Source organism: Theropithecus gelada, chromosome 14 (assembly GCF_003255815.1).
Source record: "Theropithecus gelada isolate Dixy chromosome 14, Tgel_1.0, whole genome shotgun sequence".
Classification (NCBI taxonomy): Eukaryota; Metazoa; Chordata; class Mammalia; order Primates; family Cercopithecidae; genus Theropithecus; species Theropithecus gelada.
In genome coordinates this window covers 1,307,360-1,376,666 of record NC_037682.1, presented here as the reverse complement: position 1 = coordinate 1,376,666, position 69,307 = coordinate 1,307,360, and the positions used below count along the sequence as shown (strand labels likewise).

The 69,307-nt window shown below is 58.4% G+C and overlaps 1 protein-coding gene across 1 annotated transcript; it reads right to left on the bottom strand.

Moving 5' to 3' along the window:
• Positions 1-24,364: 24,364 nt before the first annotated feature.
• On the bottom strand, positions 24,365-52,152 carry MUC2 (mucin 2, oligomeric mucus/gel-forming). Its single transcript, XM_025356613.1, has 50 exons — positions 52,077-52,152; positions 51,129-51,399; positions 49,833-49,947; positions 49,360-49,450; positions 49,170-49,279; positions 48,880-49,090; positions 48,557-48,682; positions 47,966-48,083; positions 47,749-47,887; positions 47,383-47,493; positions 47,225-47,294; positions 46,809-46,946; positions 46,554-46,718; positions 45,986-46,080; positions 45,653-45,779; positions 45,049-45,304; positions 44,763-44,815; positions 44,287-44,387; positions 43,706-43,857; positions 43,229-43,367; positions 42,545-42,655; positions 42,284-42,463; positions 41,903-42,142; positions 40,808-40,964; positions 40,398-40,529; positions 39,558-39,705; positions 38,226-38,269; positions 37,611-37,823; positions 37,109-37,126; positions 35,865-36,531; positions 34,483-35,459; positions 33,554-33,751; positions 33,085-33,311; positions 32,589-32,763; positions 31,873-32,120; positions 31,094-31,277; positions 30,547-30,775; positions 29,644-29,822; positions 29,183-29,252; positions 28,948-29,048; positions 28,762-28,793; positions 27,588-27,765; positions 27,182-27,286; positions 26,860-26,900; positions 26,600-26,722; positions 26,241-26,339; positions 25,481-25,609; positions 25,204-25,243; positions 24,855-24,981; positions 24,365-24,746 (listed from the first exon to the last, which is right to left on the bottom strand). Exons 1-50 carry the CDS (start codon positions 52,150-52,152, stop codon positions 24,527-24,529), a joined length of 8,256 nt encoding a protein of 2,751 aa, XP_025212398.1. The 3' UTR covers positions 24,365-24,526.
• Between the last annotated feature and the right edge of the window lie 17,155 nt (positions 52,153-69,307).

The following is a 69,307-nucleotide window of genomic DNA, read 5'->3' as shown; positions in this document are numbered from 1 at the left end:
GGGGTGGGGTGAGGACCAACACCAGGACTTGTTTCCCACAGGGGCTTCCTGCGGGTGCCTCCAGCCAAGTCTGGGGCACAGGGCAGGGCTCTGATGAGTGGAGGTGAGGAGGGCGCCGTGGGGGCTAGCAGGGGCTCAGGCAGTGGAAGTGAGGTGGTGGGAGGCGGGCAGAGCACGGTGTGGCTTCCAGAAGGGGCCCCCTGACCTCCCAGGTGTCGGGCGGAAAGCCAGACCAGCTGTGGCAGGTGCAGGTGGGCGCTGGGGTGGGGCAGATGAGGAGGGCCCAGGCAGCTATAGGTCTGTGCCCACCTGGTCCGGCCCCCAGGCGCCTCCTCTGCTTGGCCCCCAGGTTCACCCAGCACCCTGGGCTTCTTCAAGTCCTCCTGGCCTCTCTCCCTGTCATCTCAGGTGGCTTCCCCCTAAAACTGGCAACTAGAGTGTCCCTGCCTGTGCCAGCACCCTCTCCCCACCCGGCTCTGCCTGCCCAGTTCCCTTACATCTGTGTTTCTTCCACCCGATTTCCTGGCGTATTTTATGTCACGGTCCTGAATGGCTGTCAGGTGCCCAGGCCTGCCTCGGGATCCGGGAGGCTCTGACAGTGAGGAGGCAGCAAATGTCCCAAGACTCAGTTTCTCCATTTCTGAGCAGGGCTTCCCCCGACCAAGACTCGGCCAGATGACACGTGGGGACACTCCTGGTGCCCTGGCCCAGTGGCAGACCCTCCCCCGGCCCCTTCATCTGTGTCCCACATGCTGGGGCACGGACTGATTTTGTCAAGGAACAAGGAACGAGGGAGGCAGCGCCCTTGAAACCCAGGGCAGAAGCACAAAGCCACGAAGACCTGGTTCCCCTGCACACCCTCACCCCGTGCCTGCCACGGGCAGCCAGATAGCAGGCAGCTGGAGTGAACTCCTGGTCCAGGCCCCTGACCCTGTGCTGGCCGAGGGGTGAGAGCTGGGCAGAGTGTATCTGACCTGGGAACACCCACCTCACCTGAGCCTGCCCAGCTCCACCTGAGACAACATCCGGGCCCTGATAAATCCAGTCATGCACCCTGGGGGCATGCACCACGCTAATCCGCTTATCTGCCGGGTTGGTCACAGCTATGCCCAAAAGAAGTCCACACTGGGCGGAGATGAGGGGACAGGCCCGGGGTGGAGGTTTGCTCTGCGTCCCAGCCCGCTGTGCAGCTGGGCCAGCGCCCAGGCCCCTCAGCCTTCCCTGCCTTCCTGTGTGTTGGGTCTCAGGTTTCAACGGCCTTTCCCTGCATCCCACCCTGCAGTGGTCATCTTGAAGCCATGTCCAGCTGCAGGACAGCTGCACCAGTAGACGGCCTCCCCTGCAGGACAGCGGCCTTGCCCCAGGCTCAGGGGTGATCTGTGGCAGGCACGGGGCCCTGCAGCAGCTGGAAGGGGTCGGCAGATCCCAGGAAGCCTGCTCCCCTGCCTGGCTTACGACCCAGGCTCAGTTTACCGGCCACTCTACCCCAGGCAGTGCTCTCGGCCAGACAGCAGGGCAGCATGTCCGAGGCCTGCTTTGTGGGTGGATGGGCTGGGTGCCTCTGGGCCTCAGATTCCCCACCCACACATTGAGCGTGTTGGGGCAGGTGCAGCCCTCAGGCCAGGCCTGGGGCCGGTGTGAGCACTGGGTACCTGCTGGAAGCCGAGGTGGAGACAGTGGGTAGGAGGAGAAGGCCACATCCGTGACCATCCACAGGCCTGCGTGGTGGGCACCCCACCAGGACCGAGGCCTTCGTCCCAAGTCACCTGAGTGTGTTGGCTGCCAAGGGCTTGGCCCTCCCTCCCTGGGAACTGCCCTCCCCAGAAAACCACCTCGCCCAAGGCCACGGTGAGCCTGCCCGCAACACCTGCCGCATCGTGGGACACGACCCAGCCAGGGACGTCCCCCAAGGCCTCCCGGCTCCAGAGCTCCAGGGAGGCTCCCTTGGCAGCTCAGCCTGTCCCACGGCCCCTCCATGCTCCCCTCACCCCCAGCTGTTGTCCTGAGAGCCCTGCTGACCATTGCCCCACACCTGGGGCAGTCGTCCTCTGGGCCCCCAGCCTGAGACAGCTTGTGTGGCTGGACATTGGGTGTGTGGGGGAGCTGCAGCGGAGGACACGGGAGGCACATGGAGGTCGAGACCCCCAGGCCTTGGCCCCCCTCTGGAGCCCTCAGGGCCTCAACAGGGACAGGCAGGCCAGAGGGGCACCCACTTCAGGAGCCTCCTCCGAAGGAGGTGGGAACAGATTGGGGGTCAAGAAGGGAGGCTGGGGCTGGGTGAGGGTGATGAGACCTGGGCCGAAGGGCAGGAGGCTGGGGGAGGGCAGCCTTAGAGGGGCCCAGCCTCCTCCTCCCCTCGGGGACTGTCCTGGCTGAGGTCACAGCATTAGCTGTGTCCATCCCCATCCACTGATTCCCATCCACTCATTTCCCATCCATCTACATTCCCATCCACTCATTTCCCATCCATCTATATTCCCATCCATCTACATTCCCATCCACTCATTCCCATCCATCTACATTCCCTTCCATCTACATTCCCATCCATCTACATTCCATCCACTCATTTCCATCCACTCGTTCCCATCCATCTACATTTCCACCCACTCATTTCCATCCATCTCCATTCCCATCCATCTGCATTCTCATCCACTCATTCCCATCCACTCATTCCCATCCATCTGCATTCTCATCCACTCATTCCCATCCACTCATTCCCATCCATCTACATTCCCATCCACTCATTCCCATCCACTCATTTCCATCCATCTCCATTCCCATCCATCTACATTCCCATCCACTCATTCCCATCCATCTACATTCCCATCCACTCATTCCCATCCACTCGTTCCCATCCACGCATTCCTATTCACTCATTCTTCTGCTCATTCCCATCTATCTACATTCACCTCCCCTCATCCTTATTCACTCATCCCCATCCATTCATTCCCATTCACTCATTCCCATCCACTCATTCCTGTTCACTCACTCATCCACTCATTCCCATCCATTCATTCCCATCCATCTACATTCATATATTTCTCTTCATTCATTCATTCACACATATTCAACTTTATTATTGATATTCATGCTCACTGATTCATTCACTCATATTTATTCATTCCACAACATGTATGGGGTCCTCATGGGGCTGGAACTGGTCTTGCCCTCAGGGTGCTCACTGAGAGCCAGGGAGATGTTCACAAACAACCCCACAGCAGTATTCAGGGGTGGAGTTGTGTTCAGCATCAGAGGCAGTGGAGGGCCCTGGTCCAGGTAAGCCCTGCCTGGGAGTAAATCCCCTGCCCCCACCAAGCCTCAGAAGGCTTGAGCCCATGTTCCAGGGTTGCTCCTGAGCAGAGGGCAGGACTCACACCCCTCTGTCCTCAGGCAGATGCATCCTCTGGCCCTGGGGCAGGTCAGTAATCTCTCCCTGGGGCAGGTGGGCTCCTCTATTCCTGGTGCAGAGGTTGGGAAGCTGAGTAAGTCTTGGGCAGAACCAGACATGAGCAGCCTGAATTCAGACCCCAGATGACCAATGGGCGGGCTGCACAGTCATGGGCTATCTCCTGAGCCACCCCTGTCCCCTTTCTGCACCCCAAGGAGCCACCTCTGTGCTGTTGAAGTCAGAACTCTTGGAGTACCTGTCCCATCCTGACATCCCTCCCTCTGGCCAGACAAGGGACCCCGGGTTGCAGGACGTGGCTGGGCTCTGAGGAGGAGGCTAAAGCTGACAGCACCTGCACTAGGTGGACGGAACAGGTCTGAGAAGGCCCGAAGAACAGAGAGGCGTATTATGGCATGAATATATTCCTCAAAGTTCATCCATTGGAAATATGATTGCCATTTTAGTAGTATGAAGAGGTGGAGCCTTAAAGAGGTGAACCGCATGTCATGCTGGGGTTCTGGCAACACCAGGCCAGAGGCCACATCTGTGGGTGAGGGCACAGGCAAGGCGGGACTTGGGTCTGCCCGGGCAGCCAATGCGGTTCAGCTCACGCACACAGAGCCGTGGCTGGCTCTGGCGTGGGCCCATGCTGCAGTGGACACAGCCGTCTGAAGCTCCCACCCCGTGAGGCAGCACACCTACTGGTATGAGACCTTCCGTGTTTCTTCTTTGACGTTCACCTGCTTTTTCCAAGCCAGGTCTTTGCACACCCATGTCCACAAGAGCCAAGAAGCAGAAGCAGCCCAGGGTCCATCTGTGGACAAATGTGGTCCACCCATCCATGGAATATGATCCAGCCTTAAAACGGAAGGGGCTCTGACACAGGCTACAGCGTGGGTGAACCTCGAGGACACTGTGCTCAGTGAAATATGCCAGTCATGAAAGGACTGTATGTGAGATCCTCTTACACAAGGTCCCTGGAGTCATCAGAACCATAGATGCAGCAGGTAGAAGGGAGGTGCCAGGAGCTGGGAGAGGAGGCTGGGGAGTGAGGGTTCAATGGGGACGGAGTTTCCGTTTTGCAAGATGAGGACGTTCTGGAGATGAGGGTGTTGATGGCTGCACAAGTGTGAATGTGCCTAACGCCACTGAACCACACACTCAGAAATTGTCCAAATGGGGGCCGGGCACGGTGGCTCACACCTGTAATCCCAGCACTTTGGGAGGCCGAGGCGGGCGGATCATGAGGTCAGGAGATCGAGACCATCCTGGTTAACACAGTGAAAGCCCGTCTCTACTAAAAAGGCAAAAAATTAGCCAGGCGTGGTGGTGGGCGCCTGTAGTCCCAGCTACTAAGGAGGCTGAGGCAGGAAAATGGCGTGAACCCGGGAGGCGGAGCTTGCAGTGAGCTGAGATTGTGCCACTGCACTCCAGCCTGGGGGACAGAGGGGACTCCCTCTCAAAAATAAAAAAGAAAGAAAGAAATTGTCCAAATGGGGCCGGGCGCGGTGGCTCAAGCCTGTAATCCCAGCACTTTGGGAGGCCGAGATGGGCGGATCACGAGGTCAGGAGATCGAGACCATCCTGGCTAACACGGTGAAACCCCGTCTCTACTAAAAAATACAAAAAAACTAGCCGGGCGAGGTGGCGAGCGCCTGTAGTCCCAGCTGCTCGGGAGGCTGAGGCAGGAGAATGGCGTGAACCCGGGAGGCGGAGCTTGCAGGGAGCTGAGATCCGGCCACTGCACTCCAGCCTGGGGCAACAGAGCAAGACTCCGTCTCAAAAAAAAAAAAAAAGAAATTGTCCAAATGGGAACATTTCTCTGCTGCTCTCTTTTTTAATCTCTTTTTTTTAACACATTTTTATGGTGGTAAAACTGACATCATATGGAATTTGCCATCTTAACCATTAAGCATGAAGTTCAGTGGCATCAAGTGTGTTCCCATCTCTGTGCCCATCACCACCATCCATCCACAGAGCTCTTTCCCTGCGTGTCCTAAAGGGGGGGCTGAGGCTGGATTTTACTGCAGGTGACGCTGGACACAGCAAGGGCAGGACCAAAGCCTCTGTGGCCTGAATGTTATGGAGGGATTGAGCAAAAGGACAGTCTAAAAAATTGTCCCATTTGCCTTCAGCCAGCATTGCATCCCATGTAATGTAGTAATGGAGGGAGGAAGGGATCTGTAAGAGAGAGACAGAGAGGAGGCAGAGAGACAGTGAGAGACAGAGAGAGGAGGCAGAGGGAGGGCAAGAGACAGAGAGAGGAGGCAGAGGGAGAGAGAGAGACAGAGAGAGGAGGCAGAGGGAGGGAGAGAGACAGAGAGAGGAGGCAGAGGGAGGGCGAGAGACAGAGAGAGAAGGTAGAGGGAGAGAGAAACAGAGAGAGGAGGAAGAGGGAGAGAGAGAGACAGAGAGGAGGCAGAGGGAGGGCGAGAGACAGAGAGAGGAGGCAGAGGGAAGGAGAGAGACAGAGAGAGGAGGCAGAGGGAGAGAGAGAGACAGAGAGAGGAGGCAGAGGGAGGGCGAGAGACATAGAGAGGAGGCAGAGGGAGGGCGAGAGACAGAGAGAGAAGGTAGAGGGAGAGAGAAACAGAGAGAGGAGGAAGAGGGAGAGAGAGAGACAGAGAGGAGGCAGAGGGAGGGCGAGAGACAGAGAGAGGAGGCAGAGGGAAGGAGAGAGACAGAGAGAGGAGGCAGAGGGAGAGAGAGAGACAGAGAGAGGAGGCAGAGGGAGGGCGAGAGACATAGAGAGGAGGCAGAGGGAGGGCGAGAGACAGAGAGAGAAGGTAGAGGGAGAGAGAAACAGAGAGAGGAGGAAGAGGGAGAGAGAGAGGAGGCAGAAGGAGGCACAGAAACAGAGAGAGGAGGCAGAGGAAAGAAGAGAGAAAAAGGAGGGAGGAAGGAAAAAGGAGGGAGGAAGGAAGGGCAGGAGGGAAGGAAGAAGGAGGGAGAGAGAGAGGGAAGAGGAAGGAAAAAGGGAAGAGGGAGGAAGGAGGGAAGCGGGAGGAAGGAGGGAAGAGGGAGGGTGGAAGGGAGAGAAAAAGCAAAAAGAGATAGAAGGGAAAAGAGAAAGAAAGCAATAGAAAGAAAGAGGGAGGGAGAGAAAGGATGAGGAGAGATAGAAAGAGAGAGAGGAAGGAAAGAGGGAGGACAGATCCACGGCTGACACAGGGCTCACAGCCCAGGCCGCCATCCGCCACAGAAGGGGTGGCCTCATGGCGGCCAGAGCGAGAGGGCTGGGCACATGTTGCTGGGCCACAACGGACACCCGTCCAGCTGCCTGTGGGTGTGGACCCTTCATTCCTTCTGTCATTCAGCAAATGTTCATTGAGTCTGACTCTGTGCCAGGCCCCCCACACTCTCCAAGAGTGCTCCCTGCATGGCATGGGCAGACTCTGCTGGCCTGCCTGCAGCCTGCTAACCAACCCAGGGGCTGTCCAGGGGTGGCCAGGCAGGCACTGCTTGACGGAGAGGCCCTGGTGGGTGAGAAGGCCCCAGCCATGCAGCTGTAGTTGGCATGCAGCCGTAGTTGGCATGCAGCCTGTGGATCTGTGGACAGCTGCTTCCCGTGCCTGACCCGGGCATTTTGTGCCTTCCCTTGGGGGCTAATCCAGGATCTCTCCCAGCCCCAGGTGCAGGCACTTCCAGGTTCCCTGGGGAGGCCAGGACCACAGCCTGGCAGGGTTCTCGGGCCTGGGAGCCGCTTGGCACAGGTGACAGCAATGAGCACATTTATTCACAGAAAATGAAAAGATATTTTCCCGTCTCCCTGGGAAAACAGACACGGCTCATCTGGACTGGAGCATGGGAACATGCCCCAGGGAGGAGAAACCTGGCCCTCAGGGGACAGAGGGAAACATTGACTCAACCAAGGCCACGTCTCAGGCCCCCCCTCGGGTTGACCAGACGTCTCTGCAGCCGAGGCTGCTGTCTGAGCCATGAGGGAGGTAGACGAGGCTGGGGCAGCTGGGGTGGCTCTGACCAACTCTTAAAGATGGCGCCCGGGCCGCCCCGTGGCCTCGGCTCTTGTTCTGCCTGCACGTCACCCCTGAGCAGCCGCCACCAGCCTGGGTGGGTGGGGGCTCCCAAGGCAGCAGGGGATGCTCCTGACCCACAATCTTCCATGCTGGGCTGCTGGGGTGCCACACTGAGTGGGACTCATAGGTCACTTCTGGGCCGACACAGGAGTGGGGCGCCACAACCACTCAGTGATGATGGCAAGGCCCAGGAGGACAGGGTGGGGATGGGGCTGTCCTCAAGCCGGGCCTAAGATCCTCTGGTCCTGACGGCCCCAGGGGAGGTTGCGACATGAACGTCTTCTCCTTGTCCCTCCAACCCCGGGGTGCACCAGGACCCAGCCTGGGAGTGGGGGACGCGGGTGCAAGGCACAGACGTAACCTGCTCTCCAGGACTCAAACAGGCAGTGACAACACAGGCAGGGGCGGGGACTCCGTGACAGGGACTGGGGACTGCCATCCTCTGTGCGCTGGCCCCTCCTGACAGCATGGCTCATCCTCCCGGGGCCTCACCCTCTTTGGCCTCAGCAGTTTGGAGATTCCACTGAGTCACTGACTCAGGATTTTTCAGGCAGCCCTGAGGCACCGCCCGTCTGTACAGTGAGGTGAGGCCAAGCAGGCCAGTAGTGCTGCCGATCGTTGGGGCAGGAGGGGGGCGTGCAGTGGGCAGCGAGCACTGGGTCCCATGCCAAGCCTGTGCCAGGGGCAGGAAAGTGGGCACTGGCTCATGGGCAGCCCCCAGGCCCCCAGGGCTCCCCGCCAGGTATCCGGGCACCATGAATGGGCACCCACAGTTTACTGCATACCGCAATCAGCACTCCTGGCAGGTGGCCAGCCACACACCACCCTCCCACTGCCCCAGGTCTGCCCATCCCTGCAGGCCACCCACCTCCAAGTCTCCTGGGCCCCTCCCATGTCCAGAGCCCACAGTGAGGGGACAGTGCAGCCCTCACTGGCCTCCACACCCTCAAGGACACGCTCTGTCCCCAGACGCCTGGGCAGGAGCAGGAGTGAGGGTGAGCAGCGAGAGGCCAGCAGGGCCCAGGGCTACATTGAGGTTAAGGGTTTGCAGGTGTGCCTAGTGGAAGGCTCTGGTCAGCCTGGTCTGTGAGGAATCCAGACACTGCCTGGGCCCCTCCAAGAATGCCGGGAGCCACAGAAGGGTCAAGAAAGGGTCAGGGTCAAATTGTAGTGTCAGTGCCCCCAGTAGGGTCCAGGTCTGAACAGCCCCTGCCTCCAGTCAGACCAGCGGAAGCCAGGAGAGGCCTCCCAGGAGAACGTGGCCCCTGCCGTCTGCACCCTCCCCACTTTTCCAAGGGCAGCAAGCACCACAGTGATGGGGGAGCTCTGAGGGGCCGGGGCAGGGATGGGAGTGGCAGAGCGTGGGACCCTGGACCTGGGGTCCTGCAGGGATGGGAGGGGCAGAGCGTGGGTCCCCTGGATCTGGGGTCCTGCAAGACGTGGGCTATGCAGGGTCAGGCAAGGGTCACACATTCTCAACACACGCAGGGCACAGGGTCTGTCTCGGGGCTGGGAGTGGCCGTGAGATTGCAGGAGCCTGTTGCCCTGGAAATGTGGTTTCTGCTGAGAAGAGCCTTATTGAAAAATGCAGCAAGGCCAGGTGCAAGTGGCTCGTGCCTGTAATCCCAGCGATTTGGGAGGCTGAGGCGGGAGGATCACTTGAGCCCAGCAGGCGGAGGCTTCAGGGGGCTGTGATCCAGCACTGTACCCCAGCCTGGGCAAGCCCTCTATCTCCCAGGGCTCCCTGATTCTCTGCCCCCAGCCATGCCCAGGCTTCAGCCCCAGGCTGCTGGAAACAGGCCCTGGGTTCCATCTGGACACGGAAGCGTCCCTGTGGCAAGGGTTTGCGGTCGGCGCCTCGGAGACCCCAGCCCCTCTTCACACACTGACAAAATCTGGCCTAGATGCTGTAGATCACAATTTCCTCGAGTTGGGGTCCTCAGCCTCTCCCTTCCTGTAACCCACACGGCTGCCACACAGCAAATTCAATCACAGCCGAGCCAGGCTCTGGGCGGGCACCTACCATTCCAACAGCCCCTGAAGAGCAGAACTCGTGGGGCCCCCTGCAAACTGGAAAGGAGGCCCCTCCAAAGATGACTGAATCCAAAACAGGGACTCGGAGCTTAAATCGGCCCTGAGCACAGCGCAGCCTCAGCCCCGGCTGCCCCACCGCACAGCCTCAGCCCGGGCTGCCCCACCACAGCCTCATGCTCTGTGATGGACCCAGGAGGTGCCCCGAGCTCACCTCCTCTTGAGGTCCTGAAGGACGTGGCCCTCTCCACGGCCCAAGTTCTGTCCCCGACAGCCCTGCCCTCTATGAGCCACTATCCAGGTTGGCACAGACCCCACTCTGGGCCCAAGAAGAGCTGCCACAGCCCCCAGAGTCCAGACCCAGGCAAGGCCAGGCCCCCACCCTGTGGGACGCCACCCCCTTCAACCTTGAAAGGACACTGGGAGCGCAGAAATGTCAGTGCCTGGTTTGGAGGGAAAGTGCTGGAATTCCGGAGGGGAGAGGAGAGCAAGGGACCAGGGACAAGGGCAAGGAGGGGAGGGGGGTCCTGGCCTCCCCCAAAAACGGGCGTGGCCACACCAATGCTGCGTGTTTGCACACAGGGCTGGCCCGGCCACCTTATTTATTTATGAGATTTATGGGGTTTTAATTCAGTCCTATCTAATGACGCACACAGTGGCTGGTCAGCACCCAGCGTGGGGTACGGGGAGGGGTCCCGCCCTTCAGCTCCTGAGGGCTGGCCAGGAGCCACAGTGACCCGGGGACAGGAGTGGCCTTGGGTGCTCCAGGGCCCGCACCTCTGGACGGGAATAAATGGCTACAGCTCAGCATGGGGGGGTCTTTCTCGAGTGTCCGAGGGGGACCCTACTCCCCAGCTCCCAGCCCCTCTGAAGCCCACCGGGTTCCACTGTATCCTCCACCTTCTGGGAGGGTCTCCGGACACTCTGTCCACTCGGGGGGGCCTTCCGGGGTCTCTGGCCCCCATGCCTCACCTCCCCCTGCCCTCCCAGTTTCCACCACCCTCCCCACTCCCTCCTTCTCTCAGCCTCCGGGAGATCCTTCTAGAAACACTTCTTCCTTCTCATCCCTCCCCAGCCCCACCCAGCCCCAGCAGGCCTGTCTTGCCCTCCCACAAGGCCCCCAACTCTTTTCCACCAGCCCCGGCCCCCAAAAATGTTTCCCAAAAGTGCTTGATGAGGTCCAACCCCGTGCTCAGCCTCTCCAGGCTGCCCTGGGAGCCCCTGACTCCCGCTGCCCAAACCCTGCTGTGTCAGCACCACCTGCCCCAGAGGCGGGACCAGAGACCATCACGGCCATCTCCACACGGCTCCTCTCATGCTCAGTCACCCCCGAGGCCCCTCCCCATGCAGGTGGGTGGTGGGTGGGCGAGCGCCCCAGCTCTGGCCGTGCCCTCAGCCCTGCGCTGGCAGTTTAGACTGGTCTTAGGGAGCCAACCCTGGGGTCTTGGTCTTCTGATCCCATCTTGCACAAAGCACCCCGAGAGAGATGGGGGTGTCCCAGGAAGCCTCGGCAGGGTCAGCAGGGATGGACCCAGCGATGGTGCTCCACCACCTCCAACAATCACCAAAGACACCGATCCTATTTCTATTTTTCTTTTCTTTTCTTTTTTTTTTTTTTTTGAGACAGAGTCTCACTGTGTCACCTAGGCTGGGGTGCAGTAGCACCATCTCCACTCACTGTGACCTCCACCTCCCGGGTTCAAGCAATTCTCCTGCCTTAGCCTCCCAGGTAGCTGGGAGTACAGGTGCCCGCCACCACATCCAGCTAATTTTTGTAATTTTAGTAGAGATGGGGTTTCACCATTTCGGCCAGGCTGGTCTCGGACATGAGGCCTCAGGTGAACCACCCACCTCAGCCTCCTAAAGTACTGGGATTACAGGCGTGAGTCACCACGCCCAGCCCTATTTCTTAAACATTTATCCAAGCGGTGCTGGGGGGAGTCAGGGCCGGTCCTGGGGTCTGAGAGCAGGGGACACCCACTCTGACAGGTGGCCTCCCCAGGGCTCCATTCACACATAGAGCTCCCCCTCCCAGAGATGCCTCCCCATCCCAAATGAGTGCAACCACCAGCCAGGGCTCTCGGGGATCGGGGTGCAGAGTGACCTCAGCCAGGGCTATCAGGGATCAGGGGTGCAGAGTGACCTCAGCCAGGGCTCTCGGGGATCGGGGTGCAGAGTGACCTCCCTGAACCCACCCCTGCACTGAAAAGAGGGTTACAAGCCTGTATTGATGAGAGCAGAGACAGGACGGCAGCTGGGACTCTGACCCCAGGCTCAGACATCCACTCCATGGACCCTGGGGTCTCGGGTGTGACCGACAAGGAGCTCTGCCCTGGTGTGGCCCACCCAGCCCACCACTGCTCGTCTTGATGGCCCAGCCCCTTTAGCCAGCCTCAGTGAGCCCATGAAGGGCCCCCTCGGGCTGGCCTCCAACACCACTGTCCCTGCAGCCAAAAGTGTGAGAACAGGGGGCTGGGCAGGCATGACCCCCACCGAGCAGCCCAGTGGCCCGGGCTGGACAGGGGTGCAACAGTTGGACAACCACAGTTTGTGCTTTTGCCCCGACCAAATAAGATAAATAAGAAACTGGGAGAGACACAGAAGAACTGCAGGCCTATGGCCTGTGGGTGTCCAAGCAGCCATGGGCAGTTAATGGAGCCATGCGTGGACACGGCTCAGCTCCCACTGTCCAAGCAGGACACACACATCACAACACATCCCGGAAATCTGATCACTCAGAGTTAAAGGGCTCAGGAGTGGGAGCCGGCCTGGCTGGGGGCCTGGGATCCAGCAGCTGCTGAGTGGGAGGTGGGTGGGCCTGGCCAAGCCTGGAGGCATCCCACATCAGGGAGGCAAAATTCCTCCCGGGACAAAACTCCCAAAAGGCTGAAGAGCTGGCATCTCCAGATTTAACTCACATCCACCACTGGCCCTGGAGACACAGAGGCCCCCAGACCCACCTAGACATGAGCCACTGGGCAGTGGGGTCTGCAACCCCAAGAAGATGGGTGCCTCAGGACCCCAGGCAGGGCTGGAGGCCAGCAGGCACCATGGCAGACAGGGAAGAGGAAGAGCCGCCCTAAGCTTGTGATCAACCGAGCCAGTGTCCAACCCAGGCCTTCAAACAGGGATGTGGGATCCACCAGGGCTGCACCAGAGAGGGGCATGCACCACCAAGGGACACAGTGGTCCCTTATTAAAGGGACAGAGGGAGAGAAAGAGTGGATTGACTTGGACTTCTCTGTCACTCTGGTTACAAAAAGACAAGGGCTACTATTTACAAAAAGACAAGGGATGCTATTTTTAAAATGCTGAAAAAAAATAACATTGAGCCTAGAATTTTATACCCAGCAAAACCGTCGCTCACACCCTCAGACGTGACTAAACTGTCCTTGGGTTCCCCAGGCCTCGGAGACCCATGTTGAGGATGTCTAGGGAGGGGCTCCTGTCTGGGGAGAGGTGCTGAGATGCTGCAGGACAGGTGGGGAATGTGAGAAGGACCCTCAGGAAAGCTCGAAGTTGCACTAAGGAAAGGTGGGAACAAGCATGGATCCGTGATAAGCCAGAATTAGAATTTCCAACCCAACCTCACTTCAGCAGAGAGGAAGAGCAAGGCGTGGGGCAGGCTCAGGCCACATCCCAAACAGAAGGAGGTGGTTGCTGGGGCCCTGGAGGCCCTCAGGCTGCTGTTCCAAGCACTGGCATCCAGCGTGAGGGACCAGGGGGGTCAGGCAGGAGGACAGGGTCTTCCAGGTGTCTGAGGATAACCATGGGCTCCCCCAAGCAGTAGCTGGTCTGGGTCCATCATGGCATCATGGCTGCCCTGGCATGGCCACTCAGGGGAAGAGGCAGGGGAGGGCAGCCCCTGCCAGTGGGCCAAGGAGGCAGAGCAACCCTGGAAGGGCCCATGGGCTCCAAGGCTGGGACCAGCACCCTTGGCTCTCCCAGTGAGCCTGCATCCAGCTTATCAATAAACTGCACACACTCAGCCACAGGAAGGGAGGTCAGAAAGTCCTCTCCGATGCTCTCCCATCGGGCGGGAAGGGCTCTGAGGTGCCTGCAGTTTGTCTGAGTTCATCCGTTTTGGGTCTAGGACTTGCTGGAAGACTGATTGTGAATGCTGGTATCCTGGTGTAAGACGTGACGGATGGATGGATGGATGGATGGATGGATGGATGGATGGATGGATGGATGGATGGATGGATGGATGGACAAATGGATGGATGGATGGATGGATGGATGGATGGATGGATGGATGGATGGACAAATGGATGGACAAATGGATGGATGGACAGATGGCTGGATGGACGGATGGATGGATGGATGGATGGATGGATGGATGGATGGATGGATGTTGGACGGTTGGATTGATGGATGGACAGGTGGATGGATGGAGAGGTGGGTGGATAGATGCACGGGTGGATGGTTGGATGGATGGATGAATGAATGGGTGGGTGGGTGGATGGGTGGAGGGATGAATGGATAGATGGATGGATGGATGGATGGATGGATGGATGGATGGATGGATCTATGGGTGTGTGGATGAATGGGATGGATGGACAAATGGATGGACAAATGGATGGATGGACAGATGGTTGGATGGTTGGAAGGATGGTTGGATGGATGGATGGATGGATGGATGGATGGATGGATGGATGGATGGATGGATGGTTGGCTGGGTGGGTGGATGGATGGATGGATGGATGGTTGGTTGGATGGTTGGTTGGGTGGGTGGGTGTGTAGGTGGGTAGATGGATGGGTGGGTGGGTGGATGGACGGATGGACGAATGGATGAATGAGTGGGTGCATGGATAGATGGACAAATGAAATCTCCCCTGGTACTGAGGTTCGCCTTCTGTGGCAGCTCCACAGGGCTTCACCTCACGAGGACTCATGATGTGCAGGTACAGGCCAAGTGCTCTATAGCCCCACCTCACTGGAGCCCTCAACCCTGGGAGGAAGGCACTCACCTCACTGCATCCTATAGACAAGGAGACCGAGACTCAGAGAGGGTGAAAGCACTCCTTCAGCTCACCCAGCCCAAGAATGGCAGAGCTGCAGTGTGGTCCCAGAGAATCTTCCCAGCCTCAAGCTTATACTGTCCTGGCTCCCTCTCGGGGAGGGGTCCTGGAGGCCCAGCCTGAGCAGGGGTGTTGCGGGGGCACACCGCAGGAAAGACCACACAAGTCCTCAGGCTCCAGCCCAGAGTCTGCTGGGACCCTCAGTCTTCAGGCGGGGCAGGGGTGACTGCCAGCTGGAGAGGCCAGCGTGGAGGGCAGAAGTGAGGGTGCAGTGCCAACTGGGCAGTGAAACAGGCTTCCCTGGGGAGGGGCCTGGCCGGCGGGGGTCCCAGGAGAGAAGAAAGCCCCTCTGTGACTCAGGGGCTGAGGGGTGGCCAGTGGGGCAGGGCCGTCGAAAGTGGGCAGTGTGACTGACATGAGGCCAGTGGGTGCTGGGCAGGAGCAGTCCATGGTTGGGCAGGTGTGCCAGGATAGAGACCCCTCTCCCAGCAGTCAGCTGGGCAAAGTTGGGCTCTTAGTCACTTCCCTCAGCACAGGCCACAGGAGTCCTCCTGCCCAGCCAGTCCAAACCACGCTGGAGTGGGGCACCCACCTCGTCCTCTGGGAAGACCCTGCTGGTCAGGTAGGGCCGTCCCGGGCAGCCCTGGCTAGAACATGCTGGCTATGCCCTGTCCTGGACCCTGCGGCTGAGGCCAAAGACACCAAGCATGAAGGGTCTCCAGTCACCATCCCTCTAACACAGATCAAACCACAGAGCCCAGAGCCAAGTGGCCAGGGATGAGCAAGGAGCCCCTGTCCCTTTCTGGAGGCCCCGGAAGCCGAGATCAAGGGTTGCAAGTTAAGAAACCCTGGGGCACACGGTGTCCTCGCCCCCTGCCCACCCTGCCGCGGGGCCACCAAGCCTCTCTCCGTGTCCCTGGCCAGCTGGCACCAACCTTGCCTGTGCAGGAAGTGGGGGAAGCGGCCGGGTGACTCACCCCCCTTGGAGCCCACTGAGTCAAGATAAGCCGCGGTTTTGCGGCCCGCAGCACAACCAGGGACAGCCCCCAGATGAGAGGGCACCGCTGGCCCAAGGTCACTGGGACGAGCCCCTCCGACACCAGGCAGCACCAGCGCCACAGTTTCTTCCAGGGCCCAGGATGAAAATGCCCAAGGGACCAACTGGCAGTGCAGAAGCAGGTGGTTTGGCTGCGTGGAGCCATCTTCCCACTTTTATCGGGTTTAAACAGACCAGCGGCCCCTCGGCCATGTGGCAGAAAAAGAAGAGTGAGGTGGGCACGGGTCTCAGCACCCCGAGCTGAGGGCTAGAGACCGTGGACTTGGGGCAGCTGGGGCTGGGGGGACCCTGAGCAGGTGACCCACGCCTCGTGGGGGGCAGCATGGTGAGGGACACTGCCAGCCCCAGCTGCGGGACCCCCAAGGCCACTGGCCCACTTCAGCCAGCTTTGCCACCTGTTAACTGAAGACGGCAGCCAGCCACCCTCCCCTGCAGCCTGGATGGTAGCGAGTGGTTAAACACCCCACAGGGGCCAGCACCTCCCTAATGATGCTGCCTCTTCTTCCTCCAGCTGTTCAGCGGGGTGGCTGGGAGCCCCACGGCTTCTCTGAGCTCTGCGTTCTGTCCGCCTGGGTTCTGTCCCGTGAAGTCCAGGTTGACCCATATATGAGCATGGACCAGATCGCTCAGGGAGAACACACTTCTCCCGGCCCTGGAGACTGGAGTCCAAGATCCAGGGGTCTGCAGGGCTGGCCCTCCACACCTCTCTCCTGGGCCTGCAGATGCCACCTTCTCCCTGCGTCCTCACAGGGCGGCCCCTGTTGACATCCTCATTTCCTCTCACCAGGGCCCTAGTCTGATGGGATCGGGGCCTCCCCTACTGGCTCATTTTGATTTAACTCCCTCTGTGAAGACCCCATCTCCAAATGCAAATCACTCCAACATATTAATGGGGGTGGGGCACAGCTCTGCCACAACAACCCACAAGGACAGCAGAGGCAGTGAGCCCAGACTCCCCAAAGAGAACCCCCAGCTCCTTCTGGGCTCGCTAGGGGCTGTGGTGCAGGGGTGGCCAGTGGAACCCTGCAGGGTCAGGATTTGATTCCACACCATGCATTCAGCATGGCTGGGGGCTTCTCTCCCAGGGTCTGCCAGAGGCCAGCTGCTCTGCAGCCTCGCTCAGCCCTGGCCTCTGGTCCCCGCCGTGGGGGCGGGCCCTGGCTGTCTCCGGATGGAGAGGGACTGTCCGCAGGAACACGGGGACCGGCATAGCAACCTGGCCTCGCAGAGGTGGGCAGGGAGCACCCTTGCCCCGTAGGGTGAGCAGAGCCTGCCTCACCTCCCTCGCCTGCCTCCCCACCCACTGTGGCAGAACCTGCCAGCTTCCCAGGGTCTCAGCTCTGGACTCCATGGAGCCCCTGCTGAACAGTTCAGCCCACACACACGGCGCCCACTCACTTTTTTTGTTTTGGTTTGGTTTGGTTTTGGTTTCTGTCTTTTTGAGATGCGGCTCACTCTGTCGCCCAGGCTGGAATGCTGTGGTGCAATCTTGGCTCACTGCAACCTCCGCCTGCCGGGTTCAAGCAATTCTCCTGTCTCAGCCTCCCGAGCAGCTGGGATGACAGGCGCCCACCACCACGCCCGGCTAATTTTTGTATTTTTAGTAGAGATGGGGTTTCACCATGTCGGCCAGGCTGGTCTCCAGCTCCTGATCTCATGTGATCCGCCCTCCTCTGCCTCCCAACGTGCTGGGATCACAGGCATGAGCCACCACACCGGCCACTTTTTTTCCTCAGATGAATGAATAGTGCTAAATCTTTGTTTCTTCTTCTTTTTTTTTTTTTTTTTTTTTTTTGCAACAAAGTCTCTCTGTCATGAAAGCTGGAGTGCAGTGGCACGATCTCAGCTCACTGCAACCTCTGCCTCCTGGGTTCAAGCCATCCTTCTGCCTCAGTCTCCCGAGCAGCTGGGATTACAGGTGAGCGCCACCACGCCTAGCTAAATAATTTTTTATTTTTAGTAGAGATGGGGTTTCACCATGTAGAGATGGGGTTTCACCATTTAGTAGAGATGGGGTTTGGCCATGCTGGTCTCGAACTCCTGGCCTCAGGTGATCTGCCCAACTCGGCCTCCCAAAGTGCTGGGATTACAGGCGTGAGCCTCCGTGCCCGGCCCCTCTGACTTTTTTGTTACGGTGATTTCAAACCCTGTGAAGAACGGAGTAATGGAATGGACATGACCACCACCTCCTCACCACCAGCTGCAACTAATATCGGACCTGCCACTCTAGCTCAGGTGCTTTCCATCAAGGAATAAACATCGCGGGCAGAAGCGGGTGCCCCTCCCTGCCCCCCACCCCTCTCCAGAGGCAACCATGACCCTGAATCCAGTGCCTCGCAAAATATTTTATAATTTTACTACTTTTGTAAGTATCCGGCAATAGGGTCCTGTTTCACATTCACAGAAACGGACAGCATCAGCGTGCAGGATGAGAGACCCGTGATTCACCCTTTCTGCTCTGTGCTGGGTTTCCGATGCCTCCTTGTCAAGACAGGCAGTTCCAGTTTAGTGCTGGGCCCCATCCAGGGGATGAATATGCCCAGAGGAGCAGCCCGTGCCTAGTGGACCAGCATTCAAGCCATTTCCAGTCTCCATCCTCCCAGGTGGGCAGCTCCCTGGGTGCCCAGAAGCAGGACTGTGTCCTCAGCTTGGCTGCCCTGACCAACCACTCTCCCCTGACCAACCGCTCTCCCCTGAACGCCACGAGTGTGTTCTCTCTGGAGGTGTGAGAACCTTCAGCTGGTCTCGAGGATTACCGCGCCCTTCCTGGGAGCCCAGTGGCCGAGCCTCCCTGCTGGCTATTCAGTGTTGTCAGTGTCTCCTCCTGTGTGACCCCCGCCTGTCCACGCTTTCTTCTGTGTGACCCCCGCCTGTCCCCGTCTCCCCTGTGTGACCCCCGCCTGTCCCCGTCTCCTCCTGTGTGACCCCCGCCTCAACCTTGGGCTGCTTGTCTGACGGTGACGTTTGCTAGATCTCCTGGACTCCGGCCTCAGCGCTGGATGCACAGAGACGACCTCCTTCCACTCCCTGGCTTATAGTTTTACTTTGTTATGTTGTTTTTTTTCAAACACAGTTTTTACAATGTAATGTGGTCAAACACCTCTCTCTTTACTTTGACGGTTTGTGACTTTAGCGACTTATTAGGAAACCCTTTCCTACCCTGAGGTCATAAATATTATGCCTGTTTGCCTTCTAAATGTTTTCAGGTTTAGCTTTTCACATCTGAGTTGTTTAATCTGCTGGTATTTATTTTTGTTTAGAGCGTGAAGCAGGCACCTAATTTCCCCATGTAGAGAAGCCCCGGCCCAGCACATTCAGGGGGACAGCCCGGCCCAGCACACTCAGGAGATAGCCCAGCAACTCAGGAGACAGCCCAGCCCAGCCCACTCAGGGGGACAGCCTGGCCCAGCACACTCAGGAGACAGCCCAGCACACTCAGGGGACAGCTCAGCCCCCTCAGGGGGACAGCCCAGCCCAGCCCAGCACACTCAGGGGACAGCCCTCCTTCCTTGTAGATGTGGAGCACCCATCTGCCTCAAAGCATCATCGTAAGCACACGGGCTGTTCCAGCCATCCGCTTGCCTATCCCTGCACCAACGCCACGCTGTCTGAGAGGCAGGCGTCCCACGTGATTCTTCTCTGAAACTCGTTTAGCTCTGCTTGGCTCTCTGGCCTTCCACGTGGACTTTTGGACCAGCCGGCCAACTCCCACGAAAAACTCAACTGGGATCGTGAACAGCTGTTTGCAGAGAAGCGACCTCAATCGACCTCGTTTTTCACTTTTTAAAATTAACCTCAGTTTTCAAAACTGACACTTTTCATTCATGAACATGACATACCTCTCCATCAGTCAAGTCTTCTTTTATGCCCTTTGCAATGTTGTAATGGCCTGGACACCTTCCATCTGACGTTTTCTACATAGGAATCTTTGTAGGTTTTGAGGCTGCTGTTAATGAGGTATTTTTCTATTATATTTCAACTTGGTTTCTACTGGTGTAAACATATGCTATTGTTCTTCCTTCATCAACCTCGTCTCCAACAATATTACAGAACCCTCTCATTAGTTCAAACACTAAAGTCAAACATTCTCTTGGCTTTTACATCTTCGTTTTTTTGTTGTTGTTGTTTGTTTGTTTGTTTTTGAGACAGAGTCTCGCTCTGACACCCAGGCTGGAGTGCAGTGGTGTGATCTCGGCTCACTGTAACCTCCGCCTCCCAGGTTCAAGCCATTCTCCTGCCTCAGTCTCCTGAGTACCTAGGATTACAAGTGTCCGCCACCATACTTGGGTAATTTTTATATTTTTAGTAGAGATGAGGTTTCACTGTGTTGGCCAGGCTGGTCTTGAACTCCCAACCTCAGGTGATCTGCCAGCCTCAGCCTCCCAAAGTGCGGGGAATACAGACATGAACCACTGCACCCCGCCAGCTGGCTTTTACATCTTGATAATCATATTATATGAAATAAGGGCCAGGTAAACACCTGTAAGGGCTCACACCTGTAATCCCAGCACTTTGGGAATCCCCGTAAGGGCTCACACCTGTAATCCCAGCACTTTGGGAATCCCCGTAAGGGCTCACACCTGTAATCCCAGCACTTTGGGAGGCTGAGGCAGGCGGATCACTTGAGCCCAGGCGTTCAAGGCCAGTCTGGGCAACATAGCAAAACCCTGTCTCTACAAAAAATAAATAAAAATGAAACTAATCAGGATGGTTTTGTCTCCCAATGCTGGTCTTCATTTCTTCTTGCTCTTGTCTCACAGCCTTGGGGAAGCCTCCAGCACCCCCATAGAAGGAAGGCACAGCCGTGGCCAACATCTCCCGTGTCCCCTGGCTTCTGTGGGAGTGATTCCCAAGTCCCAGCAAGGGGTCCGATGTGTGCTGCAGTTTCTGGGCAGACATTCCTAAACAGGTTGAGATGGCGTCCTTCTCGTCTGGGCTTGCTTTTTTTATAATAGCAGGTTGAGACACGCTGTCGACTCCCATCAGACACCTGTCTGCACCTGAGCTCCGTCCGTTGTTAAATCCTCCACACGTCTCTGGCACCCTCTCCTGCCTGGTGGTGGTACTGCAACCCCAGGGACCTAGCGTCTGAGCGGAGCCAGAGCCTCCCAGGGGACTCAGACATGGGCACGACCCTCAGTCTCCCGTCCCCACACTGTGACCACGGAGGCGATAGCTGCTCCCGCAGCCTAGGCCCTAGAGTGACCGGGTGTGGAGGAGGGCACCAGTCACACAGCCACAAACGGAGCATGAACCAGACAGAACCCTGCTGCCGTGAGCCACCAAGACTCGCGGCCAGGTGCAGTGGCTCACGCCTATAATCCCAGCATTTTGGGAGGCTGAGGCAGGCAGATCATCTGAGGTCAGGAGTTGAGACCAGCCTAGCCAACATGGTGAAATTTCATCTCTACTAAAAATACAAAATTAGCTGGGCATGGTGGCACATGCCTGTAATCCCAGCTACTCAGGAGGCTGAGGCAGGAGAACTGCTTGAACTGGGGAGGCGGAGGTTGCAGTGAGCTGAGATCACACCACTGCACTCCAGCCTGGGTGGCAGAGCAAGAATCTGTCTCCAAAGAAAGAAAAAGAAAAAGGGTCTCTGCAGATATGATTAAATTGTGGACCTCATGAGATCAGCCTGGATTATCGGGTGGGCCCTAAATCCAATGACCAGTGTCCTTAGAAGAGATGCAAAGGGAGAAATACCCGGGAGAAGCCCCCACGGATACGGAGGCAGGGTGTGGGCGACGCAGCCACAAGCCAAGGAATGCCCAGAGCCACCTGCAGCTGGAAGGGCGGAAAGCATCCTCCCCTAGCCTGAGTGGCCGTGTGGCACTGCCACGCCTTCGCCTCAGACTCCGGCCTCTGGAACTGTGGGATAGAGCTTTCCTGTGGCTTTCAGCCCCTGGTTTGTGGTTTGCTGGCACAGCCCGGAGCACCTGACAGCCAGGCGCATGGCTTGTTTCAGCCAAGGGAACAATAGCAAGTCTCACGTTGGGGGAAAGGAGGAGCGCGCACTGGGCCTTCCGTCTGCTCCCAGAAACAGGGAGGCCGCTGTGGGAACAGCCAGCTTCTTCCAGAGAATGAGAGAACGTGGTCCCAACCCTTCCAGCTACTCCAAGGGGGTAGCGGGCTGCCCACCTGGCTGACTGGCTCCCTATCTCCTCTGCTGTGGGCTTAGCCCACTGTGGGGAGCCCAGGGAAACAGGCCAGGCAGCCCCTGCCCCAGGTCACCCCTAGGGAGACCCAGGAGGACCCAGCTGGGGGCATGAGCTATGTGAGGAAGAGGAGGCCGCTGGGGATAAAGTCAGGGGCTGCACAGTGACTGGACATGGTGGTAAGGGAGCCCCTGCGTCTCCCTGCCCCTCCATTGGCACCAACCCTACCTCTACCTGAAGGAGCAGCTCCTTCCCAGCCCACAACACCTGCACTGGAGTTTTGAACACAAGAGAACCCAAAATGGAGATCCTGAGTGGGCAGGAGGGGCGGGGCCTCTCCTAGGAAAGGGGTGGGGTCTGCTCTGGGGAAGGGGCGGGGCCTCCTCTCAGAAAGGGGTGGGGCCTGCTCTGGGGAAGGGGAGGGGCCCGTCCTAGGAAAGGGGTGGGGCCTGCTCTGGGGAGGGGGCGGGCCTGTCTTAGGAAAGGGGTGGGGCCTGCTCTGGGAAGGGGCAGGGCTGTCTGGGGAAGGACTGGGGTCAGGGCTCATGCTCTCCTGAGCTTCCCGGGTAGCCTCTGCTTCAAAGGGCACAGCAGGGAAGAGCAGGCAGGGGCCCAGCCGCACCCGTGTCCACGCTGCATCACCAGGAGAAACCCCTCTTCACAGCTGCAAGCCGGGAGACAGATGAGGAAGTTGGAGGGAGCCTGGCCACCTCTTCCTTACCAGGTCTCTGACTGCAGTGCCCCCACCCCGCCCTGCCCATTTCCTGGCCTGTGCAGGGACTGCTGGGCCCAGTGGGCACAGCCAGGCAGATACATAGGTTTTGGGGGTGGGCCGGAAACAGATCACCCTCGAAGTGACCCAGGGATGGCTCTGGGGGTCATGCTAACCGCTTCATGGAAGGGCCAGTTCTGAAGCCCCCAGAATCCCCACGTGGCTATGCCAGAGGCTCTGGGGTGGCCTCAGGGGCTCCATGGCAGGCCCAGGCCAACTGACCGCCCAGGAGGTCCCTAGGCCTAGACAGTGTGGGCTCCTGGGGCCACCAGAGGGGATGAGCAGGTCCTTTTGGGGGCTCTGCTGAGCCAAGCGGGGAAGTGGAAAGGCCCCAGGCCTGAGCGGGCCCCAGGACCCTGGGTGGCGCTGATGAGCTGGGATGTCCCAACTGGCTTCGGACCCCATAGGGCTGCTGCTCAACTCCAGCCCTCAACCACTGCCCTCCCTGGGGTCAGATGGGAGGCAGCAGCTAGGAGAGGGCAGTGGCCTCAGCCCCCTGCCAGGAGCCAGGCTCAGTGGTTCATGCTTGTAATCCTGGTACTTTGGGAGGCTGAGGTGGGAGGATCGCTTGAACCCAGGAAGGAGTTTGAGACCAGCCTGAGCAACATAGTAAGACCCTGTCTCTACAAAACAAACAAAACTATTCAAAAATCACGTGCATGTTACTTTAGTAAAACATAGGATTATTTTGAAAGATAAGAACAAAAAGCAAGTTCTTAAAAATTAGCCAGTCATGGTGCCACATGCCTGTACAGCTACTTGGGAGGTAGGACAGCAGGGGGTGGGACCCATTGCACCCAGGGACCTGTCACGCCCTGGGGACCCGTCGCGCCCTGGGGACCTGTTGTGTCCTGGGGACCTGTCACGCCCTGGGGACTGGTTGCATCCTGGCTTTGGAAGTGCGGAGCCCAGCCCAGGTGTCTGCCCTCCTGAGGGTTTTTACACATGTAAAGGGTGTGGCACAGCCTTGCGGTCTGGGGACAAATGTCCTCCCCTTTGACCTCAGAGGATGCTTGAGGTTGGATCACTGTGCTCACGGGCCTCGGCCTCCCCGCACACACCTGCCTTTGACAGGAGACACCAGACTCCTCTCTGAACTACACAAGCACCTGCTCTGGCCCCGGCAGCCTCCGTGGGCTCCACCTAGAAGGCCGGGGGCTCAGCTCTCCAACACGAGTGGGCATTGTGCCCAGGGTCCACACCCAGTGCCCCCTGTCTGGCTGGGTCCACAGAGCCAACCAGAACTTCTGCAGGTTTGAAGGTGTTGGCAGCTCTGCCTGACAGCTCCCCAAAGCCCTGACGGGGCCACCAGGTCCTACTTGCCTTTTGTCACTTTGCAGCAGGAGCTGACAGTGACCTGAGGACTAAGACCTTCTCCATTTTCCCAGTGTAGAGACCCAGGGCGAGGTGCAATTCACATACATATGGCACACGCAGACACGTGTGCACACAAGCAAATGCTCGCACACACACACCCACACCCTCCCCTCAGGGCCACCTGACCCTCGTGGCTACACACACACACACACACACACACACACACCCCAGGGCCACCTGACCCTCGGGGCTACACAAAGTCCCCACCAACCGTGGCAAGCCTGGGAAATGGCTGTGACGGAACCCAGGGCTCTTCTCACAGATTCAGGGCTGGGGGGGGATTCCTACCAGGGAATCTGACCACGTTTCCACGGCCCCATGGGGGTTTTGCCCAGGGTGAGAACCGGGAGTGGAGGGCAGGCAGCCCCCACATGCCCCCTGCATTTGGTACGAGGGATGTGCCAACCACGTGGCGTGTGTGTGGTGTCCCCATGTCCTGTGTGCAAAGCCCAGTGGCCAGGCCTCCGCCATGCACAGTGGCCAAGCCACACCCCTGCAGCACCAACCTAAACCACACAGTGCGGCGTGTCTGCCTGAGTTTATTATTGGAAAGCAAAGACTGAACAAAGACTCAGACAATAAATATCTGAAGAGAGGAAGCCAAGCTTAGGAGGCCAGGAAGCTCAGAGGGTCTGGGGGAGGCAGAGCTGTGGAGGGCAGTGAAGGGTGGCTGTGTCCACCCAGTTCACCCACTCCCCAGATGCCTGGGGGAGCGCCGGGCCCGGCGGGAGGTGTCGGTGGGCAACTCGCAGATGGTGTCCTGGCACTGGCAGCTCTCGATGTGCGTGTAGGTGTGTGCCAGCGAGCCACCATTGGGGCAGTTCAGGACCACCTCACGCTGGCTGGTTTTCTCTTCTCTGCAGCAGGAGCACCCGTGGTCCAGGGACTGGGCCCTGGCCGAGTACCTGCGGGGAGGGCGGAGTGAGGGGCGACCTCCCAGGGCCAGCGCTGGCCTCTCGCCTCTATGGGGTCCCCACCATCCCCTCCAGGCACACTCCCAGCCTGGAACTCACATGGCAAATGTCCCGCAGGACCCGGAGCAATGATTCATGAGGACGGTCTTGGTGCAGCCGGCGTACGAAACCTCCGTGATGACAGGGACGGTGGAGCAGGGCACTCTGGTCTCATTGCGAGGGATGCCTGGGGAGAGGGGGCAGCGGCTCGGGGCAGGGCCTCCACATCTTTGAGGGGAGAGGGAGGCTCTCCCTCGCTACGTCCCTTCCCCAGGCTCGGCCTCAGCCCCCAGCCCTCACTGCCCACCTGGAGGCCATTGTCCATCCTCCAGCCACCCCAGGCAGGGCTGAGGGCACCAGCCCTTGTGCCCCAACCCTGCCCACCCCCCAGGCTATGCCCTGTACTCACAGGTCTTGCAGCATCCATTGGGCATGAGTGTGATGGAGCCCTGGAGGGAAAGGAGAATGAGCCCGGGACCCCCGGACATTCCTGGGGATGACAGCACCTTCCTCCCATGCCATGGGCGGGAGTAGCTGCTGCAGAAAGCCCCAGGCAAAGCCTCCTGTGGCAGCTCAGACCAGGCCCGAGGCCACTGTCACAGCACTAGGGCCCCAGACCCTCAGAACACCAGGCGACCCCACTCCCGGCCGAGCACCCACAGCCAGGCCCCAGGTGGCCCACTCACCGGGACACAAATGCTGGCGTCAAAGTTGGGGCAGGTGATGTTGGAGATGGACGAGATGAGCTGGTTGTGGATCTTCACGCAGCTGAAGAATGTGCAGTTGTTCTTGGGGTCGCTCTTGAAGTCCCCAGGCTGTGGGGCAGGGAGCTCTGGTGAGGGAGGGCAGCAGGCCCAGCCCCAGCCCAGCCAGGAAGACACCCTGGAGACACGTGGCTGGGGAGGCTTCCTGGCAAGGCCCAGGGCCACAGGACAAGCGACACGGGTGGGACCCCACATCAGTCACCAGTCTGGAGCCCACACAACCCTCAAAGATCTGTCTGTGTTGTAACTCTAAATCTATGAACGCGACCTGCCTTGGAAAAGGGATCTTTGAAGGTGTCATTAAATGAAACATCCTAAGATGAGATCATCCTGCTGGGGGGGGCCCTAAATCCTTACAAGGGAGAGGAGAGACAGACACAGGGAAGGAAACCTCATGGCCACAGCCAAGGGCACCTGGAGGAACCAGAGGCTGGGAAAGGTCCTTGCCTAGAGGCTCTGAGGAAGCACAGCCCTGAGGCCCTTTGCTCTGGGATTTCTGGGCCCCAGAACCAGGAGAATCCCTTTCTGCCCTGAAGACGCCTGCTCATTTGTCATGGCAGCCCTAGGACGCCCATCACAGCTGCGTCCAGGACTGGGAGGACTCAGCTGGGGGATCCTGGGTGGCCTGTGCCTTGCCCTGGGCTCAAGCAACCCCAGCCATGCCAGGGCCAGCAGCACACACCTTCAGGATGACGTGCTGGTTGTCAGGCTGCTTGAGGATACAGTGCGTCTGTTCACACTTCTTGCAGCATTCCCCGGGGGCCTCCACGAGTTCAAAGCCCTGCGCACACAGACACGCCACTGCAGCTGAACTCCCAGGCTGTACCCCACACCGCACAAAGCCTGCAGGACTGCCGACAACCCCCACCTGGAGGAGGCCCCAAGCTGGGCAGGTGTCAGGACGGAGAGGTGGGGACAGGGAGAGGTTGGCATTGAAAGGAGGAAAGAAAGTGTCACGACAGACATGGGTCCGGGTACTTGTCTGGGAGGAGGGAAAAGGGCAGGCTGAGGTGGGGAACCAGGGCTGGGGCGGCCGCTTACTGGGCTGCAGGAGGTGCTGCAGGGCACATGGGTGCAGGTGATGGTGTTAAGCAGGGTGCTGTTGTCCACTTTGTCCGTGCACACGCAGTCCTGGCACTTGGAGGAATAAACTGGAGAACCGGGCTTCGGGCATAGGGAGAGACGTGAGGCAGGGGCTTCTCCAGCACCCCAGCCAGCCCAAGAGCCTGCCAGGACCCCCACACTGCAGCCAACCTCCTCCCCTCCTCCCCTCCTCCCCCCTCACCCAGCCCAGGGCTCACCTGGTACTCAGCATTCTCGTGAACGCACACCCCCTTGGACTCTTGGGAGAAAGAACGGAGAATGCCGTACGTTGGAGACTGCCCCGGGATGGCCACCTGGCCAGACCCCCACTCCCAGTGCACACCCAGTGGGCGCTCAAGGCTGGGGTGGGTGCATCAACCAAGCATGCAGCCATCTGTGTCCCCAGAATCTGAGGCCCCCAGGAGAAAGCCCATCCCCCACAGCCACCCCACCCCGGGCGGCAGCCTCCCCCCTGCCCGCCCACCAGCCCCCCACCCCGGGCGGCAGCCTCCCCCTGCCCCGCCCACCAGCCCTGCTTACCACACCAGTAGAAGGGGCAGCACCTGCCAGGCACCATCTTGCTCTTCGCTTCAAATCCCAGCGGGCACTCGGGGGGCTTCTCTTTGCACAGGCTGGTGTTGCACTCTGAAGACAGGGTGGGCATGCGGCCATGAGGGTGGCTCCTCACAGGCAAAGCCCCCGGGGCCACTGCACAGGGTCAGGCCCCCAGCACCACCAAGGGTCCCCTCCCCACCCAGGTCAGGCCCTGCAGCAGGGATGCCTGGACTGTGCCCAGCGGCCCCCTCCCAAGCCCTCTCAAGGGGCACATCGGAGGCCCCCAAGCCAGCTGTTTCCCCACTTGCCACAGAGGGGACAGCAGGCAGCCCGGCCTACGGGGATGTGTGCACCTCCGAGAGGTGGTGCGGGCCCCAGGGGATGGCCTTACTGCAGACAGTAATGTTGCAGCAGGTGTCGGCAGGGTTGACCTCCGTGGCGAGGTAGGTGCCGTCTTCCACACAGTGGGTAACAGGCTTCTGGCTGCACCTCTTGGTCTGGCAGACGATGCCACTTCCACCCTCCAGGCAGACACAGTTCTTGCAGTCGAACTCAAAGTGCTCCCCAAACTGCAGGGAAAGAGGGGTGAGTAGAAAGGACAGGAGATGCCAGGCAGGCCCCGCCGCACCACAGCCCTGGAGCTGCAGCTGTGGTCAGTGGGGAGAAACAGCTGCCCTGAACAGAGTGCTGAGGGATCCTGGGGGAAAACCGCATCCCTCCTCACGTCAACCTGAGCACACCAGGCAGGTTCTGGGATAGGACAGTCGCTGCTCATTCACTGATACCACAAGACCATGACCTGCTCACCAGCATCTGCCAGCAGGGGCTTGGCACGTGGTAGATGCTCCACTCAGGCCTCTCAGGTTTGTGCAGAATTTAGCTAAGGAATCAGCCACATGGATGCTACCACAGGTAGGAGGCACAGGCAGCACAGAAGTGGCCAAGATGTTGTGTCAGAGCTTCTAGACAGAGTATCATATGACCAATGGGTGGTAAATGGAGGGAGGGAGAATGGATGGATAAATAGGTGGATGGTGGGTGGATAGATGGGTGGGCAGATGGTAGATGGATGGTGGATGGATGGATGGATGGATGGATGGATGGATGGATGGATGGATGGATGGTGGATGGATGGGTGGATGGATGGATGGATGGATGGCCAGGTGGGTGGAAGGATGAAAGGACAGATAGATGAATGGAGGGACAGAAGGATGGTTGGGTGGGTGGCTGACTGGCTGGGTGGGTAGATGGATGGATGGATGGATGGGTGGGTGGATGTGTAGGTAGATGAGTGGGTGGGTGGGTGCACAGATGAGTGGGTGATGACTAGGTAGGTGGAAGGATGGATGGAGGGGTAGGTGAGTGGGTAGATGGGTACATAGGCGGATGAGTGGGTGGTTGGAAGGATGGGTGGGTGAGTGGGTGATGTCCCTGCCAACTCAGCCATCCAGAACTTAGATCACCTCATTCCTCAATCTTTGAGGCTTTACGTTTTCATGTCCATCCCTCACTCCCCAGAATTTAGAATTTGTCGGAGAATCCCCCAGCACCAAGGTGGGGCCTACCTCTCTGGGCACATTGTCAGGTCCCACGCAGCCTAGGAAGAGGGAAGAAACAAGTTGTGTTAGCAGAGTCCTTGTGCAGCAGGGAGCAGGGGTGGGGGGTGGTCAGCCTCCTGGTCTCAGCCTCTGTGGACACCCAGGAGGCAGCGGGAGGGAGGCAGCAGGGGACAGTGTGAGTGGGTGGCCTACCGCAGGTCTTCACGCAGACATCAAAGCCAGGGGCGTAGTTCATGGTGCCCTCAGGACAGAAGCAACCTTCCACCAGGACTGTGTTGTTCTGCTGGGAGGAGCTGGGGGCGGGAGGGCATCGTCAGACAGGTGGGGTGGGGCTGGGGAGCTGGCAGGCGGGACTGCTATGCCCAGATGATGCCACCCTCCGCACTGCAGAGGGCAAGCCCACAAGGTGGACCCTCAAGCAACATACCTGGATTTGCACGTGGGCTCTTCTGCAGGGCCACAGGCCTGGTACTCCCTGTGAGACGGGCACTCCATCACTGCAGGACAGGAGCAGGGGTCAGAGGGCTGCCTCATGTCAGGCGGAGGAGCCTGGACCCCCTTGAGTGACAGCTGCCTAGTGCCCCCCACACAGAGGAGGGTGGCCAGCTGCCTGGGGCATCAGCCTCCGCCCTCACGGTTGTCCCGAGCCAGGTGGTGGGCACCCAGTTGCGTTTAGTGACACTGGCAGAACCCCCAGCACCTCAGTTCCTCCAGCTCAGCCTTCCCCACCCCATAGCCCAGCCCTGGTCTCACACCCACCATCTCTGCATCCCTGGCCACAGCCCACCTGGGTCTAGCTTCAGGCTGGGCACAGCACCCGGCAGAGCCTAGAGACCACGTCTGGCCTGCAGGTCCCCAGCTCCAGGGCAGGGGCAGATGGACACTTACAGCAGGCCCCATGTGTGTGGTTCCGCCAGTCGAGGCAGACGCCCTGCTGGGCGCAGAGGGCTGCGTAGGCCTGCAGACTGGCGCACTCCAGGCTCGAGCCCGGCACGAAGCAGCTGTCGAACACGCAGGCGTCGTAGTAGTGCTGTGGGGGCACCAGCGCGTGGCACTGGGCAAACAGGCTGCGCAGGGAGAGGCACAGGTCACACTCAGGTGGCAGCTGCCTCTCCCCCACTCCCTACCCCAGCATCTCTGCCCGGACTGTCCTCCTGGAGTCCGGCACCCACCAGAGAGGCGTCTGTGGCCGACAGAGGGTCAAGGGACAGGCCAGCCGGGGGACGGGTCAGGGACAGACCAAGGGATGGGCGAGCAAGGTGGCTCTGCAGCCTGGCTCCCAGATAGAAGCCACGTCTACGTGGTCATCAGCTTCAGGACCCCCTCCAACAACCCTGACAGACGGACACCCCAGCCTGTACTTGGCCCCTATACTTCCAGGGACGGGGTGCTGAACCCCATGGCTGCCAGCATTAGAAGCACCCGCCTCTGTCAAAGCCCAAATCTGCCTCCCCAATATCAGCCCTGAGCTCTGTCCTGGGTTGACTGGTCTAGTCTGAGTCTCACACTCGGCCAGCCCTGACCTTCCCAGGAGCCAGGAGAGATTATGGAGTTCAATAAAGGCACAGGCATGCCAGACATGGCAGCTTAGCCCTGTGGAACCCAACGACCCGGGTCCTGGACACCACGGCGACCTAGCTCCTGGCCCTGGTTCTGTGGCCTCCTGCCTTCCCAGCCCCAGTGCCAGGCCCCATGCACTGCTTCCTTCCTCTTTGCAAGAGCTGGGGGCTGGGGCACAGAGGCCCTCAGCTTGTTGGTGTCACGGCCGCAGGCAGGCCCAGGCAGGGTCACCTGTCCTTGATGAGCTGGCAGAGGGGAGATGGGGTGCAGCCCTTGTGTGGGGTCGTTTTGTTGCCCCCGGGCACAGTGACGGCCGGGCGCTTGGTCGTGGAGCTGCTGTGGGGGCAGTGTGGCTTGGAGGGGTCGTTCACCATCCACTGGTCGGCTGCAGCCTCACAGTTGGAGACGATCTCCCCACTAGGCAGAATGCAGTCGTCAGAGGTGGTGTTGGTGCAGGTGCCTGTATCAGTGAGAGAGGCCATGTTGCAGACATGGCAAGCCCTGCCCTTCTCCAGCCCAGATGCCCAGGACCGGCCAGCCGGGGTCAAGGGCAGAGACCAGGCCCCTTCCTGTTGGCTCCTCACAGGGACTGAACCCAGGTGATGGTCACAGCACCCCCAAGCAGAGAGGCAAGAGGCCCACAGCAGGCCCGTGGGTGTTTACACACAGCCTCAGCCTCAGCCTGGTCCAGCCGCCCGCCCTGGGGCAGGACAGGGGGGTAATGGGAGCCGTGGGGGCCTTGGGGGGCCTCGGGAGCCATGGGGGCCACGGAACTCACCGCACTGGCCCTTGGTGTTGTTGCCGAACCGGTGGTAGGGTAGCCTGACGGAGAAGGACAGGCCATTGTAGGAGACGAGGACGCCTAGCTCAGGGATGTCCACCACGTAGTTGATGCCAGACTTGGACACCTCCAGCCCGTACTTCTTGTAGGGCACTGCCACCGCCTGCCTGTTCACCTGCACCTGCGGCCGACACACCGCGGAGCTGCCTCAGTCCTCTCCTTGGGAGAGCTCTAGGGCTGCCCCACCCCGCCTGTTCTCCGACCTACACATGCAGGGAGAGGGCCCTGCCTACCCCCCTTTTCTGCCCCCTTTCTTGCTCCTACTCCGCTGCTCCTAACCAGACCCCGGTTCCATGGGTGAGCCAGTGAAGGAGCTCTCCTGGGAGCACCTGGGGACTGTGGAATCCCGCACAGGCTCCCAGGGCCTCCTGAGCCTCAGAACCAATAATTCCTTTGCAACTAGGGGCATCTCAGTCAAGGGTGTGCAGAGCCCTGTCCCTGACTCTGTCCTCAGGAGGCAGCTTCTGCTGTAGAGACTGTGCCCAGTGTGGCATGCGTGCCAGGGCTTGAGGGGCCCAGGATGCACCTGGAGGGCAGAGCTGATGGGTCCTGGAGCCAGGCGCCCACCCCATCCCACCTTCCAGCCTGGCTCTGGGAGAGGCTGTGCCTGGGCACCCCCGCAGCCCAGTCCTCTGGTCCCTGGGGAACCGGGGTTCATTGGGGCCCATGTCAGCGCCCACCTCCATGCCAGCCTCCTGCAGCCACGCTGTGCCTACCTGAACCTCCATAGGCATCATGTGCACGGTCTTGATCAGCACCTCCTGGGTCTCATGGCGCACGATGAGGGTGCGGGGGCAGGACACCTTGTCGTTGGGGTCACAGTGGTAGTTATCGATGTAAACTCCGAAGTTGTCCACGGACGGGCTGATCTCCTCCACCAGCACGTAGGTGCAGTTGCCCTGGTAGCTGTAGTACAGTCCGTCGAAGGTGACATAGTGCGGGTCCCCCCAGCCCGTGCAGTAGCCTACAAGGGAGCCAGAGTGAGCCGTGCCGCCTGTGCCCCTCAGCCGGGGTCGGGTGCAAGAGCTGGGCCGGGGCGCAGTCGGGAAGAGCCAGCAGGAAGCTGGGGCCTGAAAACCCCGCTCCTGTGCGTGGGCTCGGGGACGTCTGAGCTGCACTGGCCCTGGTGCACCCACAGCAGCCCATTCTGCAGGATGGACCAGGGTTCAAACCTCAACTCGGCCCCCTCTCGCCTCAGAAGCACCCTTGTCCCAGGGAGGGGCCCTAACTCCACCAGGCAAGCCCTCCACCTGCCCAGACCCTCCCCGCCAATGAGGCAAAAGCAGGGCTGAGGAGACCCTCAGAAGTCACGCAGCCTCAGTGAACACCGCAGTGGGGTCTGTGCCCAAGGAGCCTCAACCCTTCTGCCCTGCCGCCCCCACCCACGGAGAGGGCAGGAGATGCGGGGAGGGCCTGGGGACCCCGGACTCACAGTCGCACTCCCAATGCCAGCAGCAGCCGTCAGGGTCGCTGACGCGCACGGGGGTGAGGCCGTTGGAGCAGGTGGGCATGGGCGGCGGCTCACACTCCACCTTCACGATCTCCACCGTGTTGTTGTACTTGCACGTGGCCATGAAGCAGTCGCACAGCCACCAAGTCTCGTTCTCCTGGGGGCAGGAGGCAAGGGGTGGTCAGTGGGACCGGCACAGGACGGGGTGGTCTGTGCTCGGGAGGGGCGGGTGCCGAACCAGGAGGCTGGAGGCCGAGGTGGCTTCCAAGGACCTCACTGCAGCCAGCCACCTTGCCAGGCATGGCGGGGCACGGCGGGGCACCGTGAAAAGGTGGAGGGCTTGGCAGACCCCGCACCCAAGGGGCTGCAGGAGGCCTCAGCCCTCAGACCACCAGCAGGAAGTGGTGCCTGGGGCCTTGGGTGCCCGGACATGCTGCGCTCAGTGCCATGAGGACAAAGCCACCCTCAGCCCACTGACCTGTCTGGGAGGATCAAAGTCTGGGCATGCGGGGGGCTTGGTGGTGCTGGGCGTTGGCTTGGAGGGCGTGGGCGATGGCTTGGAAGACGTGGGCGTCGACTTGGAGGGCGTGGGCGTTGGGGAGGGTGTGGATGGGCAGGACCAGTTATAGAACTCCAAGGTACAGCTCAGTGAGCAGTTCACGAAATAGCAGGTGTCCCCGTGTGTGCCGTTGTACACCACCTCACCTGCGAAGGGAGACAGACCCATGATCACACCGCCCAGAGGCAGGGCTAGCCGCTGGACCGCACAGAGGTCTCCACAGAGGCCACCCGAGGGAAGCTATGCCCTGGACACAGCCACCCTCGACAGCTGCCGCCTCCTGAGACGCTCCCACAGTGATCTCAGCCCTGGCGCCTGAGCACCGGTACATGCTGGGGCCAAAACCAGCCTCGGCCGCCCGAGCCCAGAATGTGAACAGCCTGAGTACCTGGTGCGTAGAAGGTATTGTTCAGGACACAGCATTCAATCAGGGTGGAGACGCGCGGCGTCACGCCTGTGATCGTGATGGTGCTGAGTGTGGAGATTGGGGTTGGCGTGGGGGTCCAGGCGCTGGTGGTGGTCGTCTGCACAGTGCTGGGGGTGGTGGGTGCAGATGACCCAGTCATGGTACTGTGAGTGGGGGTGCCTGTGAGAGCAGGAGACACCAGTGAGGGCTGAGACATTGCGCATCTCAGACACTGCAGGGTCCCAACCGCCACTCCCCAGCTGCAAGGGAGCCAGACAGCCGACCGGGTCGCAGAACTGGAGGACCAGGGCCTCGCGCCCAACTCCCAGGTTCTGAGTCACCAGGCAGGGTGGAGCGACAGGGCCAGCATCACCACAGCCGAGTGTCACGAGAGCCCGTAGATGACCTGGTGCTCCGGCAGCAACACAGCTTGCTGGCCAAGCTGACTGCCAGCAAGAGTTGTCCAGAAGGCAATGGCTGTGGCACACCGTCTGCCGGAAAGGGGCCCCGAGGAGGGGGTACAGCCAGAAGCAGGAGGACCTGCGGGCACCTCACTGGCAGCCTCTCTCTGCCCCCCAGCCTTGGTGGGCTCCCACAGCACCACATCACACAGCAGTGGGTCCCTGAAGAAGACTGTCCTATGGGCGAGTGGGGTGGCCTTTGACTCCACTGCCCAGCACTGGCTGGTGTCAGTGACTCCTAAGAAGGCCGTCATATGGGCAAGCAGCGGGGTGGCCTTTGGCTTCACTGCCCATCACTGGACAGTGTCAGCAGCTCCTGCCCACACAGTAACCATGCTTGGTGGGCAGAGAGGTGCCCAGAACCTGCCTTGAGCCTTCCTGGGACAGTTCCGCCTGGCTGAAGGGGAGGAGGAAGCATCCCAGCTGGAGGAACTGAGCGGCTCTGCTTACCTGGAGGGGCCGAGGTGGTGCTGGGCGGTGGAGACGGCGTGTGGCCTCCCGTCGTGGTGGCTGTAGGTGACGTGGGTGTGGAGGGTGGGGCCGTGCTGGTCATCTCAATGGTAGGTGGTGCAGTACTCAAAAGGGTGGTTGACTCCGTGGGAGGGGAAGAGGTGGACCGAGATATCTGAGGGGTTGAGGACTCAGGTGGGGGTTTGGATGTGGTTGACTCAGAAATGGGTGCTGTGCTTGTGGGGCTGGGGATCTCCGTGCTTGTAGTCGTAGGTGTTGGGGTTGACGTCATCGTAGTGGTGATGGTGATGGGTGTCGGGGTTGGGGTCTGTGTGCTGGTGGGTGTTGGGGTTGGGGTCACTGTTGTGGTGGTGGTGATGGGTATCGGGGTTGGGGTCTGAGTGCTGGTAGATGTTGGGGTTGGGGTCACTGTAGTGGTGGTGGCGATGGGTGACGGGGTTGGGGTCTGTGTGCCAGTGGGTGTTGGGGTTGATGGCACCGAAGTGGTACTGGTGATGGGTGTCGGGGTGGGGGTCTGTGTGCTCGTGGGTGTTGTGGTTGGAGTCACTGTCGTGGTGGTGGTGGTGACGGGTGTCGGGGTTGGGGTCTGTGTGCTGGTGGGTGTTGGTGTTGGGGTCACCGTGGTAGTGGTGGTGATGGATGTCGGGGTTGGGGTCTGTGTGCCGGTGGGTGTTGGGGTTGGTGTCGCTGTCGTGGTGGTGGTGGTGATGGGTGTCGGGGTTGGGGTCTGTGTGCTGGTGGGTGTTGTGGTTGGGGTCACCGTGGTGGTGGTGGCAATCGGTGTCGGGGTTGGCGTCTCTGTGCTAGTGGGCGTTGGGGTTGATGTCACTGAAGTGGTGGTGGGGATGGTTGTCGGGGTTGGGGTCACTGTAGTGGTGGTGGTAATGGGTGTTGTGGTCAGAGTCTCTGTGGTGGTGGGTGTCAGAGTTGGAGTCTCTGTGGTGGTGATGGTTGTGGTGGGTGTTGAGGTTGGAGTCTCTGTGGTGGTGGTTGTCATGGTCGTGGGTTGGGTGACACACTTACAGCACTGAACGTTGATCTCATAGTTGAGGCAGAAGGCCATAGGAATGACCCCACCTGGCTTTTGGTCTTCATTTTTGCATACTAGCCCCTCATGGACGTCACACACCACTGTTTGTCCAAGCTGTCCAATGGGAACATCAGGATGCATGGTGGCTCTGCAAGAGATGTTAGCTGCCCATCCTGGTCCACAGATGCCTTCAATCGATTCTGTATCTCCACCTGGTTTGTTAAAGTCAGGTTTTCCAGAATCCAGCCAGCCAGTCCAATTGCAGACAGGCACGCATGGGGTAGTAGGGGTTGTCGTTGAGAATGGTGAAAATGCAGAAGGAGTTATTGATGGAGAGAGAGGAGTAGTTGTTGGAGGGATGGGAGTGGTGGTTGTTGGAGGGCTGGGAGTGGTAGTTGGTGAAGAGGTGGTTGTGGTTATTGGAGGGCTGGGAGTGGTGGTTGGTGGAGGGCTGGGAGTGGTAGTTGGTGAAGAGGTGGTTGTGGTTATTGGAGGGCTGGGAGTGGTGGTTGGTGGAGGGGTGGTTGTGGTGGTTGTTGGAGGGCTGGGAGTGGTGGTTGTGGTGGTTGTTGTGGGGCTGGGAGTGGTGGTTGGTGGAGGGCTGGGAGTGGTGGTTGTGGTGGTTGTTGTGGGGCTGGGAGTGGTGGTTGGTGGAGGGGTGGTTGTGGTGGTTGTTGAGGGGCTGTGAGTGGTGGTTGGTGGAGCGGTGGTGGTACAAGCCATGGGCAGGCAACAATTGACACGTATCATGTAGTCGTAACACAGTCCAAATGGTCCATTTCCAAACTGGTCTTCATTCTTGCAAATGAACCCAACAGAGACATCGCACTGCACCTTCTGGCCTAGCTCCTCCAAGCTGAGGTGAGGATCCTTGACCGACCTGCACTCGATGTCCTCAGGGGCCCTGCAGACCCCATCAAATGTCTCTTGGTCGCCGCCGTCGCTGCCACTGCTGGGATGGTCCTCGTTGATCCAGTCAGACCAGAAGCAGCACAGCTCTAGGGAAGCAAAACCCAGCTCTTGTCACTCGCACCTGGGGAGAGGCACCTCCACGAGGCCACCAGGATTCAGAGAACCCTGGGGCCTCCCTGACCGTGCCCCAGATGCAATCTCTTTTTTCCCTGTCATTGCCAGAAAACCAGAGTGCAGGGTCAGAGAGCTCAGGGCTGGACACCACTTCCATCCTCATTTTGCAAGTGAAAACCTAAGCCCAAAGAGACAGGGCCACCCAGCGTATGAAGGACCCTTTCCTCAGCTATTTTCAATACTTTTTTCAAAGAATCAATAATAAGAGAGCTGCCTATTCCAATAAAGAAGTGTGCCGGAAGGGGCTTTGTCTCCACTCTTAACCAGCAATATTGTCACCGACAGCCAATCAGGTCTCACTTTAGGCCCTGGCCTCAGCAAACCATGAATGAAGTCACCAAAATACACCTATCTTTGGTCCGTAAGCAGAGGAGTCTTGCCCTGCCAGCCTCACATCTGGGCCCTGAAGGAAGCATCCTGCAGGTGATGTTATGAGACTTCACTCCTCCCACCCTCCTTGTCATCGTGAATATCATCACCGTCACTTACCCGGAGTTGTTGATAAAACTGCAATAAAGCAGGAAGAAAAGAGGATATCATTATATAGTTCAAGATCTTTTAAAATCTTGTCTTATTTTTTTAAAGTTTATTTTTTCTGTGGCTATCATACCCCTGGTGGCTTGTTCGGTGGTAGCTAGGATTTCAACCAGAACAAACGCAGGCGAACGTAAGAAAATTTCTCTAACCCTTAGGGATACTTTCCTGCTGGTTTTCAGAAATCTCCCCAGATGATCCTCCACTCTGGTCTGGGCTTGGGCATGTGGTCAGTATGCTACCATCTGAATGCACCAGGGCAGGGGAGCCAGGCACGCCCCCTCACACCTCAGTGCAGAGGAATGTCACCGTCACCTCACTCTGCAGCTGGTGTGCAGAGGTCAGAGCCTGGCTGCAGCGGGCCAGGGCCTGCCCCTGAAAGAGCCCCGTGTGCTGGATGCTGGATGCAGGGGAAGGTGAGAGCCTGAGGAAGCACGGGGGGAACCGGGGGCCTTACCTGTGCTGGGGGTCGGGGTGGTGGTGGTGGTGGTGGTGGTGGTGGTGGTGAAGGTGGTGGGGCTGGTGGGGAGGGTGACGGTGGTGAAGGTGGTCAGAGTGGACGGGAGTGGTGTAGTGGAACAGATGTTGAAGTACTTTTCCACCGTCCCATTGGGGCCACAGAACTCCCAGTAGCAGAAGACGCCATCCTGGGTCCGGTTGACAATCTCTCCTGGAGGTGAGGGTGAGGCCAAGAATCACCTCATTGGGAGCAAGGTAGGGGGAAGGCCAGGTGTGCCTGAGCCCCCACAAGCAGCCAACAAATGCTCCAGTGAGACTGCACCTGTCCCGGAGCCCCTCTCTTTGAATAAAGGGAATCTCGCCAGAACGCAGAAGCTGGATCGGGGGAGAGGGTGATGGAAATTCCCCACAGGAGACCGGCACCCCAGGAGAAGAAACAAGATGCGTCACGGCAGCCCCCCAGGGCTGATACACATCGGAGGTGGGTCTGAGCTCGGGGGGACCAAAGGGTAGAGCCTAGGAGGGAAGCAGCACCCCCCACCCATCCAAGGCCCCACAGGCTTCCCCAGAATGGGCCCAGCCACCGCAGGGCTGGCAGCAGAGGGCAACTCACCTTCCTTTGGCCTGCAGATGACTTGGGAGGAGTTGCTGCACACGCTGCAAAGCAAGCACATGGCTACAAGTCCCACTCCACTGATGCTGCGCTCACCCTGCTCAGACCCCCAGCTTCCCATGTGGCTAGTACCGAGCCCAAAGCCCCCGGGCACTGCCCCAAAGCCAGCTCTGGAAAAGCCCCCCATTAGGTTCTAACTGTGGGAACAGAGCAGGGATGAGAGGAAGGAAAAAGCCAGACCCAGAGGACGGTATGAGAACAGAAGATCCCCCACCCCAGTGAGGGTCTGGTGCCTCTGTGGCCTGGCTCCTGTGTGCATGCATGACTGTGTGCCTGTGTGTGCCTGTGTGTCTGTGTCCATGCATGTGTGCATGTGTGACTGTGTAACTGAGTGTGTGCCTGGGTGTCTGTATCTTTGCATATGTGCATGTGTGACTGTGTGCATGTGGTGCTTTGTATGACCGTGTGACCATGTGTGCCTGCGTGTCTGCGTCCATGCATGCGTGCATGTGTGACTGTGTAACCGTGAGTGTCTGCCTGGGTATCTGTGTCTAGGCATGTGTGCATGTGTGACTGTGTGTGCCTGTGTGTCACTGTCCATGCATGTGAGCATGTGTGCATGTGTGACTGTGAGTGCATGTGTGTCACTGTCCATGTATGTGAGCATGTGTGCATGTGTGACTGTGAGTGCATATGTGCACTGTGTGCAAGTGTGACTGTGTGTGCCTGCGTGTCTGTGCATGTATGCATGTGTGTACATGTGACTGTGTGCCTGCATGTCTGTGTCCAAGCATGTGTGCATCTGTGACTGTGTGTACATGTGTGCATGGTGTGACTGAGTGTACGTATGTGTGCATGTGTTCATGTATGACTGTGCGTGCTCATGTCTGACTGTGTACCTGGGTATCTGTTTCCAGGCATGTGTACATGTGTGCACTGTGTGCAAGTGTGACTGTGCCTGCGTGTGTCTGTGCATGTGTGCATGTGTGTACATGTGACTGTGTGCCTGCAAGTCTGTGTCCATGCATGTGTGCATGTGTGACTATGTGACTGTGTGCCTGGGTATCTGTATCTAGACATGTACACATGTGTGCACTGTGTGCATGTGTGACTGTGTGTGCCTGTGTGTCAGCGTCCATTCACGTGTGCATGTGTGCATTGTGCATGCGACTGTGTGTGCATGTGGTATGCTGTGTGAATTTGTGTGTATGTGCACCCATGTGGAATGGCTGTGTGTCCTTGTATTGTGTGCACTGTGTGCTCACACGTGTGTGTACTCATGTGCCCATACGTGCAGCTCCCCCAGGTCCCCTGCCACGTGGGCTTAGATACCAAGACTTGCAGATCTCCTCGGGGCGAAGCGACGTTCCAGGTGGGTAGTGGGTGTCCTCGATGTAGCAGCCACACTTGTCTGCAGTGACACACTTCTTCCCATCCTCGTCATAGATGGGCCTGTCCTTGGGGCACCGGGGATAGCAGCCTGGTGGACACAGGGCATGGGGTTGGGACCACCGCAATCCACCACACCCCACCCACCATCCGTACCCCAGCAGGCCCTTCTCCAGAGGATGCCCCTCTGGGAACGCCAGGGATTGGAAAGGCAGGGCCTGGATCTCCCCACCCCACTGGGCTCTGAACAATGCCCGCTGAGGAGCCCTGCCCGGTCTCATCGGGCCCCTGAGCAGCCCTGAGTCCCAAGACCCATGTTCCTCTCCCATGGCGGGATACTCCCTCCCAAACTTCCTACCAGTCCCTCCTTCACGTCACTGGTTCTCAGCTCAGACGCCAGCACCCAGAGGGGCCTCCCCTGACCTGTGCCTGAAATGCTCCCCAACCCGCCTTGCTCTGTACAAACCTCAGCACCTCCCACCCCTGCCACTCCCAGTTTCCATGCCGGCCTGCTTCCCTCCTGACCCTGCAGCAAGGGGAGCCTGGCCACCCTGAGGTGTGGGTGCCCTGAGGGTCAGGCCTCCCTCCGGGTGTCCCCATGAGTCTCCAGACAACATCAGCCTTCAGCCCCACACAGCCAGGTCCATCGGCCGTCGCCTCCCCCGAGGGCCACCTGGCTCACCCTCGAGGCCAGTGGGCTGTTGCCTCTCCCGAGGGCCGCCCGGTTCACCCTCCAGGCCCCTCAGCCGTCACCCCTGCTGAGGCCCGCCCCACCCTGCTCACCCTCCAGGTAGGACACGGAGATGTTGGAGTGGATGCCGTTGATGGTCCTGCAGGTCTCAAAGCTCCGGTTCCCACACGGCTCATAGTGCCACTCACACTCATGTGGAGGGTTGTAGTAGTCGCAGAATACGGCTTGGGGGAGACAGGGCCAGGGTCAGACGCAGGAGGGCTCGCTCAGGCGTGGGCTGGGGTGAGGGTGAATCTGGGGTGGGGGGCTGGGGCGCAGATGTATCAAGCTTGCTCTGCCAACCCAGTTCCCATAGGGCCCCAAAGAAGGACACTGGAGAAGTCGGGGAAAGGTGGGTGATGCACGCCCGTCACCTGGATGGGCAAGGAGTGCCGCCCCGGCCCGCAATACAGCACCTCCAATCCCCCTCCTGGCCCTGGGTCCAGTTCGGGCGGGCTCTTACGGCACAGGTCTGGCGTCCTCCAGAACACGCAGGCCCCCTCTTTGGTACACTCCTGGGCATAGGAGGCCACGGCAGAGCAGAAGCACTCGCAGTCCCCACCCGTGTCACAGGAGCACGAGTCGTGCACGCAGGCCTCGTAGAAGGGCTTGGGGTCCACCTGGGGAGAACACCCTGGTCTGTCCTGGGCCCGTGCTGCCTTCATGGGGCCAGGACTTCCCCGGTGCCCTGGACTCAGGACCCAGAGGCCAGCCCTGCTCCTGGGATAGGGCACGTCACCCAGCACCAGCCAGCCAGGGCCCCAGCAGGGCCAACCTTGGGGAGAGGGTCCAGAGACGCCTGTCCCGCCGTGGCTGTGAAGACCCATCACCCAGCCCCTCTGCATCCTCAGCTGTAACATGGCCATCCTAGAACCCGTCCTCCCCAGCTGCCTGTAGCTGGGGATGTGCGGGCATGGGGGGCACATGTCCTTTCTCCCTCCAGGTGAATATCTGAGCCTGGGGAGGCAGAGGGAGGCTGGGGGTCCAGCCCAGGGTCTCAGAGGGGAGGCTGATTATATGGTCACGTGACCAAAGGATGCAACGGCCAGAGCCAAAGCTGGAGGACAAGTGCTGTGTGATGACGCAGCAGGGCGACTCCTGAAGGTGTGGAGGAGCGTGTGGAGAAGCCCCCAGCCCCAAGAGCACCCAAGACCTCACCCTGCTGTGGCCACGCCCTGATCATTAGCATGCTCTGCGGCACCCTAACCACGTCCACAGTCAGCCCATAGCCCCGCAATGCCTAGTCGGCCCCACCCACAGCTGCAACCCACCTACAGCCCTGCTCTGCCTAGTTAGCCCCGCCCAAGGCCCCGCCCATAGTCACCGCCCACCTACAGCCCTGCTCTGCCTAGTTGCCCCGCCCATGGCCCCGCCCACATCCACCGCCCACCTACAGCCCTGCTCTGCCTAGTTAGCCCCGCCCAAGGCCCCGCCCACAGCCACCGCCCACCTGCAGCCCTGCTCTGCCTAGTTGCCCCGCCCATGGCCCCGCCCACATCCACCGCCCACCTGCAGCCCTGCTCTGCCTAGTTGCCCCGCCGTGGCCTGGCCAGCCCACCTTGCCATGGCAGATGCTGAACACATCGCTTTTGAGGATGCTGCACTGCTTCTCGGCCCAGGAGCGGCGGTGCGGGTTCAGGCTGCAGGGCTCGGGGTTGGTGCTCACGTCCGGGCAGGTGGGGGCCTCCTTCCAGCTGTTCCCGAAGTCCAGCCCGCTGCTCACCACCATGTGGTCCCGTCTGGTGAAGTCGTTGTTGGAGTGGTCATCAAAGTTCCCACACAGGCCACACACGGTGCCCTGCAAGAGACAAGCACCCCGGGGGCTCCGAAAAGGGGCTGGAGGGAGGGCAGGGGCTTGTCCCGCAAACACCAGGGCAGGGGGTAGGGGGCTGGCCAGGAGAGGACAGGAGAGGGCAGGGCAGGCAGGGAGGTAGCCCACCTTGTAGGAGGGAGCCAGCTTGATGAACACGGTGGTCCTCTTGTCCCAGATGACGATGATGCCCGTGCTGGACTCCACCACCAGGTACTGGCCCACCTCCCGCGTGGTGTAGGTCACATGGTGACCCTCGTCGCGCTGAATCACCACACGGTGCTTGTCTTCCAACTTCAGCTCCGTGCTCTGCCCGGAGGAGAGGCCCAGTCACCGGCTGGTCTGAGGGTCCCGCAGGGCTCACACATTCCCGGGGCCAGCAGCACTCACCCCAATGAAGATCTTGATGGCCTTGGAGCAGGTGACGCCCGTCGTGCCACAGGGGACGTTCTCGGTGATGATGCTGAATGAGCCCAGTGAGGAGTTCTGACCACAGTAGTCCTGGGGGCCAGGAGGGCAAGGTCAGCCAGGACAGCTGGGCCCCAGGTGTCCCAGGGCACACCCGCCCCAGTTGGCGGGGCCACAGCCACTGAGCAGACAAACCAGGCCCTGGCCCTGCCCATCCGAGGACCTGATCCAGCTGCAGGCCCGTATCCTGTCCCTGGGGATCACAGTGCCTCAAAGGGCTATGGGATTTGGATCTGGAGAGCCTCGTGGGCAGCGGCCTAGCCCTGGCCCTTACTCAGCTCCCCATACAGGTGCCCTCAGTCCCCATGGCTGGGTGGTCAACCCCACCCGCCCTGTGCACCCAGAGGAGGACCCGGAGGAGGACCCACAGGAGGGAGGACCCAGAGGAGAACCACAGAACTGGGCAGTGCAGAGGGGTTTTACCACCCCCACCCAGCCCTGGCTAGAAGACTGAATCCTCCTGTGGGTGCGGGTGTGGGTCTGGGGCTGAGGAAAGGCTGGCCTTCCCAAGTCTCAGGGTTTCCCAGGGAGCTGAGCACTGGGCTTGGGGCAGGCAGAGGGTCCCTGACCACAAGCAGCCCAGCCAGGCAGTGCCCGTGACCACACCTGAACAGCCACATAGGAGCAGTGTCCGTCAAAGTCGTAGTACTTCCCGTCAAAGGTGATGTAGTGGCCACTCCCATAAATGGAGCAGGTGCCATAGCACAAAGCCTGGGTGCATACCCAGCGTCCTCTCTGGCAGGTGCTGAGGAGGACAGGAGAGGAGCCTGAAGGGACCCAGGACCCGCTCATGGGTGCCTGGAGGAGACCCTGGACACCGTGCAGACAGCTCCCTGTGTCTCCCACACAGAACACCTGCAGGCCCCAAAAGTGGCTCCGAATGTCCCTTCTCCCATGACTTCAAGACCAGCGGCTGACATGAGAGACCACCCTGCCCGTGGGACAGGGGCTGTCACAGGATCTCGCAAGACCCAGGCGGACCCCCCCAGGAGAGGCACCTGCCCCTTGGCCCGCTCTCCAGTGGCCACCCCTGCAGAGCACGTGGGGCCTGGAAGGCAGCCAGGACAGGCCGGGCCAGCTTACCAGGTATTGCAGTCCACCTTGATCTTGGCTCCGGGGGAATATAGGTCCTTGTTATGGACGCAAGGGCATTCCTTCTCCACCACACAGCCGCCCCGGCCGTCGTCCATCAGCCCATCGGGGCACACACAGCCGCTGACACACTCTGTGTGGTACTGGAGATAGCCAGAGAGTGGAGTTCAGGGGTGGACAGGTGAGGCTGCAGCCCTCCCTGAGCTGCCCTCCCTGCAGCCCACCTGTAGCCCATCAGGATTGGATACACAGCCAGGAAAGGCCTGACCATGCCGTCTCTGTCACATCCCAGACCTCCCACCACTCCCCCTAGCCTGGGCTCAGGCCTCCCTCCCCTCAGGCCCGCCACAGGGCAGGGAGACGGTAAGGGCTGCTGGCTGAGGGCCCTACACTGGCCCCTTTACCCCAGTGGTTCACAGGCTGCCACTTCCCTCCCAGGGGCAGGGACAGCATCGACAGGTCCTGCGTCCTCAGGACTCAGCACCCAGACCCTGGCTGGGGGCACAGTACAGGAGCCGGGCTCAGTCAGCCAGGAATCCCTGCCCGCCCACAGCAGCACCCCCAGCACGCACATAGCCGGCGGCCAGCGTCTGGCAGCTGAGGGCTCGGGGCTTCGAGATGGCCAGTGCGGTCAGGTTGCTGCAGTCCACATGGATCTTTGGGGCCGTGCAGCCTGTGGGACGGAGGGGCCGCAGCTCCAGCTGAAACTGGGGGTCTCAGGCAGGCTGGGGAGGGCTGGTCAGGGAGGGTGGCCAGGGCAGGTGGGGAGGGGTGGCCAGGGAGAGGTGGCCGGGGAGAGGTGGCTGGGGCAGGCGGGGAGAGGTGCCTGGGGTAGGCAGGGAGGGGTGGCCGGGGACAGTGGCCAGGGCAGGCGGGGAGAGGTGGCCAGGGAGAGGGGCCGGGGTAGGCGGGGAGGGATGGCTGGGGAGAGTGGCCAGGGCAGGCGGGGAGGGGTGACCGGGGAGAGTGGCCAGGGTAGGCAGGGAGAGGTGGCCGGGGACAGTGGCCAGGGCAGGCGGGGAGGGGTGGCCGGGGCAGTGCCACTTACTCTGGCCAATCAGATGGATCTGCCTACAGTGCAGCCTCCCGTCCCGGCACACACTGTGGAAAAGGCCGGGGATGAGTGGGGCCCATGCAAGACGGCCACAGACAGCCCGCAGCTTCCCCGAGACAGATGTGAGCCTGGTGACTGTCAGCGCCCCCCACCCCAGGCACCCCTCAGTCTTGGGTGTCTCAGCTTCCCCAGGTAGAGTCTCCCAGGTCTCCGTTTGGGGCAGGTTCAGAAGGAGCTCCCCCGCCCCCACGCCACACCTGACACCCGAGCAGGTACCCACCATCGTTCTTCCTGCCTGACGACCACATCCCCTGCCTGCAGGTAGAGGCCGCGGTAGTAGCAAGAGCACTTGGCCAGGGGCACGCAGCGGCCCTTCTCGTCCAGGAAGGTGTGGTCAGGGCAGCCGCAGCCGTCCACAGGCGCAAAGCCCTCAAGACAGTGGCTGTTGGCCTCAGAGAGGGAGCGGCAGGTCTGCTGGCAGGTGGTCAGGTTGTACAGGAAGACCTGCGAGTTGGGGCAGGAGCCCACATCCTTGTCTGCAGAGGACCATGGGGTGGCGTGAGGGGCAGGAGGAGCCAGATGCCCAGCTCCCATCCCCAGGGCGGCCAGGGGACCAGGGAGTGCACACTCTGGGACCCACTTCCACACTCGGCCGCCACAGCTCCAGGCCGGCCCCAGGTTCCAACCCTGCTATGTGACCGCCCCTTGCTGTAGGAGGAGCTGGTTTCCCGCTACCACTGGCCGATGAAGCTGGAGCCTGGTCCGTGGCTGCAGGGGCCGACTCCTCTCCCTGGACCACCCATGCTCAGGGCCCCCAGCCCCGTCCCAGGAGCTCAAAGCCTGGACCCCATCCCCAGGAGGCAGCCCACAGGGACGGCACTCACTGCAGACATGGTCCCGCCAGCCCCACAGCATGACTCCCTTGGCAGCACAGGCGCGCGCGTAGGAGGACAGGGCGGCGCACAGGCAGTCCTCGTTGTTCTGACAGTTGCACGTGTCATATTTGCACCTCTGGGCGACAGAACAAGGTGGGCGGGCAGTGAGGCAGGGAGGCAGAGCATGGCCCGGCGCTCACAGACGCAAGCTCACACACACACACAGCAACCAGTGGGCCCGGCCAGGTGCCCTGAGTCCACCTCACAGGTGGCATGGAGGCCTGGGAGTGCCCTGAGTCCACCTCGATGGCATGGGGGCCTGGGGGTGTGGGTCCCACCCACCTTGTAATACTCAGCGGGGTCCACGACCGAGTGGCACCTGCCAAAGGGGGTCTCTGTCTTCTTCAGGAGGGAGCACCAGTGCTCGGCGTAGTTGGCTGGGGAGTGGGGGATCAGAACTTCAGCGGGGCCTGGGACCCCCATGAGATCCCCTGGGCCCTGCTGCCCGGCTGCCTTGTCCCCAGATATGGTTCCTTCTGTGCACCCATGTCCAGGTCCCTTCCTCCCCCTGAGTCAAATTTCCAGGCAGCTCCAGGCTGGATAGAGACCCGGGCAGGGCACCCACCACCTCCCGTCTCTCACCCCCAAGGACCCAGCATCCCGGATGTGATGGGGCAGGTAGGGACCAGCCCAGGCCCTCTTCCAGGTCACCTGGCAGGCTGCCACCATGGCCGCCATAAACTAGCCACAGCAGGAAGCAGCTGGTGCTGGGCTGCCCCTGGAGGAGAGCCACCTAACTTCTGCCCCTCACCACCCACGTGTCCTGCTGGGAGCCCCATCTGCCCTTCCAGGCCATGGACCGGGTCCCCCAGGCAGGCTGGGTGGGGGCGCCCAAGTTGCTGAGCCTCACCACTCTCGATGTTCAGGGAGCAGGGATCGTCCAGCCAGTCCAGCTTGTCATGGCAGCTTGACTGTGCCTTCCAGGTGTTGGCAAAGCCGGCCCCCGTGGCCTCCACCAGCCCACTGGCCGTCTTGAAGTCATCACCTTCCAGGCCGTTGAAGTTCCCACAGAGGCCTGAGGGGCCAGGACAGGGTTGGGAAGGGTCTGGGGCTAGCAGGCCCCGCTGTGGGCCTTTGTTGGGGCAATCCCAGTGGGGCCACTTACCCTGCACCTGCCCCTGGGAGGCCTGGTCCAGCGTCAGGAAGAGTTGCATGACTGGGGCCAGCTGCACCTGCAGCTGAAGGCCGCTGGCCATGCTCACGAGGATGTGGTAGGAAGACGGGCGGAAGACGGAGAAGCTCGCTGCAGGCAGGGGCACGGTGAGGGACACGGTAAGGGGCACAGCGAGGGGCAGGGCTCCCAGGGCCTGCCTGGCCCAGGTGAGCAGCAGGAGGATGTCACCCTCCCACCGCCCCCTCCAGCAGAGGGCCCAGGAGAGAGCCTGCCGGGTGCTGCAGGGACCCTCCTCCCATGGAACCTTTCCACCCAGCCTCCTGGGTCTGAGACGGCTGGACTGTCCGAATCACTGCAGGCCCAGCGGAGCTTGAAGGGCCTGGGCCCCTCCCTGGGGCACAACTCACCGGTCACGTGGGGCAGGTTCACCTGCAGCTCGTTGAGCAGCACGCTGCCATCAGACTTGAAGACGACCACCTGCGGGAAAGGCCGAGGTTGCTCAGGGCTGAGAAGGGCCCCCGTTGGGGGACCTGGGGCTCCAGAAGGAGGGGGCAGCACTACTCACATTCTTCTTCTTGTCGGCCAGCAGCACCACTGTCTTCAGGCAGGTCTGCTTGTCCGTGGAGCCACAGGGGGCCAGCTCGCCCAGGAGAGCGTAGGAATCGTTGTGGTCACCCTGTGATGGGGCAAGAGGCAGAGCAGCAGCTGAGGGCCGGGACGGGCAGCACCCTGCACCCTAGGACCCGGCAGTGGCTTAGAAAGGAAGGCCCGCTTCTTATCCTCCAGCCAGAGAGCAGCACAGTCACCTACCCCAGGACAGCCCACGGGCACCCTCTGCTTCAGGGACAGCCAGCCCACCCACCCCTGGATGGCCAAGGGCCTGGATGCCAGCCCCAGCTCTGCCCCATACCCCTGACCCTGGGCAGCCTACCTTGGCCAGGACGTAGTAGCAGTCCCCATGGAAGGTGTACGTTTTCCCATCGAAGGTGGTGATGTGGGAGCCGCCTTCCAGGGCGCAGGTGCCAGGGCAGGGCAGGTCTTTGCACACCCAGCGGCCAGCGTTACAGACACTGTTGGGCAGCGGGGCACAGGGTCAGGGCTCAGCTGCCCCAGCCTCTGCTGCACTCAGCCCTGGCCCCAGGACTCACCACTGCTCGCAGCCATTGGTGATCTCCTGGCCCGGTGTGTACAGGTGTCCCTGCAGGCTGCAGTGGCACTGGCTCACGGGAATGCAGCCGCTGCCCCCGATGTCGTCATACACGGTGCCTGGGACAACCAGGGAGGCGACGTCACCCTGCCAGCCAGGCCTCCCACCCGCAGCCACCACTGGTCCCCTGCGCCGACGCCTGTGGTCCCCACCTGGTCCTTGGGTTGGGGTCTGGCCATGGGGGCCCAGCCTCCAGGCCACCTTCCTGCCCCTGACAATCGAGCTCCTCCCGAAGGCCTCCAGGCTCCGGGTCAGGGCCAGGCAGGGGGAGGTCTATCCCCAGGGTGATGACCAGGAAGGTAGCCCCCTTCTCAGCTTCCCTGAAGCCACCCTTTGGGAAGGGCCTCACACCGAGGCCCCTTCTCCCTGGACCTGCCCCTGGTATCGGGTGGAGGGAGAAGCACTTCTGTGCTGCCACTGCCCCCGCCACCTAGCGGAGCCGTCCCCTCGGCGCAGGCGAGAACCCGAGGCCAGAGCTGCAGGCCTCTCGTCCAGCGGGCAGTGCCAGGGCAGGGCCCTCCTCCACACGTACCTTCCGGGCAGAAACAGCCGTCCATGCGGTGCTCCTCGCACAGGCTGCTCACCTCCAGATGTGAGCAGGTGTCCATGCAGGGTGAGCCACTCTCCAGGTACACCAGGTTCCCGGGGCAGGTCTTGGCTGGAACCACAGAGGCCACACGGTGAGGGTGAGGCTGGGGCACAGCAGCCGCTCCACGCCGAAGTGCCCCGAGAAGGGCTCTCAGCCCGCAGTGAGCACCCCCCTGGCTCCCGGTGCCCGGCGCGGACACAACTCCCAACCGGGCTTGGGGAAAGCACCAGCGTGGGGTCCCCTGCCTGCAGGGTGCTGGGGCTTACGGCAGAACGTGGCAGTCCTCCAGTTCCCGGGCCGGCCGCCGGCGTGGGAGCACTGGCGGGAGAACTCGGCCACAGTGCTGCAGATGCAGGTGTCACGGCCCGGGCACCGGCAGCGGTCCTGCTGGCAGGCGCGCAGATACGGCTCCAGCGGCACCAGGTCCTGGCAGTCCGCGAAGGCCTCGGCGGACAGCAGCCTCTCACACTCGGCGCGCTGGGGACAGACGCAGGGTGGGCATGCTGCTCAGAGGCCAGCTCCGCCAGGACCAACACCCCAGAATGAGGGGACTCACGTGCTCGGAGCAGGATGCGAGGGCCACTGTCTCCTGGGGGTCCTCGCACACCACATCGGGCTCATTGATCTTCTGCATGTTCCCGAACTCCAGGGGACTGAAGAACACACCTGGGGACGCACGGTCCTTCAGCTGGGGCACCTGGGGGCCCGTAGCCCACCGTGCCCCCACCAAGACCTCCGGGCCTCACCGTCAGAGAGGAATTCTGAATAGCTCTGTAGGCCGTTGTAGTCCCCGCAGAGGCCACAGGTGTGGTTCCGGAACTTACTGTCCAGCTCCAGCTGTTGGGGGAGGGAGCAGGTGAGCTGACCTCTCGCCCCGCCCACAGCCTCCAGGGCAGCCACCAGGAACCCGCAAGACTCGAGGCTTGTTTGAGCCACAGAAAGGTGGGGCAGGAAGGCTGGGGTCAGCAGCCAGGGAGCGGCCTGGCAGGGCAGGTCCCTGAGAAGCTGGGTGTGTTTGGGGGGAGGGTGAGGCCTGGGGGTTCAGGGCCAGGCCGGCTTCTGCTGCTGCCCCCCAAGTCCAGCACCGACACCCCGCGCTGCCAAGGCCCTGCCCCACCCCTGCCCTCTCGGTGAGGGGTCCGAGCACTGCCCTCCCTGCCCTCCCTTGGGGTCCACCCAGAGGCCTGACCAGCCCCAGGAGCCCGGGAACCCTGAGCACCATGAGGGCGTCCTCCCGGTTCCACAAGAGGGTGAGGCCGGCGCGGGAGTAGACTTTGGTGTAGGCGTCGCTCTTCTCGATGAGCAGCCCGGGGCTGTAGTGTGGGGTGCTGACCCTGGCGGGGGCACGTCAGGGTCACTCTTGGGTCCACCACCCAGGCACCCGCGCCCCAGCTTGTCCTCCCGGGACCCCACCACCCGAAGGGGACTGAAGCTGGGCACCTGGGGTGGTGGAGGTGGCTCTGCCAGGCCCAGCTCCTGCCCTGGGGCCACCAACTTGGCCAGCCTCTGGGGTGGAGGGACATGGGCAGTGGCCAAAAAGCACCTGTCTGTCTCCGCTGGCCAGGCTTCCCCAGCAGAGCCACCTCCTGCCTGCACGCCCTCCTCTCCATTCCCTCCTTGGGGCACAGTCCTGGGCAGGGTCCCCTCTCAGAGGCCCTGAGGGCACCAGGTTGGGAGAGGAGGGAGGGCCAGGCTGCCCAGCCTCCTTCCAGGCCCCCTGCTTGGTGGAACATCACCCCATGGGGTCCCAAACCCCCACCAGACTGCCCCTGAGGCTATCAGGGGCCCTACACCACCTCCTGCCAATGCCCCTTGCTGGGCCAGGTAGAGGCACTCACCCCAGCCTCTGTGCCTCGGTCCTCAAGGGCCTCTACCCACCCACCCGTGCCCACCCCTGAGGGCCTCTACCCACCCGCCCACCCACACCTGAGGGCCTCTACCCATCCACCCGTGCCCACCCCTGAGGGCCTCTACCCACCCGCCTGCCCGTGCCTGTGCTGGAGCCCCTTGCAGGAAACGGAATCCCCAGGCAAAAGAGGGGCAGGTCCTGCAGGTGGGGAACCCGCTAGACAGGAATGCACTTACAGGGCCTCATTGTTCTGGAGACAATAGGGGAACAATAGCTGGGAGTGGAGAAGGGGCTCCCACAGCCCCCCTGCACCAACTTCTGTAACTCTAGCCTGGGGTGGGCGCACACGGCCAATCCAGGCACAGGACCAGAAACAGGCAGCCTCCAGGGGTGCCAAGGCTGTCCCGAGCCTGGTGGGCTCCGAGGGGAGGGGCCGTCAGGGACACAGGCAAAGGGGTAACTGAAACCCCTTGGCTATGGGGGGAATGGTGGGGGCTCATCAGTGTTTGTTGAATGAATTAGTGACCTGAACCCAAACCTCAAGGCTGTTCTCCTGAGCTGTGTGCCAGGGCAGGAGGGGTCTCCTAGGGCTACAAGGAAGACCCCTTTGGGAACCGTCAGCCCCCTTTGCTAGGATGTGGAAGGGGTGCCACCGACCACACTCACATGGCCCCGTTCAGCACAGCCAGGTGGCGGGTGAGGTAGATGGTGTCATCCTTGATGGTCAACAGGATGGACTCGACCCTGGCGGGGGCCTCAGCCTGGCCCGGGCCCCGCTTTAGGTGCACGGCAAATTCCTTGTAGGAGCCTCGGCAATCGGAGGCGAAGTTGTAGTCGCAGAGGCCGGGGAAGCGGAAGATGTCCCCGTCGAAGGTCTTGTAGTGGAAGTCGCCCCAGGTGCTGCAGACGTTGTGGCCATGGTTTCGGGCTCTGCCCTCTGAGGGAACAGCAGTGAATGAGGGGTGAGTGGCCCCGGTGGGGGAAGGCTGCCCAGGCTACCGTCAAGAGGGGGGCCCTGCGGAAGCACCTGGAAGCAGCTTCCAGCCCAGCGCAGGGCCCCTGGCCGGGAAAGCTTCCTATCCGCGGACCCTCTGCTGGTCTTTGGTCACCCCACCACAGTGGTCTCAGGGCTTCTACTCCTGGCCTGGTGAGGAGTGTGGCTGGGTGCCCAGCGGGGTGTAGGAGAGGAGGTTCTGGGCACCCCACTCCCCAGCAAGGGCTGTGCTGCCCCAACTCTTCAATGGTCTCTGCCACCTGAGAATGGGGCTTTCTGGTGGGGTCCTGGCCGCCCCTTCCTCCCCTATGGACAATGACGCAGTTCAGTGGGGCCTGGGCTGCTGTTTCCACCTGGTGCTGGCCCCAAGACCCACACTGTCATCGGGCAGTCAACCCCAGAGGAATGGCAGGGGAACCCCATCCTTCCAGCCCCTTGAAAGTCAGCAGGGCCGGGGACTGCAGGGGACCAACCCAGGCCAGGAGCCTCAGCGGAGCCACCCATGCTGCTAGGATGCACACGGGGACCACCTCCTCCTCCCAGATGCCACTCGCCTGCCCGCCTGGCCCTGCCCCCAGGACACTCTGCCAGGCCCCAGACCCCTGTGTCTGCTCTCTCACCTGTCTGGAGCTCCAAGCCCCCTGCCACAGACAGGGCCAGGCAGACAGCCGCCAGAGGGGCTAGCGGCAGCCCCATGGTGGCTGGCAGGGCAGTGTGGGTTGCGCCCGGGGGCAAGGGTCTGGTCCTTATATGTCCTGGCACAGGGGCAGGAAGGCAGGGGAGGGTCAAGGAGTGGGTGTGGCATTTGCTAGATGATCAAGAAGACAGCTGCAGGGGCCCGAGCCCCAGTGGGGAAATATTGATTCAGGTTATCAGAGGTCATCTCTTTATGGCTCCCTGGGTAAACACAGCCTTCTTCAGGATGAGGCAGCCCTGTGGCCTGAGTGCCAGCACACACCCAGGGAACACGTCCAGCTACTAGCGGGACAGGGTGGCCGGGGGAGGGGCGTCCTGGCAGAAGCATGTCCAGTCAGGCTCCGTAGCCCCCCACGGGTCCCCAGGCCCCCGCTGAGCAGGTCCCCAGGCCTGATCAGGCTCATGTTACCCTGGGAGGACCAACCCGTTTCCGGGGCCCAAGCTCTGGGGCAGTTTCCAGGCCTGACTCCAGAAAGGGGCCTCCCCGAAGGCAGGGAGGATGTGGGATCCTTCGGGCTGCAGGGAGGCCACTGACTTGCATGGGACTCTTGGCCAGGCTCACGGAGCAGTGTCAGAGGCCCCAGCCCCCAACCACCCTCTAAGCCCATCCTTTTCCCAGGCTGGGAAATTCCTTCTCTGGAATTACATGTGATTAGAACTCAGGGAGCACCTGCCCAGCCAGGGGACGTGTTACAGAATGAGGCATACAGGGAGCTGGCTGGTGGCCGGAGGTGGCCGTCTGCCCCTTCTCCCGGGGACCACATGAGGACCTCGGGCCTGAGAGCTGAGGAGGTGATAGCCTGCTCAGGCTCCCCCAAGCCACCTCTCACTCAGGGTGAGGGTCCTGCCCCTGAGGCTGGGCCTCTGATGAGCCTCGGTCTCGCCCACCAAGCCCAGCAGTTGTCTGGAAAAGCCTGGAGAACCAGAACTCATACCGACCCCAAGCCACGAGACCACTGGGCCCACCACTGCTTGCCCCAGCCCGGGAGGGCACAGGCGGGCTCCCTTGTGTCGCCAGTGGGTAAACTGAGGTCTGGGGGCCCTCCCCTCTCTCTACAATTTTCTCCTCCTGAAAATAGAGATGGGCCCTGAGTTGAGTTCCCAGCTTTGGCCCAAGGGGATGGGGACATGCCAGCAGCATGATGGCAGTGGGGAGGGGACTCACCCTGACAGTTTGGAGACTCGGGGCCCAAGGCACCAAGCCTCTTTCCCTGGTTGACCTGCTGCCCGGACCTGGGGCCTGGGATGAAACCCCTCCTGCCCTTCTGTGGTGCCTGCCAGCACCAGGCCCCAGGGTCTGCACTCCCTGCTAGGACCTGGGCACGTGGAGGAAGCTGAGTGTGTGGCCCGGGCCAGGAGGACCAGGGATTAAGAAACCGGACCCAGCTGGGCCAGGCCAGAGGGGACCATTGTTCACTTCCCGGTGTAGGCCTCCACCCACTGGCACGGAGCCCTGGGGAAACCCAAGGACAGCCCCAACTGCAGACCCCCGACCCTGACATGCTCCAGGGGGGCTTCGGGGCAGAGATTTTCCAGGCCAGGCTCCCCCTGCCCTGGGGGGATTGCAGGAATCCTAGCCGAGCACAAGCTGCCCAGCACAGCCCCTCCAGCCCTGAAGCCTGAGGTGGGTCCCCTGGATCTGACCCTGTGTCCCCTCTGGGCAGGCAGTGATGGTGCCCAGGCTCGGGGGTCTGACCCTAACACCCGTCTTGGCCCGTGACAAGGTCCCAGGGAGGAGCCCTGTCTGAGCTCACAGGCAGCCCTGCAAGGGGCAGGGTGCAGAGAGCTGAACCCCATTCCTAATGGTGAGAGGGAGCTGTTCTGGGGAAGACGGTGAGGGCTCCATCAGGCCGGGGTGACTGTGGAGTCACCGGCACCCCTAAAGCGAGAGTGTCCCCGACCTCTTTGCCTCCAAGCCTCAGCCGGTCCCCACTACCAGATTCGCAGCATCTACCCGGGTTGTGGAGGTGATGGGGACCGGGCAGGTCAGCAGCTCTGCAGCCACTCTCTTCCCATGTCCTGTATGGGTCCAAATGTGGCCCCCATTGCTGGTTACTGAAATGTCGGCCTCCAGCAAGTGCAGAGTGGGAGAATGGGCAGCCGTACTGCCCTGGGACCCCATCGCCACCCTGTGGCTTCCCATGGGGTTCGAGGGGCTGCAGTGGAGGGAGAGAGTAGGGGCTTTGACCACTCCAAGGAAAATGCTTGTCGATTCTGCTTTCTGTGACAAGGACGTGACGGCAGTGGTGGGAATGACCACCCACCAAACGGAGGGCCAGACACGGTCCAGCCAGGAGCCGACAGCCCCAGCCCCGTGTCAGCTCCCAGCCTCAGGCCCCGGCTGGGACTCAGAGCCAGAGGCCGCATGGAGTACAGCCTCCCACACAGACAGCATCCTGGTCCCTAAAGCCTCTCCCCAGTCTGCCCACGCCCGCTGTGTTTACCCTGACAAGACACTGTTGCCAAGGGCTGCACGGAATTTGCAGTAGTGACTGTAGGGAGGAGGCAGCACAGACGTCACACGGCACCTGAAGTGACAGCCCTCCTGCTATGTATCCACAAACCTGAGTCACCAGGAAGCCCAGTGAGGGGTAGCCATGCAGGGGTCAGAGCCACTGGAGGAAGAGGGAGAAGGGGCCACCGGAGGAAGAGGGAGAAGGGAAAGGAGGAGGAGGAAGGGGAAGAGGAAGAGGAGGCTGGGGAGGGAGGCGAGAAGAGAGAACCCTATGCTGCTGGGGGAGCCGAAGACAGCAGGTGCGTCCCCTGCACCTGTCCCAGTCGCTCAAACGGTGGCTGTGTGAGTCGGCCTGTCTGGCTGTGGCTCCAGTCTTTGGCATGGCACTGGGCTGGATGCTGCTGTGAAGGGATATCTCAAATGTGACCCTGGCGAGGCAGGGGGACCTGACACAATCAGTGCAGGGCCTTGAAAGACAGGGCAGACTCAGACCCCCAAGCACGGCCACTTTCTGGGCCTCCAAAGGTTCTGAGACACCTGGAGGTGTGCACGTCACCTCCCAAGGACTGCAGGGGTGAAAGGCGGGATATAGGTGCCACTTCTGTGTGAGGGGTGGAGGGTGAGCAAGTGAGCATACAGAGGCGTTTGTTCTCAGGTGAGAGATCAAGAGAGGCCTCAACCAGGCCAGGCCTCCGATGGGCAGGCAGGCACTGGGCAGGCTCCATTGAGGAAAGGGCAGCCCAGGGCCAGGGCAATCAGGTGGATAGCTGTGCTTCAGGAGTTCAGACACCTTGGGGCACTTGCCCCTCAAGACTTGGTCCAGGTGTCACATCCTCATACTGAACACTGTCCTCACCACCCTGGCCGCACTGTGTGACCCTTTCTGGCTGTCCTCCTCCGATTGCCTCAAGGGCAGCAGCCCATGTGGGTTCCCCATGGTCACCCTCACAGCAGATGTACTCAATAACTTTTTGGGCGGGTGGGTGGGTGGGTGGATGGATGGATGGGTGGATGGTTGGGAGGCAGGAAGGGGGAATGAATTGGTCAGTAGGTAGATGGATGGGATGGATGGATGGATCAATAAATGAGTGGGTAAATGAGTGGATGGATGGATGAATGGGTGGTTGGCTGGGTGAATGAGTGGATGAATGGAGGGGGGAGGGAGGGAGAGAAGGAGGGATGGTTAGATGGATAGATGAATGGGTGGGTGGGTGGATGAATGGATGAATGGGTCAGTGGGTGAGTGGGTGGATGGATGGATGGATGGATGGATAGATGAATGGATGGATGGGTGAATGGAGGGGTGGATGGATGGGAGGGAGGGATGGATGGATGAATGGGTAAGGGAGGGATGGATGGATGGGTGGGTGAATGGAAGGATGGATGGATGGGAAGGAGGGAGGGATGGATGAATGGGTCAGTGGGTAGGTGGATGGTAGGTGGATGGATGGGATGGATGGATGGATGGATAAATGAGTGGGTAAATGAGTGGATGGATGGATGAATGGGTGGTTGGCTGGGTGAATGAGTGGATGAATGGAGGGGGGAGGGAGGGAGAGAAGGAGGGATGGTTAGATGGATAGATGAATGGGTGGGTGGGTGGATGAATGGATGAATGGGTCAGTGGGTGAGTGGGTGGATGGATGGATGGATGGATGGATAGATGAATGGATGGATGGGTGAATGGAGGGGTGGATGGATGGGAGGGAGGGATGGATGGATGAATGGGTAAGGGAGGGATGGATGGATGGGTGGGTGAATGGAAGGATGGATGGATGGGAAGGAGGGAGGGATGGATGAATGGGTCAGTGGGTAGGTGGATGGTAGGTGGATGGATGGGATGGATGGATGGATGGATAAATGAGTGGGTAAATGAGTGGATGGATGGATGAATGGGTGGTTGGCTGGGTGAATGAGTGGATGAATGGAGGGGGGAGGGAGGGAGAGAAGGAGGGATGGTTAGATGGATAGATGAATGGGTGGGTGGGTGGATGAATGGATGAATGGGTCAGTGGGTGAGTGGGTGGATGGATGGATGGATGGATGGATAGATGAATGGATGGATGGGTGAATGGAGGGGTGGATGGATGGGAGGGAGGGATGGATGGATGAATGGGTAAGGGAGGGATGGATGGATGGGTGGGTGAATGGAAGGATGGATGGATGGGAAGGAGGGAGGGATGGATGAATGGGTCAGTGGGTAGGTGGATGGTAGGTGGATGGATGGGATGGATGGATGGATGGATAAATGAGTGGGTAAATGAGTGGATGGATGGATGAATGGGTGGTTGGCTGGGTGAATGAGTGGATGAATGGAGGGGGGAGGGAGGGAGAGAAGGAGGGATGGTTAGATGGATAGATGAATGGGTGGGTGGGTGGATGAATGGATGAATGGGTCAGTGGGTGAGTGGGTGGATGGATGGATGGATGGATGGATAGATGAATGGATGGATGGGTGAATGGAGGGGTGGATGGATGGGAGGGAGGGATGGATGGATGAATGGGTAAGGGAGGGATGGATGGATGGGTGGGTGAATGGAAGGATGGATGGATGGGAAGGAGGGAGGGATGGATGAATGGGTCAGTGGGTAGGTGGATGGTAGGTGGATGGATGGGATGGATGGATGGATGGATAAATGAGTGGGTAAATGAGTGGATGGATGGATGAATGGGTGGTTGGCTGGGTGAATGAGTGGATGAATGGAGGGGGGAGGGAGGGAGAGAAGGAGGGATGGTTAGATGGATAGATGAATGGGTGGGTGGGTGGATGAATGGATGAATGGGTCAGTGGGTGAGTGGGTGGATGGATGGATGGATGGATGGATAGATGAATGGATGGATGGGTGAATGGAGGGGTGGATGGATGGGAGGGAGGGATGGATGGATGAATGGGTAAGGGAGGGATGGATGGATGGGTGGGTGAATGGAAGGATGGATGGATGGGAAGGAGGGAGGGATGGATGAATGGGTCAGTGGGTAGGTGGATGGTAGGTGGATGGATGGGATGGATGGATGGATGGATAAATGAGTGGGTAAATGAGTGGATGGATGGATGAATGGGTGGTTGGCTGGGTGAATGAGTGGATGAATGGAGGGGGGAGGGAGGGAGAGAAGGAGGGATGGTTAGATGGATAGATGAATGGGTGGGTGGGTGGATGAATGGATGAATGGGTCAGTGGGTGAGTGGGTGGATGGATGGATGGATGGATGGATAGATGAATGGATGGATGGGTGAATGGAGGGGTGGATGGATGGGAGGGAGGGATGGATGGATGAATGGGTAAGGGAGGGATGGATGGATGGGTGGGTGAATGGAAGGATGGATGGATGGGAAGGAGGGAGGGATGGATGAATGGGTCAGTGGGTAGGTGGATGGTAGGTGGATGGATGGGATGGATGGATGGATGGATAAATGAGTGGGTAAATGAGTGGATGGATGGATGAATGGGTGGTTGGCTGGGTGAATGAGTGGATGAATGGAGGGGGGAGGGAGGGAGAGAAGGAGGGATGGTTAGATGGATAGATGAATGGGTGGGTGGGTGGATGAATGGATGAATGGGTCAGTGGGTGAGTGGGTGGATGGATGGATGGATGGATGGATAGATGAATGGATGGATGGGTGAATGGAGGGGTGGATGGATGGGAGGGAGGGATGGATGGATGAATGGGTAAGGGAGGGATGGATGGATGGGTGGGTGAATGGAAGGATGGATGGATGGGAAGGAGGGAGGGATGGATGAATGGGTCAGTGGGTAGGTGGATGGTAGGTGGATGGATGGGATGGATGGATGGATGGATAAATGAGTGGGTAAATGAGTGGATGGATGGATGAATGGGTGGTTGGCTGGGTGAATGAGTGGATGAATGGAGGGGGGAGGGAGGGAGAGAAGGAGGGATGGTTAGATGGATAGATGAATGGGTGGGTGGGTGGATGAATGGATGAATGGGTCAGTGGGTGAGTGGATGGATGGATGGATGGATGGATGGATGGATGGATGGATGGATGGATGGACGGATGGATGGGTGGATGGATGGATGGGTGGATGGATGGATGAATGGGTGAATGGAAGGATGGATGGATGGATGGATGGGAGGGAGGGATGGATGAATGGGTGGGTGGATAAATGGATGAGGTGGATGGATGGATGGATAGATGGATGGATGGATGGATGGATGGGTGGGTGGATGGATGGATAAGTGGATGGATGGATGAATAGGTGAATGGAAGGATGGATGGATGGATGGATGAATGGGTGGGTGGATGGATGGATGAGATGGATGGATGGGTGGATGGATGGATAGATGGATGGATGGATGGATGGGTGGATGGATGGATGAATGGGTGAATGGAAGGATGGATGGATGGATAGATGGGAGGGAGGGAGGGATGGATGAATGGGTCAGTGGGTAGGTGGATGGATTAGATGGATGGATGGATGAGGTGGGTTTCTTTTTAAGATCTAAATGTTATTTATGTATTCTAGATACCAGTTGTTTATCAGAGAGATCCTTTGTTCATATATTTCACCCAGTCTGTGGCTTGTCTTTTCATTCTTTCAATGGTGTTTTTTAAAGTAGGAGTTTTTAAATTTTGATAAAGTCCAATTGATCAATTTACTTTTTTATAGATTTTGCCTTTGGTGTTATGTGTAGGAAATCTTTGCCTAACCCAAGGTCACACAAATATTTTCCCCTATGTTTTCTTTTAGAAATTTTATAGTTTGGGGTTTTACATGATGCATTTGGAGTTAACTTTTTATGTATAGTGCAAGGTATGGCTTGAAGTTTATCTTATTATATATGGATATCCAATTGTTCTAGCACCATTTTTTGACAAGGCTATTCTTTCTTCATTGCAATACTTCTGCTCCTTTGTTGAAAATTCAATTAGCCAGGTGGGGTGGCGTGTGCCTATAGCCCCAGCTCCTGGGGAGGCTGAGGTGGGAGGATCACTTGAGCCCAGGATGTGGAGGTTGCAGTGAGCTGAGATCATGTCACTGCACTCCAGCCTGGGCGACAGAGTAAGACCCTGTCTCAAAAAAATTTTTGTAAAAAGAAAAAATAATTATTGTTTATATACATGAATTCATTTCTGGACTTTACTCTGTTCATTGACCTGTTTGTCTGTCATTATGCTAATACTGCACTGTTTTGATTATTGTAGCTTTGTAACAGTTCTCAGTCCCAGCCAGTGTTTCAGTTTCCTCCAACTTTGCCCCTTTTTCAGGACTGCTTTGGCTCTTCTATGTCCTCAGCATTTCCCTCTGAATTTAGTCTCAATTTGTCAGTTTCTACCAAAAGAAAGCCTGCAGGAATTTTGACTGAAATTGCATTAAATATATTTATCAATTTAGAAAGAACTTACATCTTAGCAATATGGAATCTTCCAGCTCATGAACAAGGTGTACATCGCTGTTTCTGCAGGTCTCTAATTTCCCAGTTTTCAGTATACTCGTCTCTCACATCCTTTGTCAGATTTTTTCCAAAGTATTTCATATCTTTGTACTATTATAATGATATTGTTTGTTCCCATTTCCAATTATTTATTGCTAATATAGAGAGGTACAATTGATTTCTGGGGACTTTTTATTATGGAAAGATACACGTGACAGAATTTCTCATCTTACCCAGTCTTAAGTGCGTGGCTCCTTTTGTGTCTGGCTTATTTCACTCAGCATCATGCTGTCTATGTATTGTAGCCTGTGTCAGAATTTCCTTCCTTCCTTTTCAAGGCTGAATAATATTCCACTGTAAGGACAGACCACATTCTGTTTATCCCTTCCTCTGTCAAAGGGAACTTGGGTGGCTTCCACGCTTTAGCTGTTGTGAATAATACTGCTATGAATACGAGTGTGCAAATATCTTTTCAAGACCTGCTTTTAATTTTTTTTTTTTTTTTTGAGATGGAGTCTTGCTCTGTCACCCAGGCTGGAGTGCAATGGTGCAATCTTGGCTCACTGCGACCTCCACCTCCCAGGTTCAAGTGATTCTCTTGCCTCAGCCTCCCAAGTAGCTGGGATTACAGGCACCCACCACCACACCCAGCTAATTTTTGTATTTTTAGTAGAGACCGGGTTTTGCTGTGTTGGCCAGGCTGGTCTTGAACTCTTGACCTCAGGTGATCCGCCTACCTCAGCCTCCCAAAGTGCTGGGATTACAGGCGTGAGCCACCGCACCCGGCCTCAATTATTTTGGCTCTATACCGAAAAATGGAATTGCTGAAGCATATGGTAATTATATGTTTAAATTTCTGAGAAACAACCATACTGTTTTCCACAGCAGTTTTACCATTTTACGCTCTCACCAACAGTGGACAAAGGTTCCAGTTTCTCCACATCCTCAACCACACTTGCTATTTTCTGTGTTTTGATCGTGTGAGGTGGTGTCTCTTTGTGGTCTTGATTTCCATTTCCCTAGTGATTAGCGACGCTGAGCATCTTTTCGTGCGCTTATTGGCCATTCATATAACCTTGTTGCAGAAATGTCTATTCAAGTCCTTTGTCTATTCTTGAACAATTGTTTTTTGTATATTGATCTTCTGGTACCTCTAACCTTGATAAACTCACCCATTAATTACACAGTGGGCCCTCTCTATCCCAGGGTTCTGCGTCCTTGAATTCAACCTCAGTTGGAATATACTTGAGGAATAAAAGTTTAAAATACAATAATTAAAAATAATACAAATAAGAATACAGGATAACAACTATTTATATAGCATTTACGTTATATTAGGTATTGTAAGAAATCACATACATAGTAAACTTATAATGCCTAATTTTATTTTATTTTATGTTAATATTTTATTTTATTTATTTTTTGAGACAGAGTCTCACTCTGTCATCCAGGCCAGAGAGCAGTGGCATGATCTCTGCTCACTGCAACCTCCACCTCCTGGGTTCAAGCGATTCTCCTGCCTCAGCTACAAGAGAAGCTGGTATTTTGTAATACACACCACCATGCCTGGCTAAATTTTTTTTGTATTTTTAATAGAGATGGGGATTTGTTACATTGGCCAGGCTGGTCTCAAACTCCCAACCTCAAATGATCCACCTGCCTCGGCCTCCCAAAGTGCTGGGATTACAGGCGTGAGCCACTGAGCCTGGCCCCTAATAGAAATTTCACAATGATAAAGATGATTTAAAGTATACAGGAGGGGCCGGGCACGGTGGCTCAAGCCTGTAATCCCAGCACTTTGGGAGGCCAAGACGGGCGGATCACGAGGTCAGGAGATCAAGACCATCCTGGCTAACACGGTGAAACCCCGTCTCTACTAAAAACACAAAAAATTAGCCGGGCGATGTGGCGGGCGCCTGTAGTTAGTCCCAGCTACTCGGGAGGCTGAGGCAGGAGAATGGCGTAAACCCGGGAGGCGGAGTTTGCAGTGAGCTGAGATCCAGCCACTGCACTCCAGCCTGGGCGACAGAGCGAGACTCCGTCTCAAAAAATATATAAAAAATAAAAAAATAAAGTATACAGGAAGATGTGGCCAGGCGTGGTGGCTCATGCCTGTAATCCCAGCACTTTGGGAGGCCAAGGCAGGTGGATCACCTGAGGTCAGGAGTTCGAGACCAGCCTAGCCAACATAGGGAAACCCTGTCTCTACTGAAAATACAAAAATTAGCCAGGTGTGGTGGTGGGCGCCTGTAGTCCCAGCTACTCAGAAGGCTTAGACAGGTGAATCGCTTGAACCCGGGCGGCAGAGGTTGCAGTGAGCCTAGATCACTCCATTGCACCTCAGCTTGGGTGACAGAGAGAGATTCTGCCTTAAAAAATTAAATAAATAAATAAATAAAGTACATGGGAAGATGTATGTAGATTATATGCAAAGACTATGCCATTTTATGTAGAGGATTACCACATGCACACATTTTGTGTCCTAGGGGTGCTGGAACAAAAGCCCTGTGTATATCAAGGGACAACTGCCGTTGCCTTTTATAGATTCTCAACTATGCACAGTCATATCATCTGTACAATTTCACTTCCCACTTCCAATCTAGATCTTTTACGCGTATCCACCTTCCCGATTGCCTGGCTATGCTTTCCAGCACCATGTTGATTAGAAGTGGCGAGAGCAGGTATCTCGGTCTTGTTCCTGATTTCAGGGGAAAGCGTTAGTGTGTAAGTGTGATGTCATCTGCAGGCTTTCTGTAAATGCCATTATGAGGACGAGGAAGTTCTCCTCTATTTTTAGGAGAGTTCTTATTAAGGGTGGGTGTTGAATCCTGTCAAGTGTGTTCTTCTGCATTGACTGGGATGATCATACGATTTGTCATCTTTAGTCTGTTCAGATGATGAATTGCGTTGATTTTTAATGTTAGACCAACTCTAGATTCTTGGAATAAATCCCTTTTGGTTATAATTTTAATAAATTGTTTGATTTGATTTGAAAACATCTTGTTTAGAATGAGAACACACGGATACAGGGAGGGGAACAACACATACCAGGGCCTGTTGGGAAGTGAGGGGAGGGAGAGTATCAGGACAAATAGGTAATGCATGTGGGGCTTAATACCTAGATGACAGGTTGACAGGTGCAGCAAAAACCACCATGACACACATTTACCTGTGTAACAAACCTGCACATTCTGCACATGTATCCCAGGACTTAAAGTAAAATAAAACTTTTTTAATTTGTTTAGAATTTTTACATCTGTGTTTATGAGGGATGTTGGTTCATAGTCTTCTTTTCTTTTTCTTTTTTTTTTTTCAGAAATATGGACACTTTATTTACGTGAAAGAGTCAGGAGACGAACTGGCCACAGTGGTAAAGTATATTATCAAAATAATTGGAAAACATAGGAAAAAGATTAACAGGAAGTAGTATACTGTGTGTTTATTAAGTTGGGTTGTAAATAAGAGTGATAAGAAAACCCCTTCGGCCGGGCGTGGTGGCTCAAGCCTGTAATCCCAGCACTTTGGGAGGCCGAGACGGGCGGATCACGAGGTCAGGAGATCGAGACCATCCTGGCTAACACGGTGAAACCCCGTCTCTACTAAAAAATACAAAAAACTAGCAGGGCGAGGTGGCGGGCGCCTATAGTCCCAGCTACTCGGGAGGCTGAGGCAGGAGAATGGCGTAAACCCGGGAGGTGGAGCTTGCAGGGAGCTGAGATCCGGCCACTGCACTCCAGCCTGGGCGACACAGCGAGACTCTGTCTCAAAAAAAAAAAAAAAAGCCCCTTCGCCCACTCTTTTCCCAATGATCTCATTTCCAATACCTTCATAAGCCCTTTCGTTCATTTGATATACAGTCTTTCATTTGAAAGCAGTCTCACATGTTAATGTGTCAGATAAAGCTTGCATCTAAAGACTGCTTTCAAATGAAAGGTTCATAGTCTTCTTGTAATGTTTTTATGTGGTTTTGAAATTGGAACCTGGCAGATGCCACCTGAACCAAGGGGTCAAGGTTAACATCCCCAGCAATGGGACAGGCAGCGTCACACGCTCTGATAAGCTACATAAGAAGAGCACGTGGCTGGGTCCACTGGCTCACACCTATAATCCCAGCATCTGGGGAGGCCGAGTGGTTCTCTCCGCTTGAGGCCAGGAGAACTGCTTGAGGTCAGGAGTTTGAGACCAGCCTCGGCAACCTAGGGAGATCTTGTCTCTGCAGAAATGTTAAAAAATTAGCTGGGCACAGCGGTGCATAGACTCTGGGGTTCCCAGGGGTCTCAGACTCCACCCCCATAGGGCTGGACCCCGGGTGTGGCCTGTACCGGATGTCGCTGGCTGACATTTGCTTTCTTTATGACTCCCTTCCTTTATTGCACTATTTAATTGTATTAAATGGTGCCCGAGGCATAAGGTGCAGGATTTTATGGCCTCAGGGTGACCCTGCAGCGAGGCCTGGCCCTTTCCATCTTTACTTTGTGAACCCGGGGCTGCCCTGCCCTCAACGGTGATGCTAGGGAAGCCCTTGACTCATGTACCAGGAATTGTGAGGGACACCAAAGTCTGTGCTGTTTTCCATGCAGAGCTGCGGCACTCGTTACAGAAACCAGAAAACACAGAACCGTCCGTGGGTAGAAGAAAAACGTCCCTCTCCCCTTCCCCCGAGAAGCCACTTAACCCTTCAACGTCTTTCCCACCTTCTGTGCAGTTCTGGGAGATTTCTGACATTGTAGTGGCCATTCCTGGGGACAATTCTGTAGCCGGAGTCTTTTCATTAAATGACATTTGACGTCTCTGAACATAAAGCAACACACGTGCACTGAGGGAACGTCCAGATGCAGAGACGTGTTTGGAAGCTCCAGCGTCCAGTGTCAGCAGCCTGGGGTCCCCAGGCAGCAGCGTTGTTCCAGGTGGGGAGGGGTCCCGGCTGCTGGGTGCCGTGGCCTGACAGTTGCTCGTCTGTGATGGGTTCTAGACGGCAGCACCCTTGCTGGTTATGGGGGTGAACGGTGTTCGTGAATCTCTGCCGGGCATGGGCACCCGCGGGTGCTCCAAAGTTCTCCTGATTATTACTGTAGATTGTTTTATAGCTTCTTTTCCCCCACAATATATTGGGGAAATTAAATATGTGCTGAGAACATGATTATTTATTATTTAGTTATTTAGTCATTTATTGTGAGGCAGGGTCTTGCTCTGTTGCCCAGGCAGGAGTGCAGTGATGCAATCTTGGCTCACTGCAGCCTTGAACTCCTGGGCTCAAGCGATCCTCCTGCCTCAGCCTCCAGAGTAGCTGGGACCACAGGTGTGCACCACCATGCCCAGCTAATTTTTTCGTTTTTAGAGATGGGGCTGTCACTATATTACCCAGGCTGGTCTTGAACTCCCTGTCTCAGGTGACGCCCCGGACTCAGCCTCCCGCAGATCCAGTACCATCTTCCCAGGCTTTCTGTTTTCCTCCTAGGAGAGCCGTGGTTAAGAGGTCAGCCCGGCCTGACTGTCGTTCTGCCTCTGCTACTCCTCACGGCGCCCGCATCCCGCTTGCCTCTGACGGCTGAGAGCCTCCGCTTGGCCGTCCCGGGTCCATTCTTCCCATCGCGACTCTTTTCCAGCTGAGGGGCTGTGGCTCCCACTGTGAGGTCTGCGGCCCTCAGAGAAGAGCGGCCCGGGGGTCTGTCCGTGTCTCTATCCCCCTCACTAATCCGGTTCCCAGTGTGGGGAAAGGTCTGTCTTCTGGACCTTCTGTGTGGGGGAGGAGGTCTTACGTGACAAACCCACCCTAGCCTTCCAATCTCCCTAGGCCTTTGTGTCCTGTCCTCCACAGTAAACCGAGGCAGGTCTGGCATTTCCAGTTTAATGTGGCCCCTTTTCTGTCTATGTTGCAGCCAATGGAGCAGCCGGCGGTTAGCGCCCTGCTAACTCCCCGAACCACACCTCAAAAGGCAGATTGCTTGATGGGCGCCTGCGGCGTGCTCGACATGACCTCCTCATGGTCCTCCCACACCCCTTGACCGCATTTCTGTCTCTGCGGGACGGACCCCGCGCTGCTCTTGCCATGGGTCACCTCCGTGGCTCGTACTCAGCCTCCGGCTCTGGGGCCTGCTGGACTTAAGTCAGCACCTGGGATCCCGTCAGTGAGGATCAAACCCTTGTTCTTACGCACGCGTTTTTAGGGAGGTAACACATTCCTCTCTTTTTTTTATTATCTCTTCCTACGTATGCTTAGAAAAGTGCTCTTCGCTAAAGATCAGATAAATTCTGACTCTATTTTCTTCTCTTTTTTTAAATGATCCTCCTTTTTCCTTATTTTTTGCCATATAAGCATTTCTCATGTTAAACATTAAACATTATTTTTTACTAAACATTATTTTAAAATTTAAAATTATTTTAATTTTAATGGGTTTTTTTTTTTTGCGTTTTTTTTTTCTGGTTTTTTTTGTTTTTTTGTTTTTTGAGACAGAGTCTCGCTCTGTCCCCCAGGCTGGAGTCAGTGGTGCAATCTTGGCTCACTGCAAGCTCCGCCTCCCAGGTTCACACCATTCTCCTGCCTCAGCTGGGACTGAGTAGCTGGGACTACAGGTGCCTGCCACCATGCCTGGCTAATTTTTTGTATTTTTAGTAGAGACGGGGTTTCACCGTGTTAGTCAGGATGGTCTCGATCTCCTGATCTCATGATCTACCCGCCTCGGCCTCCCAAAGTGCTAGGATTACAGGCATGAGCCACTGCACCTGGCCTTTTTTTTTTTTTTTTTTTTTTGCAATGTAGTCTCACTCTGTCACACAGACTAGAGTGCAATGGCGCATTTTTTGTGTTTTTTGTGGTTTTTCTTTTCTTTTTGTCTTTTTTCTTTTTTTTCTTTTTTTTTTTTTTTTTCGATAGAGTCTCACTCTGTCACCCAGGCTGGACTGCAGCGGCACGATCTCAGCTCACTGCAACCTCCGCCTCCTAGGTTCAAGCAATTCTCCTGCCTCAGCCTCCTGAGTAACTGGGATTACAGGTGTGCCCCACCACACCTGGCTAATTTTTGTATTTTTAGTAGAGATGGGGTTTCACCACATTGGCCAGGCTGGTCTCAAACTCCTGGCCTCAAGTGACCCAACTGCCTTGGCCTTTATTTCCATGGTTTTTGAATAGGTAAAGAACAGATCATGAAAGCAAACTTCCCTCCTTGCCTGGTCGTCCCAGCTCCCTTTCCCCTGCCCGGAGATGACAGATCGCCATTCTCTAGTTTTACAAGGATTCTACAAGTCTAAAATGATTTCGTGGTAAGAAGTCTGTGACGATGGTCGTTATGGAAAACAGCATGGAGGTTCCCAGAAGTCTAAACACAGAACCACCACGTAATCCGGCTGTCCCACTCCCGAGTGCAACAGGTGGAGGCCACATCAGTATGCGGAAGGGACGCCTGCACCCCATGTTCGCCGCAGCGCTGTCCACTACGGCCAGACGGAACAGCCTCAGCGTCCGGCAGCCAGGGAAGGGGCGTCCACGTCAGAGAACTGCCCTCCACAGAAGAGGGAATGTGTCACTGGAACTGCAGGACTTTATGCGGAATGGAGGAGGCCAGGCCCAGAAAGATACACACTGCGGGATCTCACTCATACGGGGAACCTAGAAATGCTGAACTCACAGAAGCAGAGAGAGGACCCGGGGATATACGGGCTGGGAACTGGGGAGGGGTTGGTCCAAGGGTACAAAGTTTCTGTTACAGACCGGAAACAGTGGCTCACGCCTGTCATCCCAACACTTTGGGAGGCCGAGACAGGTGGATCACCTGAGGTTAGGAGTTCGAGACCAGCCTGGCAACATGATAAGACCCCGTCTCTAAAAATACAAAATTAGGCCAGGCGCGGTGGCTCATGCCTGTAATCCCAGCACTTTGGGATGCTGAGGCGGTCAGATCACGAGGTCAGGAGATCAAGATCCTCCTGGCCAACATGGTGAAACCCCATCTCTAAAATACAAAATTAGCTAAAAATACAAAAATTAGCTAGGCGTGGTGGCAGGTGCCTGTAATCCCAGCTACTCAAGAGGCTGAGGCAGGAGAATTGCTTGAACCCAGGAGGCAGACGGTTGCAGTGAGCCGAGATGGCACCACTGCACTCCAGCCTGGCAAGAGTGAGACTCCGGCTCAAACAAACAAACAAACAAATTAGCCAGGGATGATGGCGTGTGCCTGTAATCCCAGCTACTCAGGAGGCTGAGGCACGAGAATTGATTGAACCTGGGAGACAGAGGTTACAGTGAGCCAAGATCGCACAACTGCACTCCAGCCTGGCTACAGAGCGAAATTCCACTTCAAAAAAAAAAAAAAAAAAATCCGTTAGACAAGAGGAATAAATTCAAGAGATGTACTGCACAGCATGGTGACCACAGTTAATAACACCATATTGCGTCATCCTTGAAAATCAATAAGAAAGAAAAAAAAAGAAAGAAAATCATTGCGAGTAGATTCTGAGTGTTCTCACCACAAAAAAACGGGAAGTATGTGAAGTCATGTGTGTTATGCCACTTGATTTAACCGCCATGTAAACACGTTTCAAAACATCAGGTTGGACATGATAAATATATACAATAAAAGAACAAAGTAACAAAATACATTTGCAAAATGAAGCATTCTTATTGTGCGGGCTCTGCTGGTTGCCCGGTCTCAGTTCTGGTCTTGGCAGGACTCTGGGTCCGGTCCTCTCTCCGCAGCGATCCGGCGTCCCCTCGGCGGACAGGATCCCTGGCCCCGCTCGCCGGACAGCGAGCTCACATTCTGTCGATTCAGTGGGAAGAGAGGCCCCCGGGGACAGTCCCGATGTCGAACTCCACACGGCCAGCACCTCGACCCTGGTGGGAGCACTCCCCCCTGAGGAAGCAGGACCTCCAAGCTAGAGTGGACGGTGGCTGTGTGAGCAGGCGGCTGGTGCCACAGGGACGGTAGCCGTGACTCCCACCCGTGATTCCTGGATACCATCGCCACAGAGAAGCGGCACCGGGCATGGATGGCGAGCATCTGGTCCGTTCTGTGGGGTTGCGCCCATCCTTTCGTGGGGCCTCCCAGCCGGCACCATAGCTGGTTTTCAGGGGCCGTCCCATGCTCTATTAACCTGAGCACGGGATGAGTCCTGCTGCGGGAAGCGGCACTGGTGGGGGTGTGATGGACAGTGGGGTGCTGTCGAGTCCATGGACGGAGTCATGGGCAGGCACAGCAAGTCCACACTCAGAAAACTGCGAAGGCCTCTGTGACAGCTGACGACCTGTCCCTGTCCTGTCTGTAGAGGGCCAGCGAGGCAGGCGAGGACCCGTCCCCAGGGAATGGCACG

What these genes read in the sequence shown, in the direction of transcription:
- MUC2 (XM_025356613.1), bottom strand. Translation starts at nt 52,152, where the DNA reads ATGGGGCTGCCGCTAGCCCCTCTGGCGGCTGTCTGCCTGGCCCTGTCT. An exon ending in AGACGCTGGCCGCCGGCTAT is followed by an intron (nt 43,858 to 44,286) that starts GTGCGTGCTGGG and finishes GGCTATCTCCAG; the next exon opens with TACCACACAGAGTGTGTCAG. An exon ending in CCACACACATGGGGCCTGCT is followed by an intron (nt 29,253 to 29,643) that starts GTAAGTGTCCAT and finishes CCTGTCCTGCAG; the next exon opens with TGATGGAGTGCCCGTCTCAC.